Source organism: Lepisosteus oculatus, chromosome 1, assembly GCF_040954835.1.
Source record: "Lepisosteus oculatus isolate fLepOcu1 chromosome 1, fLepOcu1.hap2, whole genome shotgun sequence".
Taxonomy (NCBI): Eukaryota; Metazoa; Chordata; class Actinopteri; order Semionotiformes; family Lepisosteidae; genus Lepisosteus; species Lepisosteus oculatus.
In genome coordinates, this window is record NC_090696.1 from 17,283,848 (window position 1) to 17,352,640 (window position 68,793).

The 68,793-nt window shown below is 47.1% G+C and overlaps 5 protein-coding genes and 1 non-coding gene across 16 annotated transcripts in view; 3 read left to right on the forward strand and 3 right to left on the reverse strand.

The window, feature by feature from the left end:
* Positions 1–791: 791 nt before the first annotated feature.
* cers5 (ceramide synthase 5) lies at positions 792–33,742 on the forward strand. 2 transcript variants are annotated; one of them, XR_011183641.1, is made up of 11 exons: positions 792–1,486; positions 14,435–14,540; positions 15,082–15,212; positions 16,683–16,740; positions 19,326–19,376; positions 20,055–20,147; positions 23,483–23,611; positions 24,711–24,817; positions 27,600–27,756; positions 30,143–30,280; positions 33,141–33,228. XR_011183641.1 is itself a non-coding variant. In XM_006629358.3 (10 exons), exons 1-10 carry the CDS (start codon positions 1,314–1,316, stop codon positions 33,288–33,290), a joined length of 1,155 nt encoding a protein of 384 aa, XP_006629421.1. In that variant the 5' UTR covers positions 796–1,313; the 3' UTR covers positions 33,291–33,742. The 2 variants fall into 2 exon arrangements, 1 of the variants encoding a protein (XP_006629421.1); XM_006629358.3 differs by lacking the exon at positions 30,143–30,280 and having other exon boundaries at positions 796–1,486; positions 33,141–33,742.
* A 1,633-nt stretch (positions 33,743–35,375) lies between these two features.
* cox14 (cytochrome c oxidase assembly factor COX14) lies at positions 35,376–37,713 on the reverse strand. Its single transcript, XM_015344102.2, has 3 exons — positions 37,630–37,713; positions 36,312–36,406; positions 35,376–35,763 (listed from the first exon to the last, which is right to left on the reverse strand). The coding sequence occupies exon 3, from the start codon at positions 35,751–35,753 to the stop codon at positions 35,577–35,579; it is 177 nt and encodes a 58-aa protein (XP_015199588.1). The 5' UTR covers positions 35,754–35,763; positions 36,312–36,406; positions 37,630–37,713; the 3' UTR covers positions 35,376–35,576.
* Positions 37,714–37,922: 209 nt separating this feature from the next.
* On the forward strand, positions 37,923–37,996 carry trnai-aau (transfer RNA isoleucine (anticodon AAU)). The gene has a single exon. It is a non-coding gene; the product is annotated as a tRNA-Ile (tRNA).
* A 1,443-nt stretch (positions 37,997–39,439) lies between these two features.
* On the reverse strand, positions 39,440–52,531 carry LOC102696959 (NACHT, LRR and PYD domains-containing protein 12). Of its 10 annotated transcripts, none has more exons than XM_015344343.2 (10): positions 52,377–52,531; positions 49,221–49,334; positions 46,955–48,614; positions 45,393–45,563; positions 43,966–44,139; positions 43,215–43,388; positions 42,455–42,628; positions 41,550–41,723; positions 40,641–40,808; positions 39,440–40,364 (listed from the first exon to the last, which is right to left on the reverse strand). In XM_015344343.2, exons 1-10 carry the CDS (start codon positions 52,408–52,410, stop codon positions 40,292–40,294), a joined length of 2,916 nt encoding a protein of 971 aa, XP_015199829.2. In that variant the 5' UTR covers positions 52,411–52,531; the 3' UTR covers positions 39,440–40,291. The 10 variants fall into 10 exon arrangements, with proteins under 10 accessions (XP_015199829.2, XP_015199835.2, XP_015199830.2 ...); XM_015344349.2 differs by lacking the exon at positions 52,377–52,531 and adding an exon at positions 50,845–50,949; XM_015344344.2 differs by lacking the exon at positions 52,377–52,531 and adding an exon at positions 50,395–50,491.
* bcdin3d (BCDIN3 domain containing) lies at positions 50,924–52,730 on the forward strand. The gene is made up of 2 exons (XM_006629360.3): positions 50,924–51,161; positions 51,530–52,730. Exons 1-2 carry the CDS (start codon positions 50,943–50,945, stop codon positions 52,112–52,114), a joined length of 804 nt encoding a protein of 267 aa, XP_006629423.2. The 5' UTR covers positions 50,924–50,942; the 3' UTR covers positions 52,115–52,730.
* A 12,022-nt stretch (positions 52,731–64,752) lies between these two features.
* Positions 64,753–68,793, reverse strand: part of LOC102697352 (keratin, type II cytoskeletal 8) — a 6,792-nt gene continuing 2,751 nt past the window's right edge. The window contains exons 2-9 of the mRNA XM_006629361.3: positions 68,734–68,793; positions 68,310–68,370; positions 67,642–67,737; positions 67,042–67,206; positions 66,706–66,831; positions 66,228–66,448; positions 65,911–65,957; positions 64,753–65,215 (exon numbers count right to left, since the gene is read on the reverse strand). The exon at positions 68,734–68,793 is cut by the window's right edge and continues 149 nt beyond it. Coding sequence (XP_006629424.2) covers positions 65,112–65,215; positions 65,911–65,957; positions 66,228–66,448; positions 66,706–66,831; positions 67,042–67,206; positions 67,642–67,737; positions 68,310–68,370; positions 68,734–68,793 — 880 coding nt within the window. The 3' untranslated portion in view covers positions 64,753–65,111. The remainder of the gene's footprint in view (positions 65,216–65,910; positions 65,958–66,227; positions 66,449–66,705; positions 66,832–67,041; positions 67,207–67,641; positions 67,738–68,309; positions 68,371–68,733) is intronic.

Consider the following 68,793-nt stretch of genomic DNA (forward strand, 5'->3'; position numbering starts at 1 on the left):
TCTATGAGTAACATCTGTCCTTCTATCCCATAAATAAAAGTCAGTTTCTCAAATTGTAACTTGATGAACGTATACTGCCCTCTGTTGGTAGAAAGTGCCATGGAGGACACCCAAAACTATAACCCCAGGGGTTACCTGGGACCTGCGTGACTGTCAAGCCTCACCCAGGTGGGTGACGTGGATCTCGGGGTGTTATGTAGAGTGCTTTGGGTTCTTTGGATACTTATATATGTTTACATACCGCATACAGTGTTGTCATTATTAAACAGCAACGTAGAATAGTGTTATTATTCTACGTTACATCTGTTGTGCACGATTCTATTTTCGACAATGCAACAGTTTTAGCTTTTGCCGTTAGAGGGAGCGCTTTCCAAAGGTACTTGTTGAACCTAAACTAAAAGAGGAAATGATTAGATTGGAACCCAAACTCGCCTTGACTGGGAAAAACTGCCCCGTTCTTTCAAGAGGTTTTCCATCCTTTGTAGAGGAAAGATATATCTGTCCTTTAACCTTTTAACCAGTAGTGTAATCATTTACGTATGAAACAGGGATGGTTATGCAGATGGATTGTTTTGCAAATTTGAGGCGACTCGATGCAATCCGGTTCTGCAATGCCTCATTAGCAGTTTTATTTAATTATGAAAGCTCGGATCACGGCACACATGGCGCCAGGCGTGGATACGCTTCTGCGAACATCCACACAACACCAGCTGGTGATCCTCCGACCACCCTTAGAGGGGCGCAGAGAGTCGGGAGTCTAAAGTACATCCTGAGACAACCACGTAAACGGGGTGTTGAACTTCCAAGATGCCAATTACTCTAGCCCAGTCTTCGCAAATTGGGAGGAACCTGAGGAAAACCCGCGCTGATGAGCACATGCAAGCTAGACACAGCACATGTGCCAGCCCGACATCAAACCCAGGACCCAGGCGAGTGGCCCGGCTGCCACCGTGCAAGCCGGTAGGTAGCGGCGCTGTGTGATTCAGCGCTGCGTCCGCCGATGTCACGGGACTGTGGCTAAACCGTCCACCGAGAGGCGCTCACCGCGCCGGTGTTGATCTCGCCGGTGCGCCGTCGCGGTTGGCGGCGGACTCGGCCAGAGACTGGGAGGAGGAGGAGGAGACGAGGAGAGGAGAGGAGGGGTTGGCGGCTTCACACAGCCGTCTGGGGGTGGGGCGTGGAAAAGGCAGAGCTGACTTCCTCAACAGTTCGCGCTTGGGGAGCTTTGCTCATCCGTGCCTACACCGAGAAGGGGCGGCGAATTTTTTTTTCCCTCCCTTCCTTTTCTCTCAGTCGCTCCCTTCTTCCCCAACATGGCTGCTCTCTCAGCCTGGTTCTGGAACGAACGGTTCTGGCTTCCACACAATGTGACCTGGGCAGACCTGGCGGACCCCGAGCCCGGAGTGGAGTACCCCAAAGCCGGACATGTGCTGTCTGCCTTACCGCTGGCCTTGGGGATCTTCGCGGTCAGGCTGTTGTTTGAGAGGTACCTACTAACTTTCTCTCTCCCCCTCCTCCTCCTCTTCTCTCCACTCCCCGTCCGTGTTTTATAATCTCAGCTATAAACACGTAGCCGGGACAGTATAGGAACCCACTGGTACATGTCACTTTATCAAACTGGACTAGCTCGGGAGGACGAATTACGAAATATGGGTTGTTACCAGAGAGCTCTGACATGGTCTGGCAAGCGCAGCACGTCTCGTTTCCCAAAGCGAAGCGCTGCGGTTAAAAACTCTTCAGTTCAACTTTTCTTAAGGGGTACTGCCCTCGACATGTTTAGTTTGTTGTTGTTGTTGCTGGTGCTGCTGTTTATAAGTGAACGCTATCTTCCTTTTAGTTTACCCAATAAACCCGTCTTTCCAAAAACTCGCGGAGGGTGAGCCTCTCCTCATTTGAAGTGGCTGGGGGCTGCTGTTTCTCCGCCGAGATGAAATGAAGTTTCAGGGGGGAGTAAACGCTTTTGCTAAATCTATCTTCACATTTGTCCCGCGGTGCGGCGTTGTGACTGGATGCTGACGTACCTGGGTAACGTAACTCCTATTCACGAAGCGCCTTAACGCCTGCCTGGCCGTCTCCCGCTGCCGGCTCTGCGCCGGTGCCGTGAGTCGAGCGTTACCAGTCCTCAGCTCCCCCGGTTCTTTTATAGCCTAGTCGCTGCCTGTAAGGACGTTTCTAAAAAAACAACAACAAAGCAATAATTTTCTTAATCTTCTTATACCTTTAGCATTAGGTGTTGGTATCGAGAGGCTAAACAATCCCAATGTCAAACCCAGTACCTACCCCGTGACCTGAGTGAATGTGACATCGGGTTTGACCATAATAGTAGTTTTCCTTTTTTTTCAAATAAGGAAAGCTTTTCATTAAGTTAAATGGATACCACATTGCTGGCGAGTAGAGGAAGCAGTACAGCACAGCTACAGTATCTGCGCTCAGACGGTCTTGTGATCTCCGTAATTGATTGTGTGTTGGTTGTGTTTATGTCGTTGGGGGGTGTGTAGGAGGCAGGCCGCAGGTTTTAATACTTAAAATATGGGTGGTCAAATTTGTGTACACAAGGACGATAACTTTCCCTCAGAATTTGAATCCCACGCTGGGCAGCATTCCTCGCCTAGGACCGTGTGTGAATATGGTAACCGGTAATTAATTAACGTTTCGCAGAGTTGTCTGAGTTATGTAAACTGTGGAAACTAGTCTCTGGTGAATTATCCGTCCTTTAAAACTGTCTGTAAGTCTGCAGGAAAGCGTCCCTTGCTGAAGACATTAATGTGTTGTTTTGACTCTTAACTTGTCAGCGCTTTGCTTTTTACTTAAAACCATCAGTGAACTCTTTGAAGAACTCCGCACAAACGTAGCTTTATTTTTTGGAGGTGCACCAAAATGTCACACAGGCAGTAAAAATGTTTGTAGGGGGAGCTGTTTGGAACATGAAATCTTGATTATTTTTAAAACCAGAAAACTCTGCGCCTTTGTTAAAAGGGATACGTTTCTTGAACATGGAAAGTGTGAAATTAATCGAAGAGTTCTGATTAATCCCACTGTAAGGGTTCAGTTGTGTGACTCGGAACTGACCTAGGACCAAGACCAGCAGGAGTGTTGGGGTTCCAAGCTCAGGGTTGGGGACCCCCTGCCATAATACACACGTCCTCGCCTGAGTAAATGCATCGACAAGATTGGTGCCACTCTTTCTCCTTGCAGAGCATGTTTGTAAAGCACGAGGCCGTGGTGATCCAAGCAAGACTGCTACTGCTTGGCGCTGTGACCTGTTACATCTCCTACAGCACCTTTGTCCAAATGGTCATTTGTCACGGTTGCATCTACAATGTGATTTTTATCTCGAAGGATTTCAAAGCTCTATAGATATTGGTGAAGATGCACTGCCAAACACACACACCGCTGCAGTTCAGCCCCCACCTGGAAGATGCACAGCAGCTCCACTGCACAGACCAGGGAGAGGAGAGAACCTGCTTCCTTGGTTGAATTAGAGGAACTTTGGGGATGCCCACAGGTTGAACAAAATCAGAGTGGAATTGATCCAGCACACAAGAGTAACACCCCTCCACTTACAAACATTGCCTTTTGGTGATTACAGACTGGAATTGAATGACTGCTTTTTATTCTTATTAGCAATAATTTAGCTGATGCTCTTGTCTCAAGTGACTGACATTTGTCCCCATTTAAACATCTGGCTATCTTACTGAGTGGAGCATCTTCCTTCAGGGTACAACCCCAGTGCTCCATCTGGGATTTCAGTCCAATACTTCTATTGCCGTAACAACGCATGGTATGGAATTTGGTTTGGTGAGCTCATACATATAAAAGATATACAATACAAATGTTCAACATAAAACCAGTAACAGACAGCATCCACCTGACACATTCACAAACCGTCCTAAACGCACATCAGTAATACAATAACTAGCAGTGAGAGAGAGATTAACACTGAGCCATCCAAAATTTTCAGCCTTGAAAGTGCAGAGTTTATTCAAATCACAGACTCTAGGTGGTGCTGTTCGGGAGCCTGGTAGTCCTGCTCCTGATAGACCTGAGCCGTCTACCAGTGGGGAGGCAAGTGAGCAGAGGCTGGGGAAGGCTGGGAAGGGTCTGGGAGGACCTTAAGGACTTTGTGTTTCAGTCTGGAGAGGTGGGGTGAGTCCTCCAGCTTTGGAGGTGAACTACTCTACTCTCTCTAGCGGCTTCTTGTCCCGGGCAAAAGTGTTGCCAAACCGCACAGGGATGGAGAAGGTCAACATGCTCTCCATGACCCATCTGTAGGAAAGGGTCACTGTTTCCTGTGATGGTTCAAACCTCTTTAACTGTCGCGGAAAGATCAGCCTCTGCTGGTGAGCTTTTCTAGACCAGGAACAGCCTCTGGTGGTCTTTTCAGCTTTTCTGGTGAGATTTGAACCCGCAGCTATCCGGTAACCAGACCTCTGCGCCACACTGCTGCCTTTCGTGAATTCCTTCAGCTCGCTTGCTTCCACCCACCTTGCAGTCAAAATGTATTTTCTCACTATCTGCCTGCAGCACTTTGCACTTCTCTGCGTTAAATTTCACTTGCCAGGTGTCAAAATGGATGGTGTCCCCACTCGTTTTCTTCTTTTTGTATTTTTTTCCCCTCTCGCCCTGTGCTACTCAGTACATTTCAGTTTTTTCCAAACCTATTCTTTGACCACCCTATGAGCGCTCTCCACAGAACTGATGCTCTCTGCTGTGGAGAGCAGTTCAAGTAAATAGTTTTGATAGTGATTTATGTGGGAACGAGGTCACAAAACCTCTCTGCTTTGCCTGGAAATGTACAACGTCTCCGTCTTCTGCCTGCAGCAGTGCAGCTGGAGCAAAATGATGTGTTTGGATGTTTGCAGTCCTAAAGCTTTCTTTTTTTTTCTGATGGGTGCATTCAGGAGTTACAGATGAGCAAGCAGAATCCCTAAAACCCTGGATCGGGTGTGTGGAGACCCCCGGTGATGTCATCCTTCAGATTTTGAAAGGTGTTTAGATTTCAGATTTCCAGCTGTGGGGGAGGAGCAAGAATCCCCCCACATCTTTTTTTTTCTGGGAGACCCTCATGGGTCTTTGGGGTTGCAGTTTCTTACCCATCTCTTTTCTGTGCTGTTCAGAGCTGCTATTGCATCAGTATTGCAGAAGGCTCACTGTTGCAAACACAAAATGTCCCTCTGTTATGGTTCCTGTCCAGCAGGAGAAACAGCCCTCAGCAGCCTTTTGATTCCTGGTTTGTATCTGATTGGCAAGTCGTTTAGCATGCAAATCAGCTTCGCACAAGATCAGGTAAATTGATTGCTTGCAGGCGGAAGATAATCCACTTTCATTTTGTGAGTCAGAGACTTTCCTCTGATGTTCTTGGGGTGATGTCCCTCCCCCATAATGACTTGTCTCCAATCAGCCCGTTACACTGGCGTGTCATTTGTAAGACCTCTCCTGCTAATCTGCGCACAAATGGCTCTAGTAATCTGGCAGGGCATTTTGGGATGAGGAAGTGTTGGCGTGACGACATCACGACGCGCGCGGGACCTGGAGCCGAACGAGGGGCCTCTATCTGAGCCCTGCCAGGTGGCGGCCCCTTTTTTTTTTAACAAAATGGGAGGAAAAGGGGTTTATCCAAAAAATAAGCACCACTCGTTTTTTAAAGTGCTGCTTTTAAGAGTGGAGTAGGTGGAAAGGAGCCTGCTGAGCTCTCTTTGCAAGCTAACCGGTTTGGCCAAGAGCAAGAATGACCTTGTGTAGAAGAGCCAGCTGGAGTCTGGCCCTGGCCAGTAAGGCCTGGCTGGAGTCTGGCCCTGGTAAGGCCTGTAGAGACACTGAAGGCCCTGAGTTCTTCCTGAGCTTCAGATGCAGCTGTGGGGTGAGCTGGAGGAGCAACATATGCTCAGTGCTGTAGAGAGCAGACATGGGTCCTAGTCCTAGAAAAGGTGGAAAGATGAGTTTGACGCTGCAGGAGGTGACTGTATGGCCAACGCAGTCGATGGCCAGGGGTCCTCCCTGCTCCCACCCCAGGGGTGGAAGTTAGGGGAGCCAAGGGCCGCAACGCTGCAGTGACGGATTTATTTTTGCCTTGATGACAAGTAGTTCAGTTATTTTTGGTTCCCTCTTTGAAATGCATGTGGACTAATTACTTCTGGTAAAGCTTCATTGCAGTTTGCAGTGGAAATCTCCACAGATGAAGAGCCTGGGTTTGCACCTATCGTGTGGATGACTAGGCCTTGGGTGTTGCTTGCTTTTGCTGTTTTGCAGCATTCCTTTTCTGTTCCAGTGCCATGGTTTGCAACCTCTCAGCTTTGCAATTTGTCAGTGATGATGCGATCAGAGAAGTCCTTCTCTGGAATGACACAATTCCGAGCTGAGAACTGGAATGGGCTGGGGCACGTTGCTTATCGTCTCTCCCAGGTCTGGAAGTGATCACGCAGTTGTGATCCCTGTGCTGGGGTCTTCCTGTTTTGTTTCTACTGGGGTGGCAGCGGAGCTCCCCAGCAGCCAGCTTGCGCTGTCCGCCATTTGTTGTGCTGAGGCAGAAACCCCGAAATGGCAGGAGAGCGCAAACTCTTCCTGGAGACCAGCACCTGTGGCCCCAGCAGCTGTGGCTGGAGATCATCGGAAGTGCTCCCAGCAGGCTCTCGCGGTGATTAACAACGCATTAGCGAGGGAGTGCTGTCAAAGAGATGTGGGCCAGCAGATCAGCAGAATGGTTGAATCCTTGTGGATTTGCTCCCGTCCCCAGAAAATCTTGACAATATTATTCTTTTTGATCAGGGGGTAGGGGAGCGTATTGTAAAGTCCCTCTCCAGTCTTCAATCCTGCGGGTGTCCTGGTCCTACAGAGCCTTAGGCTTCAGAGGATAATTGATACCTCTTAATTAGGTTAAACACACACCCCTTCCTTAGCTGATAGGCCCGGAGTTACATCAAAAAACCAGGCCAAAGATAGTTCTGTAATTATGGCACCCTCGGATCACCTACATATTTTCAACTCAGAAAGGAAGTGAGTTAAACTTGACTCTTTACAAAGATGCTGTTATTTGTCCCCTTCTCTACAAAAACCTGGAGGAAATGGTAGTTTTGGTTTAAATTGAAATTTAGGTCACCAAAAAGGCCTCATGGCTGCCTGTGTGCACATAGATTTTTATTAGCCAGCGAAAAAGTATTTGACTTGTGTATCTTTCAGGGCTGATGAGTGTGGTGCATCTATAGGACAATGAGTCGCCTAGAAAAAGTGACTCGGGTTCCAAGATATAAAGGTTATTTACATGTGGGGAAGCTCAGAAAAGCTTCCCCACATGTAAATAACCTATCATTCATTCGCGCAAAGGGAGACCTGCGGTCTGAGTAGCAGGGCGCAGACCGAGATTGTTTTCCTCACTGCCACACGGTTCCCATCTGCCTGAGCTCTGGCCCGTGTGCGCCCGGAGCGCGCAGCTCACTCAAAGCCCACCTCTGTACAGGCAGCACAAGGCCCAGACTCCGCGCAGCCTGTTTTCGAGCAGCGGCCCGGGAACGTGTATCATTTCCCTTCACTCACCGGCTCCTTCATTTATTAATCAAGGGGCAGGGAGCCCTTTGTTTCCGCTCATCTCCAGTCTGAGCCGCGTTTAAAAATGGATGATGGAGCGTCCCGACTTGGACGGCTCTGCGGGACAGCGTGGAGGAGGAGGAGAGAGGGGGTCCTGCCTGCCCTCCTGTATCAAGGAGGAGGTCTGAGGAATCGCTGCACCGGATGCAGAACGCGCACAACCTAGCAGCAGGGGAGCAGAGCTGAAAACGGGACAGTTTGTAGTTTGCCGGGGAGGGCTGCTTCTTCTTGAGGGACGATTACGGGGAGTCGGGTGCCGATTCTGTGCTGGGAATCGCAATCTCCTGCGAGGGTCAGAGTGCTGGAGGTGCACGTGGGCTGGAGGCAAGGGGCATGGAAAGCAAGCTGCCCCAAGTCAGGGTATAATAATTTTTTTTTTATATATAGCGCCTTTAGGGGTGGCTTCTCAAAGCGCTTTACAGAATGACAACACCAACAAAAAAAAATACACAACGTATGCGCCATTAGAATACACGATGAGAGGCGATAGTAGATACGGGTCCTGAACACAGTAGGAGCAGAGGGGTAAAGAACAGGACCAGTTAAGGAAAGGCTCTTTGAAGGAAGAAGGTTTGGAGTCTGGATTTGAAGGAGTTTAGAGAAGGTGACTCTCTGATATCCTTGGGGAGAGAGTTCCAGAGCTTGGGGACATAACAGGAGAAGGCCCCGTCACCCATAGAGTGTAGATGGGCTTGGGGGACAGATATGAGACCAGAATTAGAAAAGGGAGGGTAGTAGCTCAGACAGGTAGTGAGGTGCCAAGCCATGCAGAGCCTTGTAGGTGAGCATGAGGGTTTTGAAGTCACCTGGGTAAACGCCAGGGCTCGGGTGTGCTGGGCCGCCCTGGCTGCCGGAGTTGGGGATGGGGAGGAGGAATGACTGGGGAACGTGTCCGATCCAGTGAATGGGATCCTCTGGCTTTTCGGCGAACCGCCCACCTCTGTGACCCCGTTGGGTCTCAAGCTGGTCTGCGGCGACGGCGAGAGATGCGCTGCTTCTTTGGTCGGCGTGCCCTCTCCTGTCGGGCACAGTGGTGCCCTCAGGCTGCGGGACCGGGGACTGCGCCACTGCGGGGTGCCGCAGGAGCCCGGCTGTGTGTTCCCGTCTCTCCTGAGTGCGTGCAGGAGTCCGTGCCAGAGAGCCTCAAATAAAGCAGCTGGTGATTATAAAGTGGGGGGGTTTATAACAAGAATAACTTCCATTGTAGCCTTTCGAGTTTGTGTGCTGTCAGTTTATACAGAGAGGCCTTGGACTTGCAATCAGTTAGTATTAAAGCATTTGTTATACCTAAAATAGGCACATTTAATGCCTCTTATTATATAATGGATTTCTTTTTACACTTGTTTAGCCTAGAGTCATGTTGTATCGAAGCGATCACACACTCCCAAAAAACACTGCAGAAATTTGTCTCTGGGTCCTGCCATGTGTCTCTCATGTGTCCGTATAGAGACCAGCGGCCCTGCAGGACAGGGCTCTCTGCGCCGTATAGAGACCGGCGGCCCTGTATGATGCCCAAGAGCAGTCTTCCATGACTGTTGCAGACGCATCTGTTTCCTTTTGTCCTTTGGTGCTTTACCACATGCAGCTTGCCCTTTTTTAAGAGCTCCTCTGACATTTTGCAGGGCTGTGCAGTTGTTTGAATCAAGCGTGAGTCAAGCTGCTGTCAGAAAGCGTGGGGAGGCACATCAGTGCCCACTGTGCGGGGTTTCCTGTCTGTCTCTGCACAGCTGGGTCATCGCAGGTCTAAGGGCTTATCTGTGTGCGAGTGTGCTGGGTTAGGGGGATGGGGGTATGTGAGTGTCTCTGAAGTGCCTGTCTCTCTGTGAGTGTCTCCGGCCAGCCTGTGGGCTCGTGGTTCGTTTTGCAGTATTGGGGACAGATCAGGTTTAAAAAGAAATGCGTCTGGTGGGCTCTGCGGACGTTATTGATGATGAGCCCGAGGGCATGGGTGAGTTAAAGGAAGCACGGTATCCAGCTGACTTCAATTTATGTTGGAGGCAGTCCTGTGGGCTTTATAAAGAGATCTCGGGAGCTAACGAGGTGAGCTTTGTATAATGTTGCCTTGACTTAATTAATCAAATAGGCCAAGTAATTGATTGATTAAGCCAAGTATGAGTCATGTTTTTGCTTCGCAAGAATAAAAGAGTGAGCAGATCCTTTGGCTGTTCCAGGCTGGACACCGCGATGCTCTGACGGGGGTGACCGAATGACTGCTAAAAAAGAGCCTTTGGATCTTCTGAGACCCATCTTGGGGGCTGCTGAGGGTTCCTGGGTCTGTTTGGACTGTCGTCCAGAGCCTCACCGTGCTGTGAAAACAAAATATAAACAAGTGTTTCATTGCACAGTGAAATATGGCCGTCAGCGCAGTGGCTCCGTTGTGTTACTTTGCAAACGGTTCCCCAAAAGAATCGGTTGTCTCCTGGAAGCTGGCAGTCGTGGCCCTTGCCGTGCCTCCGGTACACCGTCCGCCCTCACCAGGGGACGAGACGCTCTCTGCGGTGAGCCAGCCCTGTGGCCAGTGCTGCAGTCTCTCCTGAGGGGGTGTCGGTCCCGGTTCTCTCGGCACCAGCTGGTCCCTGTCGGGCGATCTGGAGCAGCCCAGGTGTGATTTCCGCTGGCAAGATTGCAGCTCCTCGGCCTCCTTCCAGAGCAGTCAGGGCGCAGTAGTCTCTGCTGTGCTACTGTGCGCTGAACTAGCGGAGTGCAATCTGGATACACAGCTGGCTCTTCTTCCACAAATCGGGGCTTCATCGTGGTTTGGGTCATTACAAGATAAAGGGACTGCATTTGTGTCTGCTCCTTCATTAGACTGTTCACATTACCGGGTGGGTTAAGGGCATGCAGCACAACTCGAGTCAGTTCAAGTAGGGAGCTGCTTCAGCATGCGTAGGCTGCAAAGGGGCAAGTAAAGGTGAGAGGAAAGAAACAACCTTTTCAGATGTGGAGCCTTTTTCGGCTGTTGTTTCTTTTCTCTCTTCAGCATGGAATAAGCCTTTACTTGCTCCTTTACAAATTCAGTTATCTGCTTCCATGAATGTTGAGATCACATTTTACAGCAAAGCTTTTGCTTCCAACTTGGATTAGATCTACCGTCTTGGGAACTTGGGACTCAGTGCTGTGCTTTACGCAAGATGTGCCTGGGTTTTGAACCACTGAACTTTGTGCAGACTTCATCAGCCTGGGCGATACTGGTGTAACGAGATTGATTGGGCAAAATGCAGCTGTTTTTTTTACACCGAAAGATCAATAGTGCAGTTCTGTGATCAGTTTATAAATCTTCGCCAGTCAGAATCACACCTCCAGGGGCTGTTTCCTTATCTCTATATCAAAGGTCAATTGACATTCCATAAACTTGAGAAAGCCCATTGGCACTGCTGAGCAGGGGGGGCTCAGCAGTGATCTTTAAGGGTTTAATGTCTACTGCTGAAATATGGATTTTTCCTAAGTGCTGTGAGTAATAAAAGTGATCTGTCCACTGCCCCAAAATGTGTCCAGTGGTCACCAACCAATGTGTTTGTCCTAAATTTAGCCTACATCACATTTAACTTTTCTTATCTCTTCTATAGTGTCTGCTAATCTTCCATAGTTGTGACATCTTATCTGTTCCTGAAATTTAGGGTCAAATTCCAGCACCTCCTGTCACGTCCTATAGCAGCATTAGAAACTGTTAATCCAAGCACTGCTGAAACTGCCACCCTGGTTACTCGCAGTGTTCCGATTCTCCTCCGTCCTCTTGAATAGCTTGTCCGCTGTGAAATGACAGGAGTGACACGGCCTCATAGCCTGGCCTTGCGAGATCTCCGCAGATAAACTGTAGCATGAGTGACCTCCTGTTGCTGCTGAAAGTGGTGTTGGTGGGGACCAGTAGGTGGTGCTCTTCCCTCTGAAGCACAGTTGCCACTCCATTAACGCAGTGTGCTGAGACACTGTGATTTTAGAAGGCCCCGTATACCTGGTCGCACAGATCACACATGTTGTAAGAGTAGGGTTATCCCAGAAGCCCTGACAATATCCTCTCTGGCCTTTCGCAGTCTGCAGTTATTTTTCACTCCTCCCCCCGATCTGCCTGTTGTGGGACTGTGGCACAGAATAGCTGGGACTGTGGTGGGTCCCTCCTGTGTGCAAAGAGGATCTGGGATGGAAAGCTGTATGCAGATGCTAGGAGTTAGTATTATACATGTACTGAGAGGTCCCACTGCCCGTTCTGTGCTGCTTCACTCTTCCTTGCAGAAATGTCTCATTGTGTATACGAAGCCCCTCATTGTGTATACGAGGCCGGTTGTTTTGCCGTGAGCCCCGTCCAGGCGGTTAGTTCAGGCGCTTCTCCTCCCATGAATGAAGAGCGTCTCTTGGGGTAGGATGACATCCCCGATGACAACTGTACTCGTGAGTTAAAATGGAAAGAGACTAGGTAAGAAGATACAGGAGGACCTGCGACCTAGCCTGGCCGTCGTCTCCACAGTGCGGTTGAGCGTGATGTCATGATGGGCGTTCTTCCAGGAGCACCAGCGTTTCGTTTCTCGCTCGGCCGCATTCTTTTGGTGTTTCTGCCCGGCGGGTTGGTCGCCGGCGTGTTCTGGGAGCCTGCGAGGTCACGGGGTTTGTGAGAGCTCTTCGTGGACTCTGTCTCGTGACGTCTGCTTCTAATATAAGATTAAGCTGGCTGCCCTCTGGCAAGGAGAGGGAGTGCGTACAGAGATATGAGACGTCTGGGGCTCTCCTGGGGCAAAAGAGAGCGGAAAGGGGTTAAGTGGCTGTGAGGGAGGAGCAGATGACCACATGTCCCATTTGGAGTTTAGGGGAATGTGGTCGCTCTAACCTAATTATCCATGGAAAAGGGTCATGTGGTCTTGTGAGTAAAGCACCCAGCTTGTGACGAGAGCCTACACTGAACCCCAGGGCTATTTCTGCCTTGTAGGGCTCAGCCTGCACTCTGGATGCAGGCCTTTTCAGATTGAGCCACTCCCTCCTCCAGCACCACAGGTTTAAGGATCTCTGAGTCCCGTACTTGTACATTATCGTATCGGAGGGGCGTGATTTGCAGAACCTGGTCATGTTTAAAACGGCGGTCTTGGCAGGGAGATACATGTGCAGTACAAGATCTATGCACAAAGGCAAAGAACGGTAAAGGCAACATTACAGTAGCTGTCTCGTGTAGACTGACACTGGATTGCCCTTGGGTTGCCACAGGATTTCCTGTGGATGCTGCTGCTTGCTACCATGAGATGATCAGATAAGATCACTTTATTGGCCATATACAATTTCTTGTATTAGGAATTTGTCTTTTCACATACCCCAGCTTGCTCTCCATGAGACACACGGACAGGGAGAGAAGCCTGAGGGTTAGCCATTTATATAACGCCCCGTAGCGGTTTTGGGGTTAAGGGCCTTGCTCAGGGGCCCAGCGGAGTAGGATTACTCTGCTGGCCGCGGGATTTGAACCGGCAACCTTCTAGCCACAGGCGCAGATCCTTAGCCACAGAGCCACTATCCCACCCCTGTGGAAGATGTGGAAGTGTTTTGGGACTACCAGATGGGAATAATGAATAATTTATGGGGGGTGAGAGAAGGAGGGCATTGTGCTCCTTTTAATATGGCAGGGTCTGGCGCTGCTCTCCTTTTATAGCATGGCTTTGTGAAGAGCTTACAACATGCAGGCACCTCCAGGAATGGAGGCTTGTTTACTGCCAGGACTCCAGTCCACGCACCCCTGCCCTGCGACACGCCGCTGGCCAGTTCAGGGGTCCCAGTCCGGGCTGGGTTCCCAGGGGCTGGGACGCCCACTTCCTCTCCCCTGTGGCCGCATCACCGCCTGCTGCCGTTGATCGGACTTGGCTGCAGCCGGGGCTAAACATGCAACACGTGGCTTGCAGCAGCTTCAGGGAACAGAGCGAAAAGGGCTTGATTTATTTGTTTATTGTTTGAAAAAGGGCGAAGCCCAATCTTGGCTCCTCTCCCAGTCCATGCGCCGAAGACGCTGCTCGACTAAACCGCAGGCTGAACGTTGCCCGTTACCTCGGGGCTGTGGGGGGGGGTGAATCATTGACTGAGAGAGCACGGGCTGTCTTGTTCTGTGGGGAAGGTTGCTCCATAACGGACATCCTCGACTGGGCGATCGTTCTCACAGCTTGTGAAGTGCTGCTGCAGGAGATGAGATGCTGAGCAGGCTTCGAGTGTAGGGGCTGAGAAATATAGCCGCAAGCCCAGTTCTCCGGGCCCCAGCAGCCCTGCCCAACAATCTCCCAAGCAGTTCTGCGCCAGATGCTTGAGGAATAGGTGTAAAATGACTTGGCTCCCTCCACTGTCTTTTTTTTCCTACCCTCTGTACTAATTAATTAACCCTGTGACGTGCTTTCCAAAACTGGACCTCGGGGCTGAGTGCCAGACTTCACATGCATTCTTGAACACATCCTTGCTTTATGGAGTCGTGTCTGCAAAAGCAATCCAGTGACGAGCTGTTACTGCTGTTCTTAGCTTTTATTTTTTTTTCTAAGCCCTTTTTTATAATGGGTGACATAGTCTGCATTAAGGCATAAGTATTTTATTTGTAGTTAAAATTTTTAGTTTGTGAAATGCTGTGCTGGAACTTGTATAATTCAGGAAGTATGTTAAAGGAGTGTAACTGGTGAGGTGGGGCGCCAGCGGCCGAGCGGCTCACAGGCGAGAGGCAGGATGGGTGCCAGCAAGAGGCAGGTGGGGTGCCAGCAGCAGAGGGGCTCACAGGTGAGAGGCAGGTGGGGTGCCAGCGAGAGGCGGGTGGGGCGCCGGCGGCAGACCCACCTGGTACTGGAGAAGAGAGAACAGGGGTGACATCGAATAGGTAGCCCCCTGTAAAGCCCCTGTCTCCCCACAGGTTTGTGGCCCGCCCGTGCGCCTACCTCCTGAGGATACAGGCAGAGATCACCAGGAGAGCTCAGCCCAACGCCATTCTAGAAAAAGTGTTTACATCTATAACAAAGGTAGGAGAGAAGCCACATTACCTGATTGTGTCTTGTTGTTCCTCTTCCCTTCGCTCCCTTTCTCTGGTTTCCTGTTCCTTGCTTTGTGTCTAACTGGCGTTTTCACTCATGCTTTGAATCTGTCCTGGAGCTCTCTTGTGTGGCGTGTTCTGTTAATTCACTGGGCCGGGTGATCAGTTCACTTTGAATTTCACAGCTGCAAGCAGTGAGCTGTATATCCCAGCAGCTTTATATTAATGAGCACGGCTGCTCACCAGCCTGCCTGAGATTAATTTGAAATCGGGAGAAAACCAGAGTTTTCCAGATCTGTGTCACCTGGCTACTTAATGTGAATGAGTAACTATAGATTAATGGCTGCATTTTCCATTTTAGTATTTCCTATTAATTCGCCAGGACTTATTAAAGTGTATTCGTTTAGCACCGTCTTTGCAGCCTCAGTTTCTCTCCTTTTTTCTGGGTTTGCTGCTTTATATCTCAAAGCTGTCTGTTATTTGACCCCCCTCCCTCTCCCCCCGGCACCACCCTTCCTTTCCGTCTGCAGTATCCTGACGCCCGGAGGCTGGATGGCCTCTCCAAACAGCTGGACTGGGATGTGCGAAGGATCCAGCGCTGGTTTCGGCACCGGCGCAACCAGGACAAGCCCAGCACCCTCACCAAATTCTGCGAGAGCATGTAGGTCCCTTGCAGACTTCAAAACCCCCTGCACTATTTGCCCTCTTTAGCAGAAGTTTTAACGTGTCTGGTCAGCCTTGCATTTAACCCCAGGGCAGGTTGTGGGAACCGTTCGCTGAAAATGTGGATTTGAGGCAGCTGGGTCCTATCTGAGGTGCTGGAATTGGGGGTGTGGCTATAGAAATGCCTGACAGGTGACGTGATGCTTCCTCTTGCACAGTTTGGCCAGCGTGCAAACTGCACAGGCAATCACAAAGTCCTCCTTCCAGTCTGTTCCAGCGCAGGTCTGGCAGGTCCAGCTACCTTCCTATGTCTAAAAGTATACTGTATAAACATAATGAGCCGGTTGTGCCCAAATCCTGCAGCCGAGTGGACTGGCAGGTGAAAGCCTAAATTGCTTTTGTGCAGTGCGACAAAGGACAAGCAGGTGTTGGGTTAATAAGTGGTGTGTCAGTTTGGGTTTTGGGAGCCTGCCTGGTTTGAAAGTTTGTGCCTTGAGTAGGCTCTGAACCAGGCCCGCGCTTACGGAGGAGATGAGCTTTAAACTGCAGGCCTGGTCTGACGTGCTGGCAATGTGGTCTCACGCTTCTGATGGGCTAAACGAGGCCACAGCCTTTCTGAGTGCTTTTGAGTTTGTGCCGCGCCAGTTCTACACCAGTTCTCTTGTGTTTGTTAAACCGCAGTCGGCCTGGAAATTCCCAGATTGTGAGCAGTTTTCAAAGGGCCCTGTATGTCATTTCAATATTCAAATGACAGGGAAATGGGGGTGTGGGAATGCACTGCAGGAGGCACGTCATGTGCAGAGGGAGGTAATTTTTATTTCAGTGTGGCGGTCCACTTCAAAGCATCCTCGCACCTCATTCAAGGGGATTTTTAGCCGATAGAGTTTTCTCAAAGTGTGGTTTCTCATACTTCTGTCTTTTTTCTCGCTTCCTGCTTTGTTTTGATCTCTCGTCAATGCATTTGTGTCTAGTTGCTCTCAAAAAAAAAAGTTTCTAAAATTAGAAGTCTTTATCCTCTCATGCTGCTACAAATGTATTTATTTGCATTTCTCAGGATTTGTGACTTAGATTGGAATGTATCACAAAAGTTCTGAAAAGTTAAGGTTGATTGTAAAGGATGTGTGGGGGGGAAGATAATTACTGTTACACCACGAGATGGGCTCTCTGAGCACTGCGTCACACGTTTATGCTTCCCTGCCTGTTGGCTTTGGAAATTGTTCCTCCTGGATTATTCAGCTTGAAGTGTTGCATAACATGACATGACTGTCAGAGTGGAAACAGAATACATTGAACAGAAGAGTACATTTAATTAGAGGAAAACGAAAGCAATATGAACGAGACCTTATGTGATCACCCTGAAACTAGAAATCCAGATCATTCGCATACTAGCTCTTTGTCCTGCTGTGCTTGTGCCTTTTGGTTAATGGTGCCTCAGCTCTAACTACATCCCCCTTCTCTTTGCTTGTAGGTGGAGGTTTACATTTTACTTGTACATATTTACCTACGGGATTCGATTCCTTTGGCAGGTGAGTGAGTCCTGCATTCTGAATGGCAGCAGGAGTGAGCTTGTTTGCTGTTGTATTCAACCAGACCTACATTATTTGCAAATACACTAGGTGTACCGCCAAAGTTTAGCACCTGTCAAGATGGGGGGGAGAAAATGAGAAATGAAATAAAATTTGGTCTGTTTCTGTTGGCTGCTGCTTTAGCAGGTGTTCCCTCTGTGGTTGACAAAGTAAAGCAGATGGGCGCAGGGCAAAGCAGAGTATTTGGTTGCAGTTGTACTATTAGCTTTCAAGTCTTTCACTCACATCTCAGGTTGTGTTGATATTTAGTAAAGCTGGTTCCCAGTTTACTGATCTGCCATCTGTGAAAGCAGAAGCCAAGCTTTGTCAGAGTTGCTTATTAGGATATCGTAATGTTATTGGGAAAAGCACATCATGCAAGCAAGCGAAGAGAGCCAAACAAGCCAGCTTATTTCTTAACAGAACTAAGCTCAGTGAAGGGATCTGAGGTGGACCTGAAGGGCCACAGTTCAGGAAGTCTTTGAGGTCACCCTAAATCTTCTTTTTCTGAGGCTGGTGTCACTTTTAATGTCCTAATTCATCTATTAACCAGGGAGGGAACTCCAGTCCTTGGGGCCTTAGCTCATTGTCAGGATGACCTGTAAATTGAGTGTTTGAGTGACCCCCCCAGCCCCCCAGAGGTAATGTCCACCTGGAATGTATGTGCATCAACACTGATGTGATATGAACGTCTTGAATTATCTTGGAAAGCATAGGTGGTACAGGCATGGTTGAAGTTCAACCATCACGTTTGAAACATCAGATTTATTATGTCTTAGTACATGTATTTAAAATAAATATCCTAAATAACAGTCATTTTTCAAAGTACATGTAGGTACCCAATTAGCCTTATCTAATTTATCTACTACTTAAAAATCTGAGACTGATAGACCAAATACAAAAACCTGTGATCTTGTTTAAAAAAAAAAAAAACTTTTATAAAGCCAGATCCTGACATGGTTTTCTTAGCCTTCCAAAACATGAATTAAAGGTAGGGAGGAATAATGAGTTATAAAATATTATATGAACAAGTTCCATTGTTATTGCTGAGCCACAGGCAATGCTAGAGAGACATTTTGTATTGGTTAGACTTTTTTTTTACAGCCTTTCTAGACTTCTGGAGTCAAAGTGATAAGAAAGTGATACGTCTGTTTGATCTTCACTTGATTGACAGACAGAGGATGCAGAGCAAATAGAACTTGGCATTTACTCCCAACACCTATAAACCCTCCCCTGAATCTCTAAATGGTCAGATTTCACTGACAACTAGTTTTACCTTTCAGAGAAGCAAAACATTAAACACTACCGGTCTGAAGTTAGTGTGAAGACCCCTGTTTCTCTCATCTTTGCGTTTTGTTTTCTGGGTGTGTTCATTGGATTGGAATACTGTGGATATTTATAATAATAATTGCTTACACTTATATAGTGCTTTTCTGGACACTCCACTCAAAGCACTTTACAGGTGATGGGGACTCCCCTCCACCACCACCAGTGTGCAGCCCCACCTGGATGATGCGACGGCAGCCATAGTGCTCCAGTACACTCACCACACACCAGCTATCAGTGGGGAGGAGAGCAGAGTAATGAAGCCAGTTCATTGATGAGCCACAGGCAATGCTAGAGTATTTCTTTGCTTCTTCACAGTAAGGAGTGATGGGTTTCTTATTTTGCCGGGTTTTTTCTTTTGGGATTGTATTTTTCTGTAAAAAAAGTCAAATTGGCAGTATGTGGACTTTTTATCATCAGGAAAATAGTCTTGGAAAAGATGAATGTGTTGCTGAATTGGGATGTGAAATACACCGTCTTAAAAGAGAGGTTGTCTAGTTTCTTGCAATATATAGGTTGAGTGGTAGGGCTGTAGTTTTGATTGCTGTCTTTTTATTGCATTATTGTGGTCTGTCCTGTGTTATCAGTATGTTAACTTTTAAAAAAAAATTGTCACTTGTGTACACAACTTTAATGGTTGGATTTAGAGGATATTGGAGCTCTTTTGCATGAGCAGTACTTCTTGAAATGATTAAAACGTGGTTTATCACGTTGCAAGTTTACCTGGAGGGTATTGTAACCGTGCTGAAACCCTGACAGACGCGGGTGTCTGCATCTTCCAGAAAGGGGTTTCATTTAAAACCGACAATCTAATGCACTAGTCTGGTCCTGGGGTCTGGTGGGTCTGCAGGTTTTCGGTTTAACTGGACTCCTAACCTGAACTGGCTGTGACACTGTGGACGCCTGAGGAAGAGGAAGATTGTTCAGCTGGACAAATGATTTTGTTTAATGAGAGGCTCAGGTTCATTAAATACAAGATGATGCCATGGATCTCTATAGCCTGAGTAGTTCTCATCAGTATTAAGACACTGCAACAGGGGGCCATCATTTTAGGTTACATTTTATGCATGATTTTGTTTCACAAACAAAAAATGGTTGTCTTAAGCTGCATATTCTACTGAATGAGGGAGAAGGAGTATTGTAGGAGTAGATGATGTCACGTGGAATGAAGGCTCCTGTAGGAGCTAAAAAGGGCTAAATGTATTTTTTTTCCCTTGCAGTCTCCCTGGCTGTGGGACACGAGGCAATGTTGGTACAATTACCCCTATCAGGTAAATCTGTGTGGTGTATACTTCTGTATATTTACAGCAGAATTCATCCGTCCATCCACTTTTAAAGCACTACTTCCAGTTTAGGGTCACCAAGAAAGCTGGAGCCTAATCTGGCATGCAAGTGTCTCAAGGGGGGCTACACCATGGAGGGGACACCAGTCCATCACAGGGCCCACACAGACACAAGCACACACTCTCTGTAGTCAATCGTTCAAGGGGTCAAATCTAGCCATTTCAATGTGAGTGGCTTGTTCCATACGCCCACAACCTTTTGGCTAAAGCGTCTCTTGTTCTCGCTTTTAAATGCGCTACGATGTATTGTCCTCTGGGCCATGTTCTCAATTTATGGTCGTATCGGTGAACCAAAAATGTAAACATTAAATCCCCACTCTGAAGTTTTAGAGTTTGTTACCAGCAATGCAACTGTTAATTCTAAAAAGAAAAGAGCTGAATGTTCGGAACAGAACCAGGGTGTGTGAGTGTCGTTCCTGCACACGAGTAGACTTGGGGGTGGTGAGCTTGCTTTTGTTGTGGGGGTCCTCAATGGACAGTCTCCGACGAACACGCTTAGAAACGCCCCAGGTCTTCCACGTCCTCACCGATCCTTCAGGCAGTGGAGAGGGGGAAAGCAGTGCGAATCTAAACCCACCATTCCTGTCCCTCTCCCTCTGGCCACAGGCACTTTCTCCAGGACTGTACTATTACTACGTGACAGAGCTGGCCTTCTACTGGTCCCTCATGTTCTCTCAGTTCACAGACATCAAGAGGAAGGTAGGTCTCCGGCCGCCTCTGTTCCCATCTTCCTCGGTGGCTGGCGAGGTTGCCAGGCTGGGGAGAGGTGGTCCCGTGGGCATGCGTGGCCCCAGGGGGCGACTCTTGGGGCTTTGCTACACGAGCTGACGCCCCCCTCCACACCACTTAGCTACTCCTTAATTACCGCTTGCAGCGAAGATCGCAATTAAAAGCAGCAGACAGAGTTCGTTTGAGTGCAATTGTGCACCTTTTGATGAATCCCCCCGTGTTCATTAATCTGCCATTAGCTAAATAGAAGCTCATGCTTTGGTACTGATGCACATGGGTGTTTGCAAACCTCTGATTGCCAATTGCTCGTTAAAACCCTTTGATTTCCGAGTACTGTGTCCAGGGAGTTTGCTGACAGTGGGCACGGATATAAAGGTTCAGTAAAGGATGACTCTCTTAAAAACGTTTCCCTTTCGCCTTTGAAGAATCCACTGTCCACGAGCTGCCGAAATCTAAAGCAGAGGCCATTTCCTGACACCAGCAGCATAAGTAAATGACAGCTTTGGAGGACTGAATTACTTCCTACTCGCATATTGAAGCCATTAGGCCTGGGTTCAGTGCAAACCTTTGAATCCGCAGTGCTTGTAGTATTAGCCTCTGGAGAAAGCCTTGCGTTCAGTCTGAAATTAGAACCTTCTTCCTCTTCAGTAAAGCTGGTCCCAGTAGCAGCAGTAATGACGCTGCAGGTGAAGAGCCAGCAATGGTTGGCCATTTGCATTTTCTTTTGCAGCCAAATGTGTTTGTTTGGGGATTGGGTGAAGCAGTAACATTTTAATGATGCTATTAACAGCAAAGAGCAAAATCGGGCCCCCCTGAGAGAGCATTGTCTGTTTTGAGAAGTGGGTTGAGATTTAATCTCTCGTATTTCAGAGCTCTAATTGAGAAACTGAAGAGCCAGTCTCAACAGCACGACTTTAGACTGCAAGAGGGAACTGAAGCACTTTGCGAAAACCTATGGGCAATGGTGGAGAACTTGCAAACTCCACACGGAATGTACCTCGGCCCAAAATCGGTCCCAAGACCCAAAAGCAATGCCTCCGTACTGCCCTTACAGCAGGCGGTTTTTTTTGTCAACATACAAATTCAGTATAGATAATCACTTTCCTGACACTGACATGGCCTTAGAAAACAATTCTGATGTGTTGTTAGGTAGGGTTTTGTAGTCTTCTTATGGCATTTAATGTTCAATAGATACACAGGGCTTTAATAAACCAGACTAGACTGTGATAATATATCACAGTGTCCTGTAGTTTATGGTATTATTAGTGTTGAGAAGTATAAAGTTCTACAAGCTTGATTAACTTGTGGAAAAAAGGGGTTAGCGCTGCAAAACTTGTGCTGTTTGGTTACAGGGATTTGAAACAGTGTTATTACCCTGCTTTAAAGTGGTTGATCATACCCCCCCCCCCCCCCCCCCCCAGGCTCCTGACAAACTGGCAAATTTCGAGATTCAGTGCTGGAATCTGTTAAAAGGCTCCTCCACTCTGGGGCTGATGAAACCTGGTGACCTCTGACCTCTGATGGCCCGAGTTCTGAGTGCAGTCAAGTAGTGCGGCGCGGAGGAATATACCTTGAGGGGCAGGGGGAGGTGCAAAGGACTTCAGCGTTCTTCCTCTGAGCCTCCCAGACGTCTTAAAAGCAAATTTCTCTTTTCTGGGGTGAGGCTGTTTTGAAAGATTTGGATTTGTTAACTTGTGCAGCTCAGGAATGAAGTATGAATGCGTTCTGACTCCTCTGGCTGCAGAAGAGATGAGGACTTTCGGTTCTTGATGTGCATTTGGTTCGGTGTCTGAAAGCTCCTCCAAGATATAAAATTCCATTGAGGCCAGGCCTTTGAAATGGACAATTTATCCAGTCAAACATTGCCAGCATGCCTTTGGGAGGAAACAACGCACCTGGAGAAAAGCCACGCAAATAATTGGGAACATGCAAACTCCATACAGACAGGCGCTCCAGGTCGAACCCAAATTCCTGCATTCTGTAAGGCAGTTGTCCTAATGCCACAACATGATGTCACTCTTAATTTCGACATTAAGGCAGAACGTTAAGATAACTAGCGAGTCATTAAGGTCGACTAAGCCCCGAGAGCCGATTTGAGGGCCAATAAAACAGCTCATAAAGAGCACACAGTCTGCGTTGTTGGCATGGCTGAATAAATCATTATAGCCTTTGCAGGCAATTTCTTTTTCCTCAATGTGAGAGCCACCTGTTATCTGTTACTGTTTGGCAAATGTTACCATAGCAATGTGCAACATGATTTTAAATGATCTTAAAACTTAGATTTGACAGCTTATTGGTTTACTTGTAATGTTAGCTACACCGCCACCCCTGGGCAACTGTGCATGTCACATAGTAAGAAAATATTTAACCTGTGCAAAAGCTATAGTTTTGACTCTATTGAAACAGCTGTTCCTCTTAAACAACAAGAATGAGCTTTTTGTTTCGTTCTCTGGGGCTGGAAAATGAGATGAAGGTGTACAAACAGAAAGTTGATGGTTGAGGGTACTGATCTAGAATTTAATTATAATTAATAATTGCTTACACTTATATAGCGCTTTTCTGGACACTCCACTCAAAGCTCTTTACAGGTAATGGGGACTCCCCTCCACCACCACCAATGTGCAGCCCCACCTGGATGATGCGTCGGCAGCCATAGTGCGCCATAACACTCACCACACACCAGCTATCAGTGGGGAGAAGAACAGGGTGATGAAGTTCATAGATGGGGATTATTAGGAGGCCATGATTGGTAAGGGCCAATGGGAAATTGGGCCAGGACGCCGGGGTTACACACCTACTCTTTTTTAATGACCACAGAGAGTCAGGACCTCGGTTTTACGTCTCATCCGAAGGACGGCGTCTATTTGCAGTATAGTGTCCCTGTCACTGTACTGGGGCATTAGGACCCACATGGACCGCAGGGTGAGCGCCCCCTGCTGGCCCCACTAACACCTCTTCCAGCAGCAACCTTAGTTTTTCCCAGTAGGTCTCCCATCCAGGTACTGACCAGGCTCACACCTGCTGAGCTTCAGTGGGGCTGCCAGTGGTGAGTTGCAGAGTGATATGGCTGTTGGCTAATTTAGCTGCGAAGGTCCAGCCAAACCACACCTGGACACCTCTGTTGGGTTTTGTTCTCCCTTGGGGTTTACCCAGTTGGGGGGGGGGGGGTAGTGTTTTCTGGACCTGGTACTGCTGTGAACGTGTGACGCAGAAGCGCTGGCTCAGAGCGCAGGTGCCCAGCAGAGGAGAAGTTTCCCACTCCCCTCCCTCCACCCGCGGTGACTCCTCTCTCTTTCTCTCGCTAGGATTTCCTCATCATGTTCATTCACCACTTGGCCACCATCAGTCTCATCAGCTTCTCATACGTGAACAACATGCTGCGCGTGGGCACGCTGGTCATGTGTGTGCACGACTCCTCGGACTTCCTGTTAGAGGTGAGCAGTGGGGGGCAGCAATGAGCACATAGGGCTGTGGGATGGCATTTCCTGTCGGGCATCACCATGGTTGCCATCTCACTCAAAGAATGCAGGGTTGAGTTTTGTTCCAGCTTATTCTTAGTTAAGCAAGTGCCTGCTGTGGAGCCAGTGACCCTTAAGTGAAATGTGAAATTGTACCATGGTGTGGACTGAGGGCAAGGGTTGTAGCAGGCTATGGACATGTGGGATGGGTTAGTTTCACCCTGACGTTCAATAAGTGATAGATTCAGACGTTGGGTTTATGTGCTGGGCTGAAGATCGAGTAGAGCAAAGTCGCAGTCTGCGATTGTGACTGACTGGCTCAAAATTAACACCTCCCCCCTAACAGGAGTCACTGTGCTCTCAAGCAAGGGTAAAGCCTTTGTCTGACTTTCACTAATACACCAAGAGCAGGTTCTGTAGAATAGACCATCAGCCATTTCCGGTGCACACTTTCCTTATTGGAGAAGATCCTCTCACTATTGGTATCCGTGAGTTTCCCCTTTCCCAAGAGGAGACGCAGTGTAGATGGAAAATTAGAAATGCAGGAAAGTCACAGAGCCCTGGCCTGTGTGGCCACTAACCCAAGGCAACACAATGAGAAGCACAAAAGGGAGCTGACACAATGGTTAATCCGTTAGCCTGCCTTCATGAATCTTCCAGGGCCTGAATCAGATGTTCCTGCCGAAGACCCATATTCACGCTATAGTGCAGGAAATAAGTTTTTGCTATGATGTGTTTCTCTGAGTTTAGGAGATGTTTTAACATGGTGAGGCTTAGTGTTTGTAGAAGAAAATATTTTCTGAAAATATCTGCAGCCCTGCTCAGCTTTCTTATTTGAAGTTAAGTCAGTCCCCAATGTCCCTCTTGCCCTAGTGATGATATTCCAGGCCCTGGGAATGAAAAGTGGTCTTAACGTCCATTCTTGTTATCTCTGCCTCCCTATCCCCCTGTTCGTCCTCTTTCCCTGTTGTCAACCTGCCTCCTCCTCCTCCTCTGACCTGTGTCCTGGGGGGTTCTCCTCCATTCCCATTTCTCCCTCGCCCTGCCCATCTCCCTGACCTCTTCCCTCTGCCAGGCAGCCAAGTTGGCAAATTATGCCAAGTACCAGCGCCTGTGTGACTCACTGTTCGCGCTGTTTGGGGCCGTCTTCATGGGCACGAGGCTCATAATTTACCCTCTCTGGTGAGTACCAGACCCGGGAGGCACTTTCTATTTCTCTTTTTCCAGTCACTTGTTCTGATATTCTCGTATTCCCAGGATAAAACCAATTATCCAGCAGAATGTTAAAATATCAGGAGTTCCTCAAGGGGGGGGACTGATGAGACTCATTATTATAAGAAGTCATAACAATACAGTGCCTGGCAAAAGTGTTCAGATCCTTTAAGAGTTTTCATTTGTTGCTGAGTTACAAATGATACTTAAACATCTTTTTCCCATCAGCATTTTTATTGCAAGCTCGCATGCTCAAACATGCTCAAGATTTTTTTTTCCAAAAGTGAAATTGCGTTATTTGTCAGCAGATATCTAAAATATGCTGCTTACATAAGTATTCAAACCCCTGTGATCTGCCAACTCTAAGTTTACAGAGGTGAAAGAAATTGCCCTAACGAGGATATAACTACATTTCATTTGCTTCTGCCTGTGATACTATAACTATGAAAAACCTTTTCGTTTCTGGGTTTCTCAAGTCCTTATTAAGAAAGCTGTTCACATTGTAGAGAATCTCTGAATCACATTGACTGTAGAGAATAATCTTTGCAAGAATTATCCTTTAATTTAAGCCCAGACGTTGTTTTTCTGCGCTAATCTCTCTCTCGCCTCTTGCTGGCTGTTCACTCACACGCATGCGCACAGTCTCCGCAGATCTGTTTGGAAAGAGGGGGTGGAGTGGTAATCATTTCAGAGCAGCAGGAAGGCATGGCCCCACCTCTGTTGCGGTTTATTTTTGCTTCTAACTGGTCCCACCAGGTACCAGGTTAGGGAAGTTTGGGGTCAGAGCACAGGGTCAGCCATTTATACAGCGCCCCTGGAGCAGCTGGGGTTAAGGGCCTCGCTCAGGGGCCCAACAGAGTAGGATTCCTCTGCCGGCTGTGGGATTTGAACCAGCAACTCTCCAGCCACAGGCGCAGATCCTTAGCCAAAGAGCCACCGCTCCGCCCTTTGGTTACTTTCGGCCCGGGTTTGGTGTCCTGTGCTTCTCTCTCATTGTAAACTGCTGCGCAGCTCGTCGTGTGCTCTGGAGGATCGGTGAGAAGAAGAAATTCTCTTGCGGTGCGTTTGTTCGGAAACTTATCCCTCCAGTTGGTGCTGCATTCTCCTCTGTACGCGTGCCGAGCTCCGTTTCGTGACAAAACCGCGCTGCCGTGTGCATGGCAGCCACAGAGGAGCTGAACTCGGATGAGAGTCCCAAAGGAGATTTCCTGTTCTTAATCGGCAGATGGGAAGATGTCAGAGCGTGTTATATCTCAGATGGGTTACGTGCTGCTTGTGGGATTTTCAAAGTCACGTAGACTCGTTCTTTTTTAAAAAGTAACCCACTGCGCTGTGAGGTGCCTCGGTGTCTTGAGATCGTGTACCTGATTAGATTCGTGTTGTACTGCTTGCTGTGGAAATATTTCCGAGTGTGAAAACGCTTGTCTTCTGAGCAATGGCTTGCAGCACGAGCCAGGTCACCTCCGTCCCTTAGAGCTCTGTCGCTCAGATTCCCAGACCTTATTTGAGGGTGGGGGAGGGGAGAGGCTTTTGATCGGGAAGAGAGGTTGTTGGAGATGGGTGGCATTGGCCGTCTGGTGGCAGCGCCAGTCTTGGAGATTCTTATTTTTGTGTTGGCAGGTGATCTGAAAGCGAACTTCAGAGTGTGGTGAGGAACAACAGCCTCAGATTAGCTGTGATAATCTGCATGAGAAATGTGTTTGGAATCGTCCTGACCCAGGACAGCATCAGAACGCATCTCTGTGGGGAGATCTTGGCCTCAGATGAGCAGAGACGAGCCACCAGTGGCACAGTTGTAATATGAGCAGCTGTATTCAGTGTCTGTCATGGATGAGGTCGTTATTGATCACCGAAATCCATCTCCTTCCTAGGGGATTGGTGACACTGTGCTCTGTTACACAGTCTTTGGGGAAAGAAGGTTAGAAAAGAATGGTGGAACATAGCTGTGGTGTCTTGTGCTTTCCTTATTATTAAAGCACTGTGTATCATCTTCACCTGGGTTACGTCACTAGCTCCCTTGCTACCTATCCCTTTACACATGCTCTGATGAGATCTCTGATCGTATCGGAGCTGTCTGTCTTTCATGTAACAGTTCTATCAAAAAACAGCGTCTGGGAATTTTTTACATACTGTATGTTAATGGGCTTGAGAGTATTGTGCAGCACAGATTTGCCCAGACCTCTGCTCCAAGAGTTGCAGTATAACATTCTGTGTGTGTCACAGTCTATATTAAGACATTTAACTCTGTGGTCCCTCTATCAGCTGTTTTAGTACTCTGTTACACTTGTCTCCTTCATTATTTTAATTGATCTCAATGAGTAATGAGCAAGTGAATATTTAAGGCAGAGATTGGTGAGCCCCCAGAAGTCAAAAGTAGCCCTTGTCAGGTGAAGGGGTACAGCTTTCTATTTTCTCTCTTGATTTTGTAGAAGATGGATTAAATATCCATCTAGTGAGAGCAGAGAGTTATGCACAGCACTCTTTCCTTTAAAAAAAGGAGAAATCATGTTGCAAAACTGGGAAGAAGCTCCTGAACTTGCTGCAAGCATTGTTGAATTAGCGTTGTGAAAGAGCCATGTGACACTGTGTGACTTAATGGTGTTTTCCACTTAGCGTGACTGTAAATTCTTAATGGATACGCAAGGGCTTAATGACAGGAAGTAATGGGGGGGGTGGCACTATGTGTCTGGCATGTGTGGACCCAGGTGCGAGGGCCCACAGCTAGTGAAGTGGAGTGGTTTCATGTTTGCAGGGTGCTGAACACCACCATGTTTGAGAGCTGGGAGATCATCGGGCCCTACCCCTCCTGGTGGCTCTTCAACATCCTGCTGCTGGTGCTGCAGGTGCTGCACGTCATCTGGTCCTACCTCATCATGCGCATTGCCTTCAAGGCCATGGTCCGCGGCAAGGTGAGTCCCCTGCGCCTCTCCCGGCCACTGCCGGCCAGTCGTCTCTTGGTGTAGGCTCTTGACCAGTGCATCCTGCCAGCGCTGGCCAGCCCCGATCCTGCAGGGGCACAGTGTGTGGCGGATCATAAAAATCATCTTGATTTTAAAGTTTTTACTTCACCCATCGTGTTTTAATCATTTCAATATATTTGTTTTGTTTTGGCAACTAACTGCTGATGCATTGTTCATGAAGTGATTCATCTGCATTGAAAATAACACCCAGTAACACTCAAGGACAGCTGCAGGCCCTTTTCTGCCTCAAATGAACTAATGAAAGGTGTGCGCCATTGACGTGACCTGTACAAGATCGGCTGGGCTGTGGCTGTCCTGGATCAGGGTTGGCTATCCTGCATGATGTAGTCACGGCGAAAGTGGAGACAGCCGATAATGCTCGATCCATTAAATTCAAGGTGATCGAGCACACAGGGCCTCCTTCACCTAGAAGATAGGGAATGTCAACTGGTATTTAGAAGCCACAAAAATCAGTAGTTTCTCTCTTATCCACTTAGCTGCTGATGTGCATCATTAAGGGGAACCCAACGTGTAATGTGCATGTTGGATATCATTACATTAAATCAGAAGTGAACAGAAAATCACTGGTTTAAATGTGTCCAAGTGAACCCCTAAAACACAAATACTGCAGGACTTGTAAATGTTAATTCCAAAAAACAGGTGGCAAGAGTATTATCATCTTGCACAAATGCATCCGACATGACGCAGATGTTCGCTTTTATAAATTCTCTGGCTTTCCAAGTGCCTAGATGAGAGTTGCATGCTATTCCGTTTCCTGCCTGAAAAGTACTTGGATTTGAGGCTGGAGACCGCCGGTTTAGCGAATCCTGTTTGTGTGTTTCGTGTCCCCTTGTCTGCTCTCTGCTGATGTGTTTTGTGTGTGTTAGCGCATGGGCCCCGGTGACTGATCCGTGAGTCAGGCCTGCAGTGCTGCTGTTGAGTGAGTCCAGGAGCTGTGCTCGGCTCTTGACCAGGGCGCCTGCCATGTGCACAACACAGTACTGCTGTTTAGTGAATGAGGCCTGTGGCTCCAGCTAGCAAAGCCTAGTTCTGGCTCGCTGGTTTTGCCACGTCTTCTGCTGCAACAGAAATTGATTCTTGAGCATCTGACAGGTTTGGGGAAACAGTTAGTATAAGGAAGCAATAAGTAGAATTAATAAATTGTGATGGCTTTTAGTATCAAGGTAACTCTTGAAGGTGGCAATAAGGCAGAACTTTGTTTGAGCAAGCGTTTTGACATTCATGCTCCCAAGGGGTGATTTTTGAGGGGCGTGTCCTGCTTCCGAACCACACAGGCTGGCGCCAAGCCTTTTCACAAGATCTGAGCTCTTCCCACCCTGTGAGTTCGGTGTTCCCTGTGCCCTTCACCTTCCCACTTTCCTGATTTCTCCTTCTCCTGCCTCTCCCCTGTCTCCTCCGTTTTTTCCCCTTCTCCTCCTCTTCTATTGTCCAGAGCCTGGGTGGCTCAATCAGCAGGGCTGGCCGGGTGCGCTCGGGGGAGCGTCCTGCCAGCTCTGTAGTTAACGTTGGCGGTCGTTAACGTTCCAAGGAGCTGCTTTCCTGGATGTGCGTGCGGGGGAGAAATGAAGCAATGGGCTCCTGACTCCTGATTTAAACTGTCCTCTTAATGAGGTTTCAGTGTTCCTTGCTTCATGCAGATATTTCAGATTCTATGCTGCTGTTCACGCCATCAAAGCCTCATTCCAAGACACGGCTCCATTAATCTCGTGTGCTGACCCCCCCCCATCGCTGAGGCACTGTGTTGTAGCTCTGTCCAGTCGGGGCCGACTTGTGCCTTGTGGCAGCACAGAACAGAGCCTGTCCCTCCTCTCTCCCAGTCCCAGGCGTGGCTGTCCTCTTGCAGACTCTCTTGCCTGCCTCCCCTCCCCCTCTCATGTAAATGAGGCGTGGCTTCATAAGCAAATAAGTCTCGTTTTCTATAAAAGCATTAAACCCTGCAGCTTCCCCATCAGATGATCTGATGAAATGCCATAAACCTCCTCTCCCATTGGCAGTAATTGTTATATTGCAGTTGAAAGCTGTAAGGCTATTGTCGTCACAGAATTCTGACATTTCTAGTTGTTTCCAGGCTATTGGGGTTTCTCAAGCTTTAAAATTTTCACAATCTATAAAATAAAAAAATACGATACTATACAGTATTCAGGAATTCAGACTTGATGCTTGTCTCCTAGTGGTACTAATAATACTTGTTTCCTTGTCTGAGATCGGGTTGTGCCTTTTGAAGTTTTCTGTTCTTTGCGTCTCTCTCCTCCTGCCCTGTCTGACCCCTCCCCCTCTCTTCCCTGTAGTGACGTTTGCTGTTCTTCTCCCCCAGGTGGTGTGAGGGTCCCCTCCCTCTCTCTCCCTGTCCTGTGTCAGAGCTCTCCTGTCCTCCTCTCTGTCGCTCATGCGCTCTCTCGCTCCCCGTGCCCCTGGGGGCCCAGCGTAGCCCGCTGCTAAGCCTGTCTCTGCTGTAAGTGGGCCTGCGATCTCGCTCGCTCTCCTGCCTGCGTACTGGTGGCGGGGCGCGGTACCCGGGACGGCTCGGCTCTCCTCCCGTATGGCTCTGCAACACAAGGTCTTGTTCTCTCACGGGGCCCAGTTTCACATCGCCCCATGTTTGCAGGGGCAGCGCAGATTAATGGTCAGGATTTCCCAGGTGGAGAATTTTGGGGGGGGTTCTGTTCTTGCTTCATATGTTGCAATTGCCACTGTGAGTGATTTTGAAACACATTTTCCAGTTTACACAATTGCTACCCAGCTGTATGAAAAGGTACCTGCGTTGCTGGAGGGGGCTAGTGTTCCCATCCGGAGGGAGCCCTAGGCTTTCAGACTGCTTAATACTAAAAAACCTTTGATAAACTCTTGCTCTTGTGACCGTGAGAATGGACTACTATTATTTCTCTACAGGGAAGATGCCCAAAATGCTTTTCCTGATATCACTGGTCCATCATAAGCCAGTCCTAATGCATGGCCAGAGTTTTGCTCACAGCTTTGTGCTCAGTGATCTGTGGAGAAGTGGACCAAGTTGGGGTTGAAGTCATTTCCTGTTACTTGTGCTTGTGATGCAGCAGTGACCCCTTGTGGCTTTTCAGGATCCTGCACCCTTGCGGTGTGTTGTCAGTGTCCGCTGCTTGAGTCCTCTGCTCAGTGCAAGCTCGACTGCAGGAACAGGGGGGCTCCTTGGTGGATGTTTTGGTTTGATACTTGCTTGGCACCTCTGTAGCAGTGAGCCGAGTTGATTGGCAGGTGACAATACCAAACTGAGTGAGCGTGTTGATCTAAATTAAATAATAGAAATAGCTGACAAAATCATGTAAAGCTGATAATAGTTACAATTAAAGGAAACTTCTTAAATGAAAGCATTTGATTTCTTCGAGTAGCAGTGCAAATGTTAAATCGTGGTCATCAGACTCGGCATGACCATGAACACCCCTGTCTGTGAGTTTCGGCTTTTTCCGTTGTCTTTCCTCTTCATGTGGAATTATTCTGTCCTGTAGAAAGCTGGTTCTCCTCCCTGGTCCGGGGGAACCCTTGTGTTCCAACTTAGCTCTTACTCATGTCAATCAAAGGGATTGATTATCTTAAACCTTTACAGCCCCTTTCGGCACCCTGTCTCCATTTTCAGTAAAGCTCTGCTGCAGGAGTGCTGAGGAGCAATTCACCCATCAGAGCTCTGTCTGTTCCCTTCCTCAGCTTACTTTTCAAGCTGTTGCTACATCTTCTGTCTAAACCGAGACAGAGATGTGGTGTCCAGACACAGGTGGGAATGATGGTTCCTCAATAAAGGGGAGCAGTGCTCCACTGAGGACCCTTTACTTGCAGCCCACAGACCTGAATCCGGCCAGGTGTGAGACCCAGATCCTGGTTCAGGGTTGACAGTCCAGCTTTTACAGCTCAAAAAAACAATCTGGTTAAGAGCGGAGTTCAATTGAAAACCAGAAGGGATCAGCGTTTCTCCAGGACCAGGGCTCAGAACCGCTCCACGGAAGATATAGAGGGCTGGAGGTCTTCTAAGTCAATGCAGGGGTGTGAGAAGCCACATCACAGTTCAGTCTAGTTATGACAAACTTTTATTACGGAAATCCGTCCAGAGAGAGCGAGCAGAGAGACTTCGTGTCTCCTAGAGATCTGCTCTGGAAGTCCAGCATTCGTCTGCATACTTAGATGCTCCATAAATATGTTAGGAAATGGACATATTTAGAATAAATGTATGCTTAACTGCCAGGAAGTAATCTCTGACTTCCAGTCCTGCAATTGTAAGTTGTCTCCTAGTCCCAGTCATTGTCAGCACAGACTTCCTTACAACAACAGTCATCTGTAAACCAGTCTGTTCGTCAAGATAAAACGATGATTTTACCCTGGAGGGGAAAGAAAACACGGCCAGCTGCTGTGGTGTGTGGCGCCGCAGGTCCCGTCGTGCCCAGGAGCGCTCAGTGCCCGGCCTCCAGCTCTAGTGACTGTATCTGACGATGGGAGCGTTACTGGGAGACGGGGGCTTGAACATCTGTCTCCCTTGCTTTGAGCTTCTGCCACGTCCACTCGCGCAAGAACTGACTTGATGCCAAGCGAACGTGTTGATAAGGGCAGAGCCTGGCTGAGAAGCCTTGGATGAAAGAACCCCAGTAAGTTGTTGGAATTGTCAAACAACAACCTTGTGGATTTTTGGGGGGATAAGTATGAAATATGAATGTATGTGTATATATATAGGGGGGGTGGGGGGTTACAGGTATCAGCCTGCATTGAAGGCTTCCCCCTGTGGCACGGGGGAGAAAGACCACCGGCATCCCAGGTTCGTTGTGGTCAGCTCTGCTTAACCTGAGCTTATTCATTCCTGTTACAGTGGGCGAACTGGCGTGGCCTGCTTGAAGACTCTTCGGCCTTCTGAATTCCTGGCAGCGCTTGACCAGATGTTTAACGGTGTTGCTTTCTCGTTGCCGAGTAACGGATTTAAACTGCCCCCCCCCCACCACCACCACCACACACTGCCATTATAAAACGTTTTCGCAAATTAAAGGAAGCACAAAAACCCCCGGCTCTTGTCTGGAGATTTCTTGCTCTCAGGAGAGTGCCAGATAATAGCCTCGTTAACTCTTCTTGCTCCTGCGCTCGGCCTCAGTCGTGATGTGCGGAGACCGATGCGTGCGCTGCCTTGTCCTAGTGCAGATTTCAGGCTCAGAAAATCCAAATGCCGGAATTAAATGTGTGTGTGTGGGGGGGGGGGGCGTGCCGGTTCGATTTGAAGGTCGCCTGCTTGAGATAGAATTGCAAAGGCTTGTTAAGTCCGTTTGAGATGCCGCCTCAATGATTGTAACTCCCTGCCCTGCACACAGGTGTCCAAGGACGACCGTAGCGACATCGAAAGCAGCTCGGAGGAGGAGACCGACACGCCCCCGCCGGCCTCCCGCAGTGCCCCCCCGGCCAAAGGGGAGAACGGAACGAATGGACACTTGGCCGCAGGGGCATGGCAGCAGGACCACTAAGGGATGGCGGAGGGAGGGGGCGAGGTGCGCGCATGCACAACGAGCGTGGGTGCACCCTGAGAATGAGTCCCCTCCAGCCACGAGCCCCCCCCCCCCGCTGCTCCTCCCCACCTCCATCACCCCTTTTCCCTGGACACTAAGCCCCCTGGAGGACTGAAAAGACGAGCAGAGCCGCGTCTCCAAGGGGGAGACAGGTGGACACTGAAGTGACAATCGCAGTGAAGACCAAAAAATAAAACAAAGCAAAACCACAGAAAAATCAAGTGACGTTGCTCCGTTCGCTGGGGACGACGACACCCCGGGCCACCCACTGGGGCTTGTTAGAAGACGGGATTCCCAATCCTCATTGTGTTTTAATGTTGTGTACTTGAGTTTGTTGTTTTTTTATTGTTTTATTAATTTTTATTTGGAGACCAAATTGAAAGCTAATATTAAAAGGTTCTTTGATTGTTGTCAACGGCTGAGAGCTCTTTGCTGTGTGGTCGGTGTCAGGGGCTGGGGTCTTGCCGCCATTGTGCGGTTGCGCCGGCCGACTGGCTGCCGCGTGGCGTCGGTGCCCCCTGTCGCAGAACGGTGCTTCGCTCCTGGCTCGGTTTGCACACCAAGCATCCCAGAGCGTTCAAGACTCCCGACGCCCGCTGCTCCGACTAGCCGGTTCATGAGGTTTTCCCGGTTAATTCTCATTCACTTGAGCAGCCTGACTGTGACTCAGCTGTGTGCAGCAGGTCTTCCCAAGACCAGGGTGTGGGAATGAGCAGAAGCAGGGAACAGGCTGGTTTTGAGACTTCCTTTACCGGGTGTTTCTTCTTCAAGCAATCGCACTGAAAGGGGAATCGGTTAAGGTTCCAGCCCTGTATCCTCGCTAGCTGAGATTAATCGAAGTACCTGCTAGGGTCAACTTTAGTGATGACCCTTGATGCTTTAAAAACCTTAGGCCCATTCAGCCCCTCCGCTGATGCTTACCAAGTGTGGAAAAAGTGATGTTCCAATGTCCTTCTAATCCCTGGATCAATCTACAGGCTTTCTCCACGGCTTCTAGATCCTTTTATGTGGCAACCTGAACTATAGCAAAAGTTCTTTAGATGTGACCCAATGTATAGCATCATAATTATTGTGGATTTCAACACCACCTTTAGATAAGATCACTTTATTAGCCCTATACAATTTCTTGTATTAGGAATTTCTTTTCGCATACCCCAGCTTGCTCTCCATGAGACACACAGACAGGGAGAGAAGCTTGGGGTCAGAGCACAGGGTCAGCCATTTATATGGCACCCTTGGAGCAGTTGGGGGTTAAGGGCCTCGCTCAGGGCCCAACAGAGTAGGATTCCTCGGCCAGCCGCAGGATTTGAACCAGCAAACTTCCAGCCACAGGCGCAGATTCTTAGCCACAGTGCCACTGCTTTACCACCTTGTAGTCCGATTGTGAACAAGCACGGCTAAGCCTGGTCGGTTTTGGGATGGGAGACATTGGAGTGACACCAGGTTGCTACTGTAAGTGGACCAGTAGGTGGTGCTCTTCCCTCTGGACTGGAATTTACAATCTAATTCACCAGTATGGCGACAGGGCAACCACACTGTGCTGTGGTTCAGATGAGACCTTAAAATAGGTCCTTTTCACATGGTCATGAGCGATCTCACTGTTTAGCAGTCCATCCTCCATATTTCCCCCACAACTCCATTATCATGGTTTCATCCTTCATATGTAGATCTTTAGGAAGCTTTTGGGATGAAAGGTGCAACATGAACTCTTAAGAGTTAGGTGGTAAAAGGAAAAGTGCTTTTTGTATTTAAAAAGCTTTTAGGTTATTGGAGAGACAAAGCTTTAAGTGACTTTGAAAGAAGAATTAAGTCAATAGCAGTGGTATAAATATGCCTACACACCACCTCAGAAATTTTTTTTTTCATTGCTGTGTAATTTTGTATACAGAAAGGTTGATTTGGAACCACAAAAAACAGTTGAAGCATTTACAGAAAATTATTTTAAAGTGCAATGCTTGATCTAGAGTTGGGCTGGACTGTCATATTCTTGCACAGAAATGACAGATTTCACTTCTATCAACCACTTAGTGATGTACCATAATATCAAAAAAGGCCATTTGTTTTATTTAGAGAAAAGGATATGTACACAATCTTTATTTTAGTGCAACCATGTTGTAGGTTCCCATTAATCAAAGACTAGACAGTACAGCAGCTTTATGGTAAAAAAACATACCACAGAGCCTGGTCATTATTCTACATGAACATTCCTCCAGTAATGGGAGACTCTTCTGCTCGGTGGCGCAGTCAGTCTTTCAGCGTTTCATCGGTCTGGTTCTCTGCGGCCAGTTTGAGCTGTTTCTGCTGCTGAAAGTAGCGGTAGCCCCGCCAGGCACACAGGTACCCCGCATAAATCGAGAGCAGCATCATGGAGCCCGAGAACACGCGGTACCCCACATCGGCTAGGCGCTTTCCAGAAACCATGGCAACCAGCCTGCGGGAGAGACACAATACAAACGGCGAAAGTCAGGTGAATGCGAGGTTTATTTTGAAAAGGAAAAACAAGGTAAACGATGAAATCACTGTTACTGTAAAACTTCCGTTTGACCAAAGCGAGGAGCTGCGTCTCGTTTACAGTACAGCTTCCCAGAGGCACGGAAAATCCATTGCTAGGTTGTGTCTATTGTTTAAAAGGGTGTATATAATTCAACAAATTGTGCCAAACGCTGTACGAATTTAACAGCTACTTTTTTAAAACTTTTTTGAGGGGGAGGCCTAAAACTATTCCAAAAAGTAGTCCCACGTGGAAATCGATCAGTCCATTTTCCAGTTCATTTAGCGCAAGCCAAGCGTATCCTGGGAAAGAGGTACTCAAATAGTACCACAGTATATTATGTTTTAATGGAACTGGTTACCTTTCTAAGCTGAATATATCTGACGTTTTTTTCCAATTTAACTTTACATTAACCACTGAAAAAAACAGTCCGTTACATAACGCTGAAAGTTGAGGCAGCAGAACCAGCCGGACCCACAGGGCTTTACCTGGTATTTCCCTGCAGAACAGAACTGCCGATTCCTCACGATCCAGGAGGTCCAAGAATCGTCAACAAAGAGGACTCCTCGTCAGGACACGTTATCTTTCAAAAAGTAACACAAACAACGTCGAGTTTGAGGACTACTAATAAGATAATATAGTAATAATCATTACACTTTTATGGTGCTTTTCTGGACACTCCACTCAAAGCGCTTTGCAGGTAATGGGGACTCCCCTCCACCACCACCAATGTGCAGCCCCACCTGGATGATGTGACGGCAGCCATAGTGCGCCAGAACGCTCTCCACACACCAGCTCTCAGTGGGGAGGAGAACAGAGTGATGGAGCCAGTTCAGAGATGGGGAAAATTAAGAGGCCATGACAGGTAAGGGCCAGTGGGGAATTTGGTTACACCCCTACTCTTTATGAGAAACGCTCAGGGATTTTTAATGACCACAGAGAGTCAGGATCTCGGTTTAACGTCTAATCCGAATGATGGATATACCTTTTTTGTCCTTCCAAAAGGATGGAATCTTTTTGGAAACCTGTCTTTGGCATTACCATACAAAACTAAAAAAACAGCACTCAACATACACATCGAAAATAACAGATCCAGACACGCCACAATACATATACACTACCATATAAATAAATATATAATATATAATGGATATAAAATTTCACTTGGGATCGTGTAAAGCACGATACGTTTAGTGTAGGCGTATTTCACACTTGTGAAACCTGTAACGTAGCAGGCAACAACAATGAAAGCAGGAATTTTACCTGGGTGTTATTAAACATTTCAAGTTTCGTTTGGGTTGAAAGCCAAGGGGCTTTTAACACAAAATCTTTTAGAATATAATGTATGTTGGAATAAACAATATCCAAACCCTTGTCCCCCTGTATCGTAACTGTGAAGCATATTGATGAGGTTTCTTTACACTGTTGGTACAGCAGAACTTCGCCTTTTCCATCACCACAATATTGTGTCAAACGCTTCAGGGCTGGTAATAGTTCTATTGCACTACTGCTTCGTTATTCGTACTGGCTGTATACATCATGTCTGAAACATTTAAGAGCCCTGCACGAAACACTTTAAATCACAGTAGGGAGAAGTATTTGCCAGTTTCCAACTGTCGGCATACTGTTTGGCATTTATTTGTGGTTTGAAAGCTGTAAATCGGTTCGTGTTGGGATTTTGCTTTTAGCTAGTTTCAACTAAAGATGATCGTAAACTCTGCATTCCGAGGTCTCGTGTTGAGAGGTGTTGTTATCGGGGAAAAAACATAGGATCTAACTCGAAATTATTGCACTGAAGATCCTCACCTGCGCACTCCGAAGTAGTTCTTCTCTTCAATGTCAGGCTGCTGTGTTGCGCCGCCCAGACACGTGAGTCGAACTAAGGGGAGTCTGAAGGGACAAACCGTCTAAATGAGAACCCAAAAGGCGCAATCGGAAAATTAGCGGGCATTTTCGCCCTTTTAGAAGTTTGTTAAACGTGTAATTGATCAAAATAATATTTAGTAACGTAAATCGTAGCCAGTAATGTAATGTAAATTGTAATAATTCAGCTAGTGAAAAATACTTCTGAGCATTGCTTAAAGGCACTCTTTACGCAAGGCCGGTTAGCTCAGTTGGTTAGAGCGTGGTGCTAATAACGCCAAGGTCGCGGGTTCGATCCCCGTACGGGCCACACTTGCCTTTTCCCCCTCCCTCTGTCATTCTATATATGAAATGCTGTTTTTTTGTTTCTTTAGCGTATTACTAATTACAATGTATCTATTGTAGATCATGTTTGAATGAAACAATGAAAAGGCCGGTTTTCAGTTGTACAAACGATCCACAAGATGTCGCCAGTTCTCCATTAGTATTGGTGACTGTCCGTGGCTGAACGATTCTGTCAACTGGTTCTGATGTTTACCTATACTAATACTTATATTCCGCCTACTGGAATGTAAAATCATATTGAAATCGATATGCATTTAGCAGCTGCTAGTTGGAGCTTAAATCTGTGGACTTGGATCTTCTTTTCTTGGGTTTGTGTTCAGTGTATCACCCAGGTGAAAATGTATATAGCTCTACTGGCCAATACTGTCAGGAGCTACACATACACACATGGGTGGTTAAACACTGCTGGCTCATGGTCCTGAAGCCCTGGGCTCAGTTCCAGACCTAGGGATCCATCTGCTCATCCTGATGTGATTGTTGTACCCTGCATTGAGCCCTTCACTTGCTGGGACAGGCTTCAGCTTCAGCAGTGACTCTGAATTATAAGATAAGATTAGCCATATAGTACAATTACTTGCATTTGGAATTTGTCTTTTCACATACCCCAGCTTGCTCTCCGTGAGACACACAGGCATACAGACAGGTAAAGAAAAGCATGGGGTCAGCCATTTATACAGCACCTCTGGAGTTAAGGACTATATATAAAGGGGTTAAGGGCCTCACTCAGGGGTCCGAAGGAGTAGGATTCTACAGGATCTGAACAAACAACCTTCAAGCTATAGGTGTAGATCCTTAGCCATAATGCTACCACTCCACTCCTCTGAATTGGATGGAGATTAAAAAATAGGTGGATGGAGGGACATACACACTGCTAACAGGCATATACAGTAGAGTAGCTGAGAAATAACTTGTGTGTGAATGTACAGAACAGAACGCTCAGATGTCTTTCCTTGTTATTTGGCATTGTCTCTTATACATATGACAGACAGATGGATTGGGATTAAATAATGTTAGGGTGAAGGGCAATACTTTGCTTTAAGTATCTGTCTATACTGTATATTATCAGAATCTGTATAACTAGTAGCATGTTATTGATCATGTTCTAACATTTTTAACAAATGATTACATACCCCTAACAGTATGTAATAGTTATGGCTCAGGCAATGGTCAAAAATGTCCCATAGGATGTAGTCAGATGTTATTAACTTTCACTTAAACTACAGAAGAGGTTGGCCATCATCACATTTATCACGCTACTGATACATTCAATATCTTAAGCATCACTAAAAGCCATTTGCAATCCGTAATGTGACGTTTTACTGCCTGATATACACTAACTCATGTTCAGTTCATGACGGTGATCCAGGCAGGCTTTGCAAAGGCAAAAATGAGTTTCCAAAACAGGGAGTCATTTCACTTTTCAGACTTTATTTTTATTTTATTTTATCCCAAAATAAACAGGCCTGATTTCACATAGGAAGCACTGAAGGTCATGGTACTGTTTTTGCAAAGAAGAAGCTTAACTTACGAGTTTGATCTGAATCGTCCTAATCTTTTTGCAAGCCAGAGGTTTTGCCACAAGTCTGAGCAGACAGTGAGACACTGAACGGCTTTCTCTCCTCAATGCCCACTATCCTAACTGGCTGATCACTGCAGTGTCTTGTTTGCAATCTGCTTGCAGAGTGTTGAGGGGGTCTTCCTGTAAGTTTGACAGAGCGTTGACACTTGGCCTTGTGTCACCACTGGACCAGCCTGCACTGCTTATAGAGTGTGGCAGAGTAAAGGCAGAAGAGAGGCACAGTCCTGGACAGAACTGTGTTGGTTTCGGCTGCAGTGTTGCAATTAAGTTACCGAAAGAAACCTACAACTTGTTTCATCAGATGGGTTTCAAAACGGACAGGGTAAATTACACATTCACACAATTTTGCAAACATAGCGACAGCGGAAGACCAACTGCCTCTGAATGGAGCCGAAGCAAACCCAGGACATCTGGCAGCTTGGCTTTTTGAGTCACAGTTGGGTCTGGTGTAGACAGCCAAGCAGGGGATCTGAAGACGTCCAACATGTCTTTCAGAGATGCTTCTTTTAATTTGTGCAGGCTTGGCCATTCCCAAGCTGCCTACATTCTGCTTGGGCACCCAGTGAAGGCACATAAAGCTCTTGTCGGCACAGCACAGCTAAAGCGCACAAATGATTATTATAACAGCTTTTTTTTTTTATTTGGTGAGTGTAGGATCTGTGGCATTCGGTCCAGAGACTCTCAGTACTCTATATCACAGCCAGAGTTATCCATCTCCATTAGTGCCTCTTCACTGAACTCGTTGTAGCGTACGCTGTGGCGGAAACACGGAGACAGGGGTTAGAGATGGCACTGTGTTTCATTAACAGCACAGATTGCTCCCCTCCCTCCCCCACAACCATCAGTACTATCTCAATATTTAAATGCTCTCTGGGCAGCTAGAGAGGACTGTGGGACTATGGGTGTCTTCCAATCCACCCACCAATCAGCTTCCTCTATTGGCTCTGCAGTGGGCGATTTTAATGTTGGCCTGACCTTCATCCCCTTGTTCAGCATTCTGAAGAGGGCGCTGCGTGTCACTCCCACTCACTTGATTTTCTGGAGGGTGGGGCTGTCCCGGATCATTTTGATGATGGTGGGAACGGAGGCGTCCGTCATGGTGTTGTTCTTCAGCTCAATGTACGTCAGGGAGCGGTTGAGGCTGAGCGCTGTGGACAGCTCCCCCACGCAGGCATCGGTCAGGTTGGTCAGCTCCATGCTGACAAGAGCAAAGACAGCGGGAAAGGTAAAGGCTTTCAGACATTCGTTAAAAGAGATATCGAGAAATGCATCCATACTCTTATGTTGGCATGAATTAGCATTCGCAAACAATCGAGGTAAAACACTTACCAGACCACTTAAAAGCCCACCCGGGCATTGTGGTGGCTCTATGGCTAAGGAGCTGTGCCTTTAGCTGGAAGGTTGCTGGTTCGACTCCTGCAGCTGGCAGAGGAATCCTACTCTGTTGGGCCCCTGAGGAAGGCCCTTAACCCCAGCTGCTCTAGGGGTGGCATGTAAATGGCTGACCCTGCGCTCTGACCCCAAGCTTCTCTCCCTGTCTGCGTCTCATGGAGATCAAGCTGGGGTTTATGAAAAGTCAAATTCCTAATGCAAAAAATTGTATATGGCCAATAAAGGGAACTTAACTTAAAACAACAGAAAATCCTGTGCAGGTTTCTTACAAAAGAATGGATTAGGCTCTCATTGCATAGTAGTTGGATCTGTTTTGGCATTTATGAGCTTCTGTTACCCAGCGGCTGCCGTTAGTTTGTGCATCTCAGGTTTATTACCTGATTTTTAGTCCGTTTAGACACACACACGGAGTCAAAACAGTGTGAAGATGATGTTTCGTTCCTCCTTCAGCACGACTGTCCACACCGGAGCCTGCGGCTGGTATGGTAGATCCTGAAAAGGACCGCACTGTCGTGGAACAGGCGTCTCCGCAGCCCCCCTGCCTTACCCCAGATGCTCCAGTTTGCAGAGGGGATCCTTCAGGGCCTCCCACAGCACCTTCGCTCCCTCGTCCTTCAGCTCGTTCACTCCCAGCTCCAGCTCTCTCAGCCTGGAGCTGCGGCAGCACAGAACCGCTGCCAGCTCCTCGCAGCACCCGCTGGTCAGCTCACACCGGGCCAGCCTGGGGGCCCAATGCTCACCCGTTAGCTCGCATCCTCAGAGCACTGCTTCCCTCTTGCTACTTCAGTTTCCCCAGACCTCCCACTACAGCCTCCAACTCTCGTTTGTGGAACAGCCACTAGGGATTATCTTATGCTGGAGAGCAAAATATTACGACAATTAAATTAAATAGAATTTCCAAGGCATGAGTACAGACAAGAAAATAAAACTAAAAGTGAGATGTTCCACTTCTGCATAGATTTTTTCAACTTACTTGTACTTTGGACATTTCTGCCTTTGCTTATATATGATTAATAGTCTTGTTCATCTTGAAGGAAACTCCAGCGTATGTGTTATTTTCCCAACATGGCCCCTCTTCTTTTGAAACCCATAGATTTGTATCTGGCCTTTCTGGTCATGGTTAGTATCGCTGCCTCACAGCACTGGGGGCCTGGGGTCAATTCCCGGGGTGCTACCTCCTGCGTGACGTTGGTATGTTCTCCCTGTGTTCGCATGGGTTTATTCCAGGTTTTCTCCCACAGTCCAAAGACGTGCTTGCAGATTAATTGCCAACTGGGAAACTGGCCCTGGTGTGAGTGTGTGTTTGTGTCTGCCCTGCGATGGACTGGCGTTCTGTCCAGGGTGTACCCTGCCTGGATAGGCTCCGCCTCCCCCATGACCCTGTATGGGATAAAGTGGTAACAAAGTGGTGTGACCTTGGTTAGAAAGTGGTTAGAAAATGGACCTAATGACCTGAGTTTCTCCAGCTTGCAGCTGTGGTGCCGGAGCGCGCCGCACAGCTGGGACATCCCGGAGTCGTGCAGCTCGTTCACGGACAGGTCCAGCTCCGTCAGCCGGCATGCTTTCGAGTGCAGCGCCGCGACGAGCCCCTCACAGCACGCCGTGGTCAGACAGCAGTCGTGCAGACTGCAGAGGGAAACGGACAACGCTCAGCCCACCGGCTGAGCAGCCCGGCGCTTCTGTAAACCAGCAAGTGTCAGAGTCTGGCGGAGTCTTTGTGTTTGGAGGGGGAAAGGCACAATTCCAAATCGCACAAAGACAAAAACATTTGTTAACATTTCATTGTGCGACAGTTCGAGATTGTAGGGACAAATCTGTATCGAGGTGATTCAAAATACTTTGAATTCGTATATCTTGTACCAGTAATAGAAACCTTGTAATAGAAACACATGAAGTAGTTGCACAGTTTTGTGAATAGGAAGATGAAACACCAGCTGCGTGCTGGATTCAGGAATACAGTAACGTTTCTCTCGTCTCAGATCATAATCTCCAAGGGCTTTACAAAACAGTCATTTGATGAAAAAAACTGAAATAGAAACAGATGCAATTGACAACAAAAGCAACAAAAGCCATGGTTAAAGGCTGATTTCATATACATCTCATGCAAAGGCACAAATCCTCCCACAGCTGAGTTTCCATGAAGATGGGATGACTCCAGTTTGATGCCCCGTGCCTCCTCCCCCTCCCCCCCCCCAGCTGGAGGATGCCTTACAATAAGTGCTCTAATTTGCAGTTGGGGTCCTCCAGCGCCGTGGTCAGACACTTCATCCCGGTGTCCCCCAGCTCGTTCTTCTCCAGGTGCAGCGTGCGCAGGGCGGAGTGGCTGGCGCGCAGGGCAGAGGCCAGGGCCTGCCCACACTCCCCCGTCAGCTCGCACATGTCCAGCCTGCGCGGGCACAGGAGGCGAGACGCTTGGCATTCTTGCTCAGAGTTCTTCTGACGCCACCCCGCCCCCGCCCCCACCCCCACCCTCCACCACTTTTCATGCACTTGAGAGGTACGCCCTCTCTAGAGGAACCCTAGAGGGAGTCATGCAATTCCGTTTCCGCTGTGCAGTTTTCACTTCCGGCACACCACGTTGCTGTGCAATCAAAAAGGGAAGGATGCCCGTGGTTACTGAGTCATCCAGGGAGGGTTGCAACTGTCGTGGAACAAACACTTGCCAGGGGGGTATTGAACTCTGAAAGCCATAAGGATGGCAACATGAGTGGGATTCAAGCCATTCCCCTGGCTTTCTTCTCCAATCAAGACCCACTCCCACGCTTTCCAAGTTTTCTACAGGCAGACCTGGCCTGCGAGTTGTCTACAAGCTGGTGCATGTGTGGGATCCAAGACCATGTGCGGAGCACAGTACTGGAATAAAGAAGAGACAGGGTGCTGCAGCAACAGAGCAGGCACTCAAATCTCTGGCTCTCTGATATGTCCGTCGGATCTGCTTATAAGCACCTGGGGTATAAGCCTACCTCAGTGACTGGAGTTTGCAGCCGGGATCCCGGAGTCCCGCGCTCAGCCGGATCAGCCCCTCATCCTCCAGGTCGTTTCCCCTCAGCTCCAGCTCCCGCAGCTCCGAGGAGCCGCTGCCGAGAGCGGACGCCAGGTCCGCGCAGCTCTCCGCCGTCAGGCCACAGCTCCCCATCCTAGAGGCGCACACCGAGAGTCAGCCACCGCAGGACACACACGCTACAGGATTCCAGTAAATGTGCAGCAAACGTGTTATTCTTGATCCCTCCTTCCGTTTTCTCATCGCTTTATCCGGCTCAGGGTCACGGAGGAGCAGGGGCCTAACCCAGCATGCAAGGGTTGCAAGTTGGGACAAGGCCTGTGTCACGCTCGTAATCCCTCCTCTTAAGGGCGCTCTGGCCCTTTTGTATTTTAATTGGGTACAGGCACCTGCCCCCTGTTTTATCTCCTTACTTAAGCTTGGCGCTCTTGCTATTCCCAGCTCTCCATTGGACGACGGACGCCCGGAGGCCCGCCTACCATCAAGTCGCCCTACGTCCGTGGCTTGAGGGCATAGGCTTCATCACGGCATCCTGACCTGCTGAGTCCGGGGCTCGGAGCGCCTTGGCTCATTACTGTTTTATTCCTCCTGGTTCACTGTCCCTGTTCCTGTTCCTGATCCCGTTCCGGTTTTAATCTTGCCTGTCTTAGATTGGATCTCCCAGCTCCTGGCCCCTGGACTGCGCCCCAGTTTCCCCTTTGGACTACCTTAGGACTTGTTTGCCTGTGCCACGCCCCCTGAGCACAAGATCACAGCCGCCACGCCCCCCCTGTCTGTCATCCCCTCCTGCTCCTGCTGTATTTCCCTTGAAGTCTTATTCCAGTCATTTCCAGATTATACCGTCTGCATGGGGTCCTGAACTACGCTTCGCGGGAGCCTGGACCGGCTCCCATGACACCCTGGATGGGACGCCAGTCCATCACAGAGTGTACACAGACACAGACACCCACACTTACACCAAGCCCCATTTTCCCAGAAGCCAATTAAGCTGCCCCCATGTTTCTGGACCGTGGTAGGAAACCGGAGCACCTGGAGTTCCTGGGTCCCCAAATGTTGCGAGGCAGCAAACCTAAAGACCGTGCCCCCATGTCTCTGTTATTTGTAATCTTGCATTTCTTTAATTTTTAGTAAACTCTTACACTGTCATGAAATACTGTCAACGGCAGCAGCCAATTCAGAATAATGACTCTACAACATCCAGTGCTCAGAACTATGTAAAATCAGCATCTCCATACAGTATTTTAACATTTCTAAGTTATTTTTTCACAAAGGTGTGGAGTATTGCCTAAACGGCTTGCAGATCAGTCCCCCAGTCCTAGCCTCCTCACAGCCCACGTGTTCTGCTGCATGAAGAAGTATTCACATGCAGAATGTATGCCTCAGTGTTACCGCAGTGTGCGTAGCTTGCAGTTTGGATCCTTCAGTCCCACACTCAGCCGCTTGGCTCCCAGGTCCCCCAGGGAGCTGTTATAGGTCAAGTCCAGGTCTGATGTCTTGCCACTGCGCAGAGCTGAAGCAAGGTGGGCACAGGACTCCGCAGTGATCTGGCACTGCGACAGCCTGCAGAACACAGGGCACAATGGGGCACGAGTACTCAACTTTGCTGCAGCACTGACGATTTGCAGGGAATGATTAAAAACACAGAAAATGTTTAATGTTCATATAATGTTTCTTGGCAAATCAGATGTCAGTGATGTGTTTTGTTAAGAAAACCTCTGCTAAACATAACCGGACCACAAATCCAATAATAGATTACTGGCTTTCTCTCTCATCCTAGCGTTAATCCCGCATCAACAGGGTCCGCTTGTCGGCACGCCCATCTCCATTTGGTGGTTTGAACCAAATCTTTGAGCTGGCGTTGCCATTAAATGCGAATGAGAATACTCCAACCGGCGCGTCGCTCTGCCTGCCGTTGGAGGGGGGAGGGGGAGAACAAAGTAATGTAGCCAATTCATAGAGGGAGATTATTAGGAGGCATGGGAAATTTGGCCAGGACACCGGGGTTACACCCCTACTCTTTTCAAGAAACACCCTGGGATTTTTAATGAAAACAGAGAGTCAGGACCTCGGTTTTACGTCTCATCCGAAAGACGGTGCTCGTTTTACAGTATAGTGTCCCCGTCACTATACTGGGGCATTAGGACCCACATGGACTGCAGGGTGAGCGCCCCCTGCTGGCCCCACTAACACCTCTTCCAGCAGCAACCTTAGTTTTTCCCAGGAGGTCTCTCATCCAGGTACTGACCAGGCTCACACCTGCTGAGCTTCAGTGGGCTGCCAGTTGTAAGTTGCAGGGTGACATGTAATAGATTAATGGCTTTATTAATGCATTATTGTAACGTCAGGCCAGACCCCTGGGGAGCGCTGTGGAGAATCCTAGTCCTATTGCGGCAGACGGTCACGCCCCCTTCCATGTGTCCGTCAGGCCGCTGCAGCAGAAACGCTGTCACGACAGAGAGCTTGCTTCGCCTGTGAGTAATCGCCTTCCCCTGTCTCCTGCTGAAGCAGGCTATTTAGGTCTGACCGAGCACCGCGCCTTTCTCTTTTATAGAGTTTCTCTCTGAGCTATTGTTTAGCTTCCAACTTTTGTCTGTGCTTTATCTCAACTCTGGCTTGAGATCGCCCTCATGTTCTACTCAGCTGTGCACCTGGATTTCTTCCCTGGTTTCTTGGCTTTTAGATATTGCCTTGTACCTTCGCTGTCTCTCTCCGGCTTTGATCTGTGTTTGTTTCCTGTTTGTTTCCGTTCTGCTACGCTCACCTGCTGCTCATTTACTTACCTGGTCCAGATCTAGGATTAATCTTTCGACCCAAGGGCCGCTATTACCTAATAGGTTTGTTCCAGGTATAATGTATGGATACCTGCTATTAGTAATTAGTAATTAGTAGGAACCTGTTCTACAATACTGTGGAATTTCTGCTGTTTCTGACGCCGCGGACGGGGCACCCACCTTATGTTCTGAGAGCAGCTGAACGCCTGCAGGAGCCGCCTGGTCACGTTCTCGGTCAGATGGGAATAGCTCAGCTGCAGATTCTCCAGGTCTCCACAGCGGCCCACGATATACGCAATGGCGGAGCTGTCCAGCAGGCTGATTCTCGCGTACGTGGCGCTCAAGCTCGCCGGCTTTCCGAAAACCTCTTGGATCAAGCTCTCACTCTGGCTTTCGTACAGCAAATGAAAATGGCGCAGGTATTGCTCTCTGGACCAGCTTCGCTGGGCTTGTTGAGGGGAGAACTTGAGCCAGTAAAGGGTCTTCTGGAGGGGTTCGCTCTCAAACTCTCCCAGGAGTGTCTCCAGGGGCTTTCTCACTGAGGGACAGGAAAGACCAGCGAGGAACAGATCTAAGAATTCTGCCTGCCTGTCTCTGGAGGACAGTTTTTCCAGTACCTCTCCAATGTTGCCCGATGGTTCAAGGAAGCAGGAGCAAGCCACCAAAAACTCCTGGATTACAGGATGGAGGAATGTGACCACGCCATGCTCTCCACCGGCTTCCCTCTGCAAGAATGCTGACAGGAGCGTAGAGGCTGGAACTGACGGGAGTTCAAAGGCTGCTAACTGTTCCAGAGGAAAAACTCCGATCCCATTGCACATCCCATGATAAGCCATCCTCCCCAGTTTGAGGAAGAGGTCTCTTGGAGCCCCTTCTCCTCGGGCTCTTGCGGAGACCAAGCAGGTGACAAAGTTAGAGAGCAGCTGGCTTATGGTCTCCAGGTGGCACTCCGAAGCGTCAGTCTCCTTCTTCAATACGGAGCAAGCCATCCAGCAGAAGAAGGGATTGTAGCACAAGGTGTAGAGGCTGTCGCTCTTCTCCACTTGCTGGAATGCTCTGGCTGCAAGCTGAGTGTCCTTGAAGAACTGATCGAAGTAGGCCCGTCGCTGAAGATCGCGGAACCCCAAGACTTCCACGTACCGATCGACTTTGGCTCCACTCAGGTCGGCTGCAGGCCTTGCTGTGAGGAGAACGGAGCTTCCGCTCAGGAGGGTCCCCGACATCAGACTGGCAACCAGCGAGGGGATAGGAACAGCCCTGTCCGGGTCGGGGCAGGGCAGGCTGAAATCCAGGCTGTGCTTGTACTGGTCTAAGCCATCAAATATGAGTAAGACAGACACGGGTCTCTGCAGGATTTCTTTGACCGTGCCTTGCTTCAGGTGCTTATGCTTCTCCGCTATTAGTCTGGCGAGGGAGAGCTCTTCCTCCATCAGGTTGAGCTCCTGGAATCGGAACAGGAACACAAAGGCAAACCTTCGGGAAATCTTGCCAGCCGCCCAGGCGTGCACAAGCTGGTGGACAAGAGTGGTCTTCCCAACCCCTGCCACGCCAAGCGCCACCACGATTTTAGCTGCCTGCTGTTCCCCTGGCCTCGGACTGAAGAAATCCTCTATCCCGATGGAGCTCAGCCCCGTGCTTTCTTCCTCTGTCTTTAACCCTTCGTGTTTTTCACCGGCCGCCAGCATGTCCAGGGGGGCTGGCCTGGACTGTGGCACAACCATGAGCTCTATGTACTGGTTGATGCAGACCACCTCTTGGGGGGACAGGTAGCCCAGGGAGGGCTGGTCATCAGGGGCTTTGCTGCAGGTGGTCATGGCAGCCTTATGCAGCTTCTGGTATCCTGTCAACAGGGCAGAGTCAGTCATGCAGGAGTGGTCGGATGATGAAATATTATTCAAGATTATTTCAGCGCCCTGAAACGCAAGGGGATCAGTAGCTCTATAAGCATGCACTTGGCGGCTTGCAATCACCTGTCAAGCTGGAATTAATCTGGGGGCACAGGGACACATCGTGAGTCTCGGATCATGTCTTAAGCGAGGTGGTGGGAGCAGAGAAGGAGGGGCGAATCCTCTACAACCCACCCAAGCCCACCAGCGCTGCCTGGGAAATGACAGCCCCCACCTGCACCAGTGATGTGAGTGCTGTCGGGCTCAACCTGCCGGAGTCACCCTTTGCACTCCTTCCCTTGTACTTGTGCTATATAGGGCTGGTATGCCAGGCAGTGTGCTGTGGCCCCCTTGGGACTGGTATACTATGAATTGTGGTCGGAGTTTCTGCTGTTGAGAATATTATTTTATGAAAAGCTGAATGTTTTTATTAGCACACCCTTTTGCGTTGAGAATGATCTTCCCAAATAAAAAAAAAATAATTATCGCAAAGCTGCTCTTCCTGTCAAAGGGCAAGCTTGTGATATAATTAAGAAACAGAAATGATGATGAGTTCTTACTGTACGGAACTCGAGGTGCAAATTTTGCCTTCCTTTTCAGAGTCTGGCGGCCGGGTTCCGGGTTTTGCGCCATTGCCTTGAAGACAGCGGTCAGGATTCCTGGACAGGCGCTGTCTGCGGAAATAAAATTGATCAGACCCCCTCAGATCTGACTTCCCACGTCTCTTCGCCCTGCTGTAGGTCGCGCCTCTACGTGTTCACACTTCCTTGATTCGTTTATATCGTTGGTGTTAGCTCATTGCTGTGAATGTGAATGGAAGTGTTTCACCTTGATTACGTCGTTTGTTGAAGTCGCGATGGTGCGTTGCTTTCTTTGCTATACAAAATTAATTTTAAACAGTTAAGTCTTTGTTTCTTTACCAAGGCATTTTAATTTCTTCACAGCTTCCTAAAACAGCATTACTTGTACATACGAGGGATTTGTCCATGCGGTAACTCCAGTGATAAATTCCCATTTCATAAACGTTTATCCATTTCGTGGTATTGTGTGGGTAATTCCTGTATAATCGAAATTCTTGAGTTAAGAAATAATCGATATTCTTGAGTTAATCCTGGTATAGAAGATGTAACAACAGTGAAACTTCGAGATCGGTATTATCTTTCACGTCTGCTTGTAAACTTTAACCCCACACAACAAAACTACACAGCCCAAATTTTCTACACTTGTTATATAGAATTCTAGAAAGTAATAAATTAAAGCAGAGAAGCGGTTACCTGTGCGCTGTGCGTTATGCCCACCAAATACCAAATGGATCCTAACTAAGGGTTTTGAGGTATGAAAAAAAAAACAGTTTGCGCAAGACCACTTTATGCTTTAAGCAATTTCCTCTAATAAAGCATAAAGCAAATAAAATCCCGCGCATTGTTCTGAATTGCAATTTGTCCATACCTGTAGATGTATTTTGGTAACTTGCCAGATGTATTTTACAATTCTGCCTTAAACGCGTCCAAACGGCGGTGAGTAAAACAATGTCATTACCCAAGCCCAATTTCTTGTTTTTACTGGGAGGGAAACAAGGGGGAGGCAACTAGATTCAGTAAATATAAATGTTCCGTACAGTATTTTCAATAAGTACAGTTTTACGACTTCAGAAATCTTAAGAAAACAGCAGTTACAACTGCTTTAGTTGCGCAAACTAACATCTTGCTCCGATAAACGTTACCTGATATGTACCTGTTTTGAGACAGTTCCTAAGCGAATATCCTGAGGTTATAACCGGTCTCCTACTATTCAGCAGTCCATAATGCTCAGATACAGAAATACCAACACGGTGCAGGACACACCCCGCGGCGCGATGCCAGACTTCACTGTAACTCTGCTTTTAATTAGGCGACTGTATATGGGTGGGTCATTATTAACAACGCACATAGGAAAGGTTACAAACTAGAAGAGGCTATTCGGCTGACATGACATGTTTGATAGCTGCTAATTGATCCCTGGTTCCAAACGACATGTCAAACTTTCTTGTTTTACAGAAAAAAGAGAAAAACACTTGGTGACACATGCATAGAACATAACACATAACTGTGTCGTGTGTATTTTCATTCCTGTCTATCAGCTCTTATTATTAAATGCGCAATCAGTGGTTATTATATTTTATTGAGCAGAAGCGTAACTACACACTTTTTCCGAAGCCCCTTTTTTTCTTCCGATGCGGGCGGTTCTATTGTTTTCCAGCTCCAGCGTGTTTCCACCCGGAGCGGTTTTAAAGCCGGACAAACATGGCCGCGCCCGCCGGTGACGGCGTGAAAGAGGAGTGTGAGCAAGTGATCCAAGATGATCCAGGAGCGGCTCGTTTTGGGAATTTTATCAATTACTACACGTTCAATCCTCCGGAAAACCGCTTGAGCTTAATACCAGCCAATCTGCTTGAGGAACTGGGCTACAGCTCCGACAACAGTGCGCCCATTTTGATTCTCGACGTGGGATGCAATTCCGGGGTGAGTTCAGGCACTCAGGATGCTCTCTCTAGTGGGCGCGGCACAGGACCCGTGTCTGCAGAAGAGCTGCGAAGATTTGGCATTTCTTATGTACCCAAAGGAGTGATGTCAATATTTTTCAGTGTTCTCTTATATTTAAGCACACCGAATTGATGTAATACGTTGGAGGAAAGGAAATCATCACGCAGGTCCTTAAAACTAAATAACAGCAAGGAAATGTTGAGTTATTCCATTTCTCTGAACATGCGGTACAGCCTCTCATCAGTAGTTTTAGAATGTGTGCTGTTGTTAGATTAAAACACCCTGACTGAGTTGAATGCAGAGCTCTGAAATGCATTGTGGGGATTTTTTCCTGTCTTAAACTGCAGGATTTGAGTGTGGCGCTGTACAGGCACCTCCTCGGGCAGGACGGGAGTCCTGGGGAGACTCAGCCCAGCAGAGAGCTCCACCTGCTGGGGTGTGATTTAGACGAGGCCCTGATCCAGAGGGCTCAGCAGAGCAACCCTTTCCCAGAGACCGTGTCCTTCATCCCGCTGGACGTCACGCAGGAGCAGGCCTGCCGCGCGCAGCTGGGGGGGTACCTGGGGCGCTTCGGCCGCGCGTCCTTTGACCTGGGCCTGTGCCTGGCGGTGACCATGTGGGTCCACCTGAACCACGGCGACCCGGCCCTGCTGGCGCTGCTGTCCCGGCTCGCCCGCCTCTGCCAGCACCTGCTGCTGGAGGCCCAGCCCTGGAAGTGCTACCGGGCGGCGGCGCGGCGCCTCCGCAGGCTGGGCCGGCGGGACTTCGAGCACTTCAAGGAGCTGGGCGTCCGCGGGGACGTGGCCGGGCAGGCCCGGGAGCACCTGGAGCGGCGCTGCGGCATGGAGCTGGTGCGCGCTTTCGGCAGCACGGCCTGGGACCGCAGCCTGCTGCTCTTCCGGAGGCGCGGCGCCGGGGGAGACTCGCCCTGAGGCCGGCTCGCGCCTCTGCTGTGAGCGCCACTCGGGCTCCACAGAGGAAGAGCTAGGGTGTCACCGTGTAAGACAATCCAATGCAGACCTGTCTTCAAGGAAGTTTCCTTATTTAACATAACTGTCCAGCCTCTGTGAAGCGGACTTTCCCCCACCAGTAGTTTAGAGAAATGATTCCCCATCAACACTTTCCAGCAGGGTCTGGGCTACTGTAGAAAACACTGTATAAACTGGAATAGTAGTGCAATCACTCTCCTCTCACCTGTTTGCCAGAGCTGCACCGACATGGGACTCATCCATATCTGACTCGTTACCAGTAATTACAACAATTTTCTCCAAGTCTTCAGCCTTTCTCTTGCTGTTGTTGTATTGGAGCCTGTTTGGCCAGCAGAGGGAGACATCCCAGGCGGGGATGTGAACAGCAGGTGGTGAAAGCTTTCTGTGACCGCAGGTGTAAATACTATATGTACAGGAGTTGGATTCCCTCAGTTTGGGTTGTGCTAGAAATGTTTTATTTTAATTATTCATTCTTTGATGGCAAGTGTAAGAACTGGGACAGCTTTTGAAACGTTTTGATGCTGATTTCATGCATTAAAACAAAATGGCGTAAACTGAACTCCACCTCGAAGTGGCATTGTTTTGTTCATTTTAAGCTTACTTTATTCTTTTTCTTTATTTTATTTAACGTATATTCTTTTTGAATAATTTTTAATTATTTCTGCTCAAGCTGTTTGCCAGTGTGAATATTCCAAAACTGAATGGCAAAACAGAAAAATGTGTGAACAGAATTCAGTAGCCCCTTTTGGACGTCTGGCAAAATTGATAGAAAGCCTCTTTTTCTAAGAGTAAGCATTGTATCCCCAGTGTCCTGGTAATACTGCACCTCAGGCTTGTACAACTTGGCCCCCGTTAATTCAGTTGGAAAATCAATTTCTCACGTCTGCCTGGTGTGGCAGCCATTCAGGTGGGCTCTGTACTTCAGTGGTGAATGTAGTGGATTCCATCCTATATGTAAAGCATTATATAAATGCAATTAATTTAACCCACTATTGATTACTTCAGGCCTGTCTTAAGATCTCTTTCTGCATTTAAATGGATCCTTGAAAGGAATTTCCAGTTCTCTGCTGGTTCAGCAGGATACCAGCTCCAGCACGGTAAGTGGAAACAGTATTCTGCTGTGTGTAGTTTTTGTAGTGACATGTATTTTCAATTGGTGCATTTTAGGTTTGCTGCTGTATTTCAGATTGAAGCTATATAGTATGCTGTACACGTAACGTGCAAGTAATTGTTGAATGTGTTTCTGTTTTTGTTGGCTTTTGCCACTGCAGTGTGAATGTTTTAATTGTGTATAGGTGATCATTTAACAGAATTATTGGCTTTGACCAACTCCCTGTTTTAAACGGCTCTTATTCCAGAATAAGTCTGTACGCAATAGTCCTGCAGGAGATTTCTGTGCATCTCTTTTATCTGCATACTTTCCAGTGGGGCTGCAGCAGAAGAAGTTCTACTATCTGGCAAAGGCAAGAGGACAGTGAGAAGTTCTCCTCTTTGATGAAAAGGTTTAGGTGAATTGTGGCTTATGAGCTGATCATGTGGGTTATATTAAACTGCAGAGCCTTCATGGCCTGTGGATTCTGAAGAGCACACTCGTGTCCCAGTCTGACACAGAGCTCAGTGGCCCTCAGCCTCATGTGCTGTTGCAGTGTAGCACAACCCAGATTAAAGTATTTAAAATCCGCAAAGGCTCTGACACCAGCGGACTTCCTCAGAATGAACGGTGAAACATGAGGCAGAGGACAAGCAGAAACGATGTGGAAGTGCACTTCATTTTCAAAAGGACTGTGGGGGTCTGGAACAAACTGCCCAGCCATGTAGCTGATACCCTGACTTCACCCAAGTCACGGTTGGCTGTCAATTAGCTGCTGTCTGCTAAATGATCCAGATGGTCTGAATGGCCTCTCATTTGTAGCTGTTCTTGTGAAAATGCAGGGCTTCCGAACAGACTTAGAAAGGTCTGGTGCTTGATTTCGTATTCCTGCATGAATTGCCAAAAGCACCTGTCTGACAACATCTGACTTGCTTAAAAGCTTAACACAGTAATGTTAATACCTGAGACTACCTTCCAATCTGGATGGGATAATGAGCCTCCCTAAAAGGGAAGCTGGGGGGGTCACTTTTTTTTTTTAAATGTGTCCCATTTAAATATTGTGATGTGAGCAGGTAGATGTCATTTTATGCTATTGTAGCTTTTTGTTTTTCTTTTCAAGTTCAAATCTGTTATTGTGGTTCTGGGCACAACAACCAAATGCTCAGTGAATTCTGCTTTGGCACAGTGGAAAACCAGTGGGGCGTAAAGGGAAGTGAGGCGTGGAGCCTATTGTTAATTATGATGCATTGCAGAGAGGGGAGTTAGCTTCTGTCAGCTACCTCTCATCCATTCAGTGGAGTGCCTTGTTTTTTCAGAAGCATGAACACTACAACTGATAGCTCTCCTAGGTGTGGGCGGGTTGACGAATTGCTGTGATCCTCATCAGGCTGCAGATACACCAATAGGTGAATCTTATGTCACATTTGACCGATTTGAGAACAAGATCGGTCTTGTGAGTGGGGCTTTGTAACAGATCTTTAGGTACGGTGCTTGTAGAATGCCCTTTGCTTTTTATGCCTCAGTAGTTATGTGATGTTTTGGCTGTTTGTTTGTTTTTTTTTAAAGACTGGCATTTAAGGGTGGGGCAGGATAGAAGCTTTCTGTGTGGGTGCTGGCACGGCTCCACCGCGCGCAGCCAATCGGAGAGGGGCTCTGCTGGGGCACGGCCCGTACACGACTGACAGAAGGGATTAGGAGAAGAATGCCATTTTCTTTGTTTCACGATGCGGCGAGATGCTTTTCTCGTCACACCAGGTCCTCAGCGGATCAGGCTGTGTGTCTGGTCACTGAGACACCAAGGGAAAGGTGGTTTTGCCCATCAAATGGGCGGTGTGCTCATGTTTATACAATTTTTAAGCTTTGAGCTTTTGGCGTAGAGTAGCAGTATGCAGACTGGCCACAGGGAGGAGCTGTTGTGTTGCAGCTATTCCCGTGACATCCTTTCTTAACATTAGAAACTAATTTTATAATCTAATTCAACCAGAAACTCTGCAGCAGCACTATACAGTTATAAACCTCTGATTTCCTTAAGGTAGTAGCTGTGAGGCAGGCAGGTTTTGTCACCCGTGCTACAAAGCAAATATGTTTCTATATGTAGCTAAGAACAGTGCGAACATCTCACTTTCTCCTGCCCACAGGTTCTCAGTCCCCCATTTCTCTGTTCTCGTCGCAGTCTAAAAGACAGTTTGGGATTGACATTTTGAAAATCACCTTTTTTTTGTATCTGAAAACGCATCCCATCTGTCAGAAGGGACATGATCTCAAGGAGATGTGAACGAGCAGTCTTTGATTTAAGGGAAAGGACACAGCTGCAACCACTCACGCGGTGTGGGTGTTGCGTATAGCGAGACAATATTTCTCAGTAACACAACTTGCATTAGGAAGACAACTGCCAATGTTCTGCAGAAGGCAGATAATCTTTTACTGTTAAAGGAAACAGGCTTTTTTGGTTTTGTAGCATCAAATGACTGACATGGAATGTTTTCACTGGTGACGGATAACTGGCACGCACGCATTAACATTAATTGTAGTGATAGAGTGGGGGTGATGTTAAAATTGGCATTCACAGGAATCGTGCTCGCAAACGTTTTTGGAATTGGGCTCTGTCTGGAGGTCATTTAACTACAAAGCTGTGTAATTTTTGTGTCTAAGAACACTTCAGTTTTTTGCAGCACAATATCTCAGTTCACAGATTCACAATAGCCCTAGTTTTTTCTCAGTTCTAGCCATTTTTGCCTTTGGATGTAATTAGGAAATAATTACATTTGTCAAACAGCAGAAGGCGGCTAGTTCATAATGTCTTATAAAATGCTAACAAATGTGTAAATTACATAATTGAAGGAGCAGATGGAATTGGATGCAGTTATGGTTCAACGTATAAACAACGGATAAAATGGTATAAACTTCCTTAGAAATCTTTCAGGTCTGTGCCTCTCCAGGACAGGTGTTGATCATTGCTGCATTGTTTGAGCTACATATTTCACATCTAGATATTTTTTTGTTTTCTGTATATCCCCCTTTAAACCAATGTTGATATTTTGATGGCAGGGTGTGGTGGCCTCTGGACACAACTCATTTATACCACAATATGATGTGTGAAACAAGTCATGTAATCTATTAAACACTGAGGGCACAATCAGCACATTTCAGTAATGCAGGGTTTCATTAACCCTGCTTAAAGGCTTTACTTTTGTCCTTTGTTTCAACTGTGCTTTTGGTAAACTGGTAAATTTGGTGCCATACATTGTGATGCTGGTAGCTCCAAATAATGCTGTTTTTATTTTCAAATTGAAATAATCTCCGAACAATTATTGGTAGTAGATGATAATAAAACCAAGCCAGTGTTTCGCTACTCCTTTGGTTATTGTGCAAGTCCTTCTTGCTGCCTTAGCTAAAGAAACAGCCCCACCCCTCTTCCTGTGGAATCTTGTGAATAAGTGTTCTGCTTATCTTTCAGACAACTCCCTCTGCTCAGGTTTCTTGTCCTATCATTTACACCGTGATTCATTTTGGCTTGGGGGGGAGTTCAGAAAATCACTAGTTCCAAAAGACAAATCGGGGAAAAAAAAGTGGAATGTCAGTTTATTCGTGTTTTTTTTCCCCATTTGTTTTTATACAGCTCTGTGGTGCAGGTATTGCTCTCGAAGTGCATGTAGTTTGATCATTTGTTTTGGTGTGCTGGCATCAGTTGGATGGCCATGAGTTTAAATACCGATCTGTCATGAATCTAGTAAGAGAAAAAATATTGCCCCTCTGTCCTAATTTAGTCTCCTTATACAAATACAACTTTAATTTTTATGTTGCATTCTTTAATCAAGTATGACTCACCAGCAGCCATGTCACCCTGCTACTCACAACTGGTAGCCCACTGAAGCTCAGCAGGAGTGAGCCTGGTCAGTACCTGGATGGGAGACCTCCTGGGGAAAAAGAAGGTTGCTGCTAGGAGAGGTGTTAGTGGGGCCAGCAGGGCCTAATGTCCCTAATGCCCCAGTATAGTGACGGGGACACTGTACTGTAAAAAGGCGCCGTCCTTTGGATGAGACGTAATATCAAGGTCCTGACTCTCTGTGGTCATTAAAAATCCCAGGGTGCTTCTCGAAAAGAATAGGGGTGTAACCCTGGTGTCCTGGCCAAATTTCCCATTGGCCCTTACCAATCATGGCCTCCTAATAATCCCCCTCTCTGAACTGGCCTCATCACTCTGCTCTCCTCCCCACTGATAGCTGGTATGTGGGGAGCGTTCTGGCGCACTATGGCTGCCGTTGCATCATCCAGGTGGGGCTGCACACTGGTGGTGGTGGAGGGGAGTCCCCATTACCTATAAAGCAGTTTATAATAATTAATAATTGCTTTCACTTATAATTATTTTTATTATGTTTAGTGAATAGGTGAGTCAGTCTAGTCCCTGATTGTCTCAGGATTTTCTAGTTTTTATATCTTTTTTTGAATGAGATGTTAGCTCTTTTGTCTTTTCCAGGTCTTAATTGAGAGTTCCCTCTGAAACACCCAGACGTCATGGAGTGGAATTGTCCACCCCAGCTTTAGTCCAGAGGCAGAGAACCTGGCACACAGCTGTCCAGTCCTGCTTCTGGAGCACTGGTGTGACTGCAGGTTGTTATTCCCTCTCTGCCTGCTGGTGTGATTATTGTCAATATTAAATAAGCAAGTTTTCCTCCAGCTGCGTGGATACGCTCTCTAATTCATGCTTGAAATTCAACAAGCTGGCTAAATATGAAACTGACCATTAGCTGAAATATTTTTCTTTTTGTTCTGTGCAGTTTGAGCCCTGAGGCTGAGTGTTGAACTGTGTTGGCAGGGGATGGCATGTACTAATCTTTTAGACTTCTCAAAGTTGCTGAGCTACACTGTTTCAGCTGGGTTAACTGGGTCAATGTACAAGTTTTATGTATTAAAGTTGCACAGCAGAAGACGGGCCTGGTGAAGGTTCCTGCCTGCCACCGACTGTAACAGATCCACACTGGTTGTGGTTTGAGGTCTCTTGCCTATCTGCCTGTCTAGAAATGACGTGTGTGTTGTGGAATTCATATCTGGTGCGTCTTGTACTTTGATTATTTGATTTCTCTAAGGGTGCGGGGGAGTGGGACATGATGTAATGCTTACTGTTAATACTTTCAGTGCCACAGTCTATTTTGAATCCCCCCCAAATCTCAGTGCTTTAGAAATGGAATTAACAAAACACGTTTAACTATGCAATTTTGCAGTACCCACTAATCTGTGATAATCCCACTGGATGAATCGGGGAGATTGCAGACTGCTCTTTAATGTAAATCAGACACCGCTGTAGAAATTTCCCGTGGTCTGTGCAAGATCCCAAAATTTGCTTGGCAAAGTTGAAATCGGAAGTCTGTGGCAGATGTGTTGTTGAAGCTAGGATTTTTTTTTTCCCCAGCTGCACAGTCTGGGGTCCTTTCTCCTTTCGGAGAAGGCCTCACCGGAGACAGGAGCCCCCAGCAGAGGCCTGGGAGGGGCTGCCAGGCTCCTCGTTCAGGTCCCAGGTGAGGTGCCCCGCACTGTGCCAGCACTGTAGACCAGCGAAACGGCCCGTCAGCTTTCTTCTTCCGTCCACGTTCAGGTGAAATGCACCCAGGTTGCGGAGCGCTGTGCTGACACACACAGTACCAGTCACCTGGCTTTTAGGGTGAAAATTGACCAGGGGCTGGCATCACAGTAGCTGCTGCCACGAGGCCGTGCACGACTTCAGTGCTTCTGGCTGTCTTTTTTTTTTTCCTCTGCTTTGGACGGATTCCCCCCCGGGTGCTTAAACAAGTCCGAGACAGAAGATCGGAATACCCAGCACGCGGGACCTGCCGCCCACACTCATTCCGTCGGGCGGCTTCGCCCAGTGCAGGAATCCTGCTGGTGGGAGGGGTCCTGATGAGAGATACTGAAGCAGACACACTGCAGGGGCACGGGTACCCAGTAAACATTGCCCTGGGCATCTCCTCTCTCCGTGGAAGGGTCTGTATAAAGTAAATATTCCTTGACTGCTTTCTTCTAAAACAAAAAGGCTTATCTGCACCTCCTGTCTCACTGGTGGGTTATATACAGTATTTTTTTGGGAACAAAAACAGCACTTAAGTCCTTATTTGACCTTAAGCCTGAGTTAGTCATGGTACTTACTGTAAATTGTCAGACCAAAAGATAAAAAATAGCATCAAAAGCCGGTGAAGAGGAAATGACACAGGGGTTTGTGATGGACTGGTGTCCCATCCAGGGAGTATCCCGCCTCGTGCCTGTTGCATGCCAGGATAGGCTCTGGCTCCCCCACAACCCTCTGTTGGAGAAAGCAGTTAGAAGATAGATGGACTAATGGATGGAAATATGTGTGTGGGGGCTTATGTTGGAGTTGCAATATGATACAGTAATGGGGATCACACTCTTTTTTTTTTTCCTCTTGTATGTGCCATGCTGTGAGTTTCGTGTGTGTTCAGACTCTGTGCTGCTGCTGGGTGGGAAGTCAGCATGGAAAACCCTGATCTGAGTGTGAAATAGAGCAGGACAATCATGCAGCACAGGCAATGAGACTTGGAGTGTGCACACCTTGATGATCCTCAGTTTGCCCTTTAACCTCTTGGGTGCCTATAAATGCCTGTCTGTAAGACTGTCTTCCAGTCCCAGTGCAGAGACTGGGTCCTGTGTACAACTGAGCCCTGCAGGTTGCAAAAAAAGAATGTTTTTTATGTTATTATTGGTTTTACAAGAAATGGTGCTTCCAGTGCAGGTTCTTATCAGATCCTCGCTTGGTATCACTCTGGTTTGTGTTCGTTGGCCTCTCACCCTCCCACTTATCAGATCATTACACCTCCATTAGCTGAGATGGAGGGAGCCAGCCTGTAGATCCTATAGAAATGGCTGTTCTGATGGCCTCCCTTTTTGGTTCAGAGGTTTGACTGCACACGAGAACAGGTCTTTGTACACGGGGCAGAAGAGCAGAAGGACCTTATAACAGGTTCCTGCTTGCTAGTAGCACTAGGACAGGACCACAATGAAATGATCCTACAGTGCACTCCAGCTCTTATGTCTTGCAGTGCACAGTCTGTTCTCATCAAAATCACTGGACAGTTGAAACCAGTGCAAGTGTGGCATTGCTGGTGTGTTACCATGTGATGGGGGAGGGGAACTGACTTTTGTACATTATATGTTTTGTTTAACTCTGCAAAAACTAGGGAGGCACACACAATGCCACACCCATGCACATAGTAACCACTTTCCTGATAAGAGACTTCAGTGCCTTCAGGCTATTTTGGGTGTGGAGCATGCAATAGAATTGCAAAATTGTATGGGTCTAGTTCCTTTGTAGAGTTCCCTGGAAAATCGTGTCATAACCCTATGTCTGTCACATTAAGCAGCACAAATAGACCTGCTGAACTGCCAGTGAGTCACGCATGTCGAGCATCTAAATTAACACTTGTACTCGCTGTGAAGTGTCATGTCAATCGGCAGACTTGCTCTAGGGTATGAGCATTTCCATTGCACTCTGCAAAGACCTGATTCTTGTTTTTGCAAATGTTCTTCACTTACAGGATAGGTTTCAGAACTTTCTTGCTCCAGAGCTAAGCGAGCCTCTTGTTTCAAAACATTAGTGTTGGAATTACAACTGGGGCAAGACGTGTTTAAGGGAAAGAAAGAACCTGAAGTTAGATATTTTTTGCTGTTTAACTAGGAATTCTAGCTGCATTTGTGTCAGAGGTCTGATGAGATAAGTCTTACAGTAAGAACTGATGGGTTTTCCTTTTGTTGTCCCAAGTCAGGCTGAGGCTGCTGGTTCCCATCTTGGTTCTGCATTTAGCTGTTGTGAGCTCTGTGGGTTTGAAGTGGCTGTTGGAAATGGTTTTTCTCCATTAATCATAAAACATTGTTGATGGGGAGAAATTACCATGGTTGGTTGTAACCACAGCAAGACAGCTAGACTTGTCTCACTCTAAGCGTCTCAGACATACAGTAAAGCCATAAGAAAAATACTGTCTTTATTGATGAGTGACATACAAAGTCATCACCCTAGAAGTTTATGGAAATATAATTTTTGTGGAACTTTATCAGCCATATTTTTTTTCTCCATTACACACCCTCACAACATGACGTTTCCCTTAACAGAAAATGGAGCATGCCCGTTATCTTTTTCTGGGTACCTGTGTGACGGAAAAGAACAGGTAAAGGAGATATTTCTTCCTAAACATATTGTCATGACATTCTCATGTGGAGTCAAAGAAAAGCAGATGCTTTGAACTGCAGATATTTTAGGTGAGTCTCATCATTTAAGTCTCTCAAAGTCCCACAGCGAGGATGATTATCATGTTTCTGTGTTTTAAATGATTGTTATTTATCTTTTTGTAGAAGCACTGGTTTACTTGTCTGGTAAACTGCAAATCCTTATTTGGCCAGTAGGGGATCATGCTTTATACTTTCCCCAAACCAGTCATCCAGAGATGTCTGAATTAATGTTGCTGTTAAACTCACGTCAGGGCCATCCTACCGTGATCCTAGAGGGCTGGTATTTCTGGACTTTCCATTGTGACCCAGCTCTTAATGGGAAAGACCAGCTGATAACAGGCTTAATTGCACCAATTTAACAGCATCTTCCAGCTCTTCAGGTCCTGCTGCTTTCAAGCGATCTTGAGATCTTGCGGACACCGCCCCTGCCTGGACCAAGGTTAGACTAGACACCCCGTCTTAAATTACGTCCTTAGTCTTGTACAGTGCAAACATTTATTTTTATTTTATTTATTTATTTTGTATTACTGCACGTATTCTAATTGTTCGTTTATCCTGATGTCTGTTTTTTTTTTTTGCTGCTGTAACACATCAATTTCCCTTCGGGATCAATAAAGTCTTATCTATCTAACATTCAGCACTGTTGTTCTTAGCTGCAAAGGCTTCGCAAGGCCTCTGATTCCACTGGCTGCGAATGCGTTGTTGTGGTTTCGAGTTGAATGTGGTCTGTGAAGATGCTGGATGTCTCTCAGTGGTGTGTGGGTTATAAAAGGAATGCAAGCCAACAGGATTTTGTATTCCACTGTTGCTCGTGTGAAGTGATGCAAGCCTCACACACTTTTATTCCCAGAGAACACCTAAAAATCTTGACAAAACATTTAAATAATGATAGCAACGGAGATTGCTTCTACTGCCTGTTTTGCCCAAGGCAACAAAAGCATTATGCTCTTATTTTAATATTATGGCTAAAACTAATGCTCTGACGCTATTACTGAAATTTCACCCTTCGTTTAACTCCATTACCATTTACATTTCAATCCCTTCCCACTCTGTCAAACAGTAGTTGAGAGACTAAAGGACAGCAGAGTCTCTTAAACCCTCCTTAAATCTCCTGGATTGAGGGTCATGCATAGAAGGTCAGAATCAGTGTAATGAAATATTCTCTGTTTTTAAGTGGTCAGTGACTTAAAGCCCCACTCCTCATGCAGGAGAAAGTCTGTCTACTGGTTTCTAGCCCAGCTGGGGTCTCAATCAGACCAGTATGACAGCTTCTCCCAGCTCTTCAGGCACTGCTTCTTTAAAGAGATCTGGAAAATGTAGATACACACCAGCTCTCCAGGATCAGGATTAGAGTTCTTTGATTAAAAGAGTGCTAGAAAACCTACTGGACTGCAGTATTTAAGAAATATTGCAGGTTAAATGTCGAAGTCCATTACAAATGTACATGAATTTCACACATAATAACAACCTGGGCTGGAAATAGTGTAGGGCAGTACAAATGCATGCAGTCATCGTCAAGTAGCAACTGTAGAAGAGCCAGAAATTAAACAAGCACACAATGCTTTGATTTTTGACTTTTTTATTTTTAGCATCTATTAATGTTTTCTGGTCTACCTAAGAAATTGGCAAGAGAAGAGAAATCGGAAAAAGATAACTTAGGAGCAAAGCAATGCAGGAGAAGGGGCCTGGAATGGACTTGGAGTAACAGCAGTGGTCTACAGTCTTTCCTTCTATATTAAGTTTGTTTTTCTTTCTTTGATTTTGGCACCAAAAACAAAGCAGGCTCATTGGTTATCTGCCTCTAAGTTCAAATGCACTCATAAGGAATTCTGTGTGATTGCATGTCCAAGCACTTGTGTCTTCTCAGATGCTCAGAAGACTGGTGAGCTTGCATCTTTCTTCAGCCTGTGGACTCGAGACTCATACATAATGGTGGATCTGTTTTTTGTGATCAGCAGTTCAGCATTTTTTGTAAAACAAATTAAGGACAACAACAGAAACACATGAACTGTATAGGCAAGCTCATATATTAATAGTGGAACTTGCGGATCTCACACACTTTTAAAAGCTGATGTGATTATGTGCACCTAAGAGAAATATAGGAACTTGCAAAACAAACTATTGGACTCATTCTGCACGCATCTGGTAGCAAGAAGAAGCACACCCAAGTCAACGGATGTTATGAAATCGTGTTTGTAATCACTCAAGGTACCTATAATTTTCCTGACAGATACAGACAAACCCTTCACAGGCATCTGGTTAAGAGAGGTTATAGTTCATTGGCCCAACATTAACATTCTCTGCGCACTTCAGTCATTTCCACAATGTATTTGTTCTTCCCTTGTAAGCCTACAGTTTTTTTCACTTTTTTTTAGCTTCAACCAGCTAGCCTTCTACTGAATTAGAAGAGAGTTTATGGAGGTGCTTATGTGAAACTGTGCCTTAAGCAGTATTACCTCCTGTTTGCCGCCTGGTTAGACTGTTTATTTCTGTAAAACATTTCTGTCCAAGAACCTCAGAGTTAATCAGACCTGCTAGATGTACTGTGAATATAATACTTTCTACAACTGTAGTTTTACTCTTAAATTACTGACTACTGTTGAGCACAAATTTGCTATTCACCTTAAAAGACTTTTATTTTTTAAAATGCTTTGGTCTTTAGTTCCCTTAAAGGGTATTTGTATATCCTTCAGCAGAACAAACGTGCTGTTGGAAAGGACAATTGAAACTAACCCCAAAATTAAACCTTTTGCAAACAATACTTGGGCCAATGTGGTTTTGGTTATTTCTTCTACTCTATTTTAATTGTTTATCATAGATTGGTATCTGCTTCTTTAATTCTGGTCTAGAAATTTTAGAGAAGAAGTAAAAATATTTTATTTTAGATCTGAGCTCGTGGCTGCTTTGGCTGATGTCATGTACGTCGTGCTGTTGTGGTCTTTCAAATGATGTGGCTGCTCATGTGCTTGGGCCACTGAGGAGCTGAACTACTGTATGAGACTCAATGTGCTAAAGCCCGACTGAATCTCTGAAGCCAAAGGGGCCAGATCTGTTCATTTACCCCCCCACAACTCCATACCCTGCAACACCTTTTGCAGAAGCATAAAGAAGATCTTAAACTGATCTGAAAATGGACAGAATAAAGGAGAATTTGGCTCAACAAAAAAGAAAAGAAGCCGGGCACACTTGCTTTGAAAGTAATTGTCAATATCTTGACTTGTCTAAACATTTTTCTTGGAAGAATCAGTCAAGGCCAAGATTTCTTAAAGACCTTTTAATCTTTTTCAGTGCATCTACATATTTCTTTCTTTTACAAGTATGATTTCTTTTACATTGCTTTATCTGTTTGTTTGTTTTTTACGTTGGCAGTATTCGATCCCTCTCATTCGTGTAAAAAAGACATGTGACAGGCAGGTTTCCTGTCTGGGAATACACAGTGCAAGCTGGACTGCAAGGTAGGAGAGAGCAAGAAAGGGTGATCAATAGTGAAGAGCAGTTAATTTTAAACCATAAGCAATCATAGAGCTCGGAAACCCAGGAGACTGGTTTCACTTGCTAGGCCTAAGCTGAAAGTGAAGTGCTGAATCCAGTTTGCTCGGCTTGTAGTTCCGGTCCATTCTAACGGGAGCTGAATCTGGTGTTGTCTCGGGTCTCCGTCATCTTGATGAGCACCTTGGAGCTGGAGCTGCTCTGCTGGTATCCATTCATTGTCCTGGAAGAGTCTGTGAGATGAAAAGCATGAAATCCGTCAGTCGGTAGAAATACTGTCAAAGTTCAAAGAGACATTGTGTACAAGCAGAAATTAAAAGGAAGGGTAACATTACATTAAACAAATATCTCAAGAGCCGAAAGCTAAATCATGTCATCATGTTTCAGTTGTTGTAACGTAGACAGCGCCTCCCTTACAATTTTAGGCAGCTCATTCTGCACCTTGGGTGTCCTGTAGCTCAAAGCTTTACTCTCCTCATTTATTTTCTCAGTCCTTAGGATTACAAGCAACCCTGCATTTACTGGTCTGAACAGAAAGCTGGTGATATATTGGACCTGGTATAGATGTTAGGGTCCCTGGTTATTTACGTGTCTGAAGCAGAACATTAATGTGAGTCCTTAGCCACAGAAGAAACCAGTGTAGAGGCTCTAGTACAAGAGTGATGTGAATTCGTCTGGAAGCCGGTCCTATCGCATTTTCAATCCTTTCAGATCTTGAAATAATGCCAAAAGATAAACTTTTGTACGGCTTAGACATTTTTAAAGGTATCTATTGCGATGCATTACAATAATTCCATCCTTATTTCCATCTTGGGAAAATGCTACCCACGCCAGTTTTTAAACGGCAGAACTGTTTTCTAACGCTTCTGTTCCAAATAAGGTAGTTTTTAACAGTGCTTTTCTCATTTTCATTTTGCTGGGTACTTACTGAGGCTGGGGACAGAGTGAATGTTGATCACAGACTGTTGGGAAAGTCTGAAAAAGAGAATGGACACATCATTGTTTCAGGCACTTCAGAAAATGTTTTTGGTTTGTACTGTAATCTTCTCCAATATAGCGGAAAGGTATTTCCAAAGCATTGCATCCTTGCCCCTAACTGTGAAATGTAAATGCTGTTTGCCTGAACTAAGATTAATACATTTCCAGAGCTTCAAAAAGTCCAAATACAAGATCATTTGCTCATCTTTCACTTTTAATCTGTTCAAGAGTGATTCCCAGACACAGGGACTCCCCTGATGGACTCACCTGCTCTCCTCTCCTTCCAGCAGTTTCCTGTAGGTGGCGATCTCGATGTCCAGGGCCAGCTTGACATTCATGAGGTCCTGGTACTCGCGGACCTGGCGGGCCATGTCCTGCTTGGCTCTCTGCAGGGCTTCTTCCAGGTCCTTGACCCTGGCCTTGGCATCACGCACTGCCAGATCTCCACGCTCCTCGGCCTCTGTAATTTGTACCTCCAGGCTGGCACGCTGGTACACAGGAGGGGAGAAGTTGAAAACGCAACATATTGTGATATCTCTTGAACAAACAGTTTAAAGTGTGTCCGTGTGAGATGTTTAAGTGTCTACTCAATGAAAGTCAATTCTGTAATACTGTCACTTGGTTGAGATACAGGCTACACTGCTGCAATGATCCGTTTAATTAACAAATAATGTGATGTTGCCCCAGAGCAGGAACTGTGCCTGAGGTCTTCTTCACTTTCCCCTTCTCACGCCCTCACACCAACCTGCGCCTTGACAGCTTCGATCTCGTTCTGCAGCCTGCTGATCATACGGTTCAGCTCGGCGATCTCGGCCTTGGTGTTGCGCAGTTCATCTCCGTACTGGCCAGCCTGGGCAGACATCTGGTCAAACTACCGACAAGACAAGAAAGAGCAGATTGAATTCAGTCTGACTTCCGGGATGGTGGAACACCTGTGATGTTTTCTTCGATAGGTTTGCGATAGATTACTTTGGTAGTTGTTCCAGAAACAGGACACTAAAACAAGACTTAGTTCTGACTTAAGGCTTAAAGTCAAAAGATCTTTCTCCATTCAAGGTCACCGGATAATCATTTTCCTCACCTTGGTCTTGTACCAGGATTCAGCCTCCTCACGACTCTTGGCAGCAATTTCCTCATACTGGGCCTTAACTTCGGCCACGATCTGGTCCATGTTGAGGTTGCGGGTGTTGTCCATCTGCACGATGACTGAAGTGTCCTTGATGCTGGCTTGAAGCTCACGTAGCTCCTGTGCACCCGGAACAAAACCGAAGGCTGTTATTGCAACAAAACATTGTGCTGTGTATGGAGTTTTGGAAAGAATTGCTATAAAAGCCTTTGAACCAGCTCTTCAGCTTTGCACCAAATCAAAAATAGACTAGACCTTCAGAGATGCTTGTTTTTTTTTGTGAATCAAACCATGTACAACAGGACACAATGATGTGATATAAACCTCCATTAAGGACGACATGATATGAAGCAGACTTGTTTGCAGAAGTTTGGAACTGCCTAGCACAGCCTACTGTTAGACCCCTCTAGCTGCATGCAAAACGTTAAAAAACAATGCAACAATAGGGTGTCTACATGTGTGGGTCTCTGATGCTGTTTGTGTGCATGGAAACCTTTTTTGAAAACAGCACAGTTTTCAAAAGGTAGACAGGCTAATTGTTTGGCAAATTGTTACCTCTTCATAGATGATCCTCAGGAAGTTGATCTCATCAGTGAGGTTAGCCACTTTGTCCTCCAGATCAGCCTTTACCAGGTAGGCAGCATCGACATCCTAAAGCACAAAAGCAGATTTACAAGAGCTCAATGCAACGCCCAGGGCCTCCCTATGGGTAACACTATCCCTAACCAGTGTAAATGACACACCAGCCCGGGAATATGAGGTGCAGAGGAAACAAGATCTCTTATTAACAGGGTGGGAGTCGTTCTTCTTCTCTGCCAATGGATATTCAAGCAGGCTGATTCTGCAGATCTTGTCTTGGGAAGTGGATAGACCAGAAATCTGGCTTTGGCTGGAATTTTAACCAGACCCTATTGTTAAAGCTCTCCTTCACTTTTTTTCTTTCTTTTAAAAGGAGTCTCAGTGTAGCTAGGATGACCTGTTTTGGGGCCATGAAGTGAACAGCCCTGTTTTGTTGCCATAGTAATACAATACGCTCAAGAACGCTTTCTACTTGAAGGCATTTTTTTGGTTGATGGGAAGGTTTCAAAACTCTGTCACATAATTCCATTCACGTTTTCATTTTTTCTACAACGGTCAAGGCTAGAGAAAAACACGAATAGTGTGCAGTTTTATGCATTGAAGCAGTGTGAAATGCAGTGTCTCTGTGTTTTGAGACATCTTACCTTCTTCAGCACAACAAAATCATTTTCTAGGCCGTTGCGCCTGTTGATTTCATCTTCATATCTGAAAGGAAACAGGTGGAAGAAGGGATTTCATCAGCAGTCTTACTAAGCTCATTCATTGTTGCTAAATGCCAATCTCCCAGGATACAAATAAACCAATACAGGGCTTTAAACCCTGCCACAGTCGTGCATTTTCTCTTAATGCTACTATACATATAGTCTGTGCTCAGAGACTTTTCACTGGAAATGTTTCAGAAACAATACTATACAACATTTTCGAAAACATTCCAGACAGGCAAGGCATAGCCATCATGAAAACCTGCAGGCTTTGTGGCTTCATGGGACCAGAACTGCAGAGCTCTGCCCTCCTGCACAGACCAGTGCACCGCAGAGCTTGGTTGTGCTCCCAGGCTTTGAGACTCACTTGTGCTTGAAGTCCTCAACCAGTCCCTGCATGTTCCTCAGCTCTCCGTCCAGCTTGTTC

Coding starts and splice junctions, on each gene's coding strand:
- LOC102696959 (XM_015344343.2), bottom strand. CDS start 52,410: ATGAGTCCCATGTCGGTGCAGCTCTGGCAAACAG. Junction 45,564..46,954: donor AGCTGCTCTCAGAACATAAG/GTGGGTGCCCCG, acceptor TGTGTTCTGCAG/GCTGTCGCAGTGCCAGATCA. Junction 44,140..45,392: donor TGCAAGCTACGCACACTGCG/GTAACACTGAGG, acceptor GTGCGCCTCTAG/GATGGGGAGCTGTGGCCTGA.
- bcdin3d (XM_006629360.3), top strand. CDS start 50,943: ATGGCCGCGCCCGCCGGTGACGGCGTGAAAGAGGAGTGTGAGCAAGTG. Junction 51,162..51,529: donor ACGTGGGATGCAATTCCGGG/GTGAGTTCAGGC, acceptor CTTAAACTGCAG/GATTTGAGTGTGGCGCTGTA.
- cers5 (XM_006629358.3), top strand. CDS start 1,314: ATGGCTGCTCTCTCAGCCTGGTTCTGGAACGAACGGTTCTGGCTTCCA. Junction 15,213..16,682: donor ACCAAATTCTGCGAGAGCAT/GTAGGTCCCTTG, acceptor CTTTGCTTGTAG/GTGGAGGTTTACATTTTACT. Junction 19,377..20,054: donor GGTACAATTACCCCTATCAG/GTAAATCTGTGT, acceptor CTCTGGCCACAG/GCACTTTCTCCAGGACTGTA.
- cox14 (XM_015344102.2), bottom strand. CDS start 35,753: ATGGTTTCTGGAAAGCGCCTAGCCGATGTGGGGTACCGCGTGTTCTCG.